This window comes from Bombus fervidus, chromosome 1 (genome assembly GCF_041682495.2).
Source record: "Bombus fervidus isolate BK054 chromosome 1, iyBomFerv1, whole genome shotgun sequence".
Classification (NCBI taxonomy): domain Eukaryota; kingdom Metazoa; phylum Arthropoda; class Insecta; order Hymenoptera; family Apidae; genus Bombus; species Bombus fervidus.
Window position 1 is genome coordinate 1301859 of NC_091517.1, and position 72089 is coordinate 1373947.

Below are 72089 nucleotides of genomic sequence, written 5' to 3' on the forward strand. Positions count from 1 at the left end.
TAGTATACCACGTTATACGTTATAACGTAATGCTACATAACGTTATACGTTATAACGTAATAGTATACAACGTTATACGTTATAACGTAATGCTACATAACGTTATACGTTATAACGTAATAGTATACAACGTTATACGTTATAACGTAATGCTACATATCGTTATACGTTATAACGTAATGCTACATAACGTTATACGTTATAACGTAATAGTATACAACTTTATACGTTATAACGTAATGCTACATAACGTTATACGTTATAACGTAATAGTATACAACGTTATACGTTATAACGTAATACTACATAACGTTATACGTTATAACGTAATAGTATACAACGTTATACGTTATAACGTAATGCTACATAACGTTATACGTTTTAACGTAATAGTATACAACGTTATACGCTATAACGTAATGCTACATAACGTTATACGTTATAAGGTAATAGTATACCACGTTATACGTTATAACGTAATGCTACATAACGTTATACGTTATAACGTAATAGTATACAACGTTATACGTTATAACGTAATAGTATACAACGTTATACGTTATAACGTAATGCTACATAACGTTATACGTTTTAACGTAATAGTATACAACGTTATACGTTATAACGTAATACTACATAACGTTATACGTTATAACGTAATAGTATACAACGTTATACGTTATAACGTAATGCTACATAACGTTATACGTTTTAACGTAATAGTATACCACGTTATACGTTATAACGTAATGCTACATAACGTTATACGTTATAACGTAATAGTATACAACGTTATACGTTATAACGTAATAGTATACAACGTTATACGTTATAACGTAATGCTACATAACGTTATACGTTATAAGGTAATAGTATACCACGTTATACGTTATAACGTAATGCTACATAACGTTATACGTTATAACGTAATAGTATACAACGTTATACGTTATAACGTAATGCTACATAACGTTATACGTTATAAGGTAATAGTATACCACGTTATACGTTATAACGTAATGCTACATAACGTTATACGTTATAACGTAATAGTATACAACGTTATACGTTATAACGTAATAGTATACAACGTTATACGTTATAACGTAATGCTACATAACGTTATACGTTATAAGGTAATAGTATACCACGTTATACGTTATAACGTAATGCTACATAACGTTATACGTTATAACGTAATAGTATACAACGTTATACGTTATAACGTAATGCTACATAACGTTATACGTTATAAGGTAATAGTATACCACGTTATACGTTATAACGTAATGCTACATAACGTTATACGTTATAAGGTACTAGTATACCACGTTATACGTTATAACGTAATGCTACATAACGTTATACGTTATAACGTAATAGTATACAACGTTATACGTTATAACGTAATGCTACATAACGTTATACGTTATAAGGTAATAGTATACCACGTTATACGTTATAACGTAATGCTACATAACGTTATACGTTATAACGTAATAGTATACAACGTTATACGTTATAACGTAATGCTACATAACGTTATACGTTATAACGTAATAGTATACAACGTTATACGTTATAACGTAATGCTACATATCGTTATACGTTATAACGTAATGCTACATAACGTTATACGTTATAACGTAATAGTATACAACTTTATACGTTATAACGTAATGCTACATAACGTTATACGTTATAACGTAATAGTATACAACGTTATACGTTATAACGTAATACTACATAACGTTATACGTTATAACGTAATAGTATACAACGTTATACGTTATAACGTAATGCTACATAACGTTATACGTTTTAACGTAATAGTATACAACGTTATACGCTATAACGTAATGCTACATAACGTTATACGTTATAAGGTAATAGTATACCACGTTATACGTTATAACGTAATGCTACATAACGTTATACGTTATAACGTAATAGTATACAACGTTATACGTTATAACGTAATAGTATACAACGTTATACGTTATAACGTAATGCTACATAACGTTATACGTTATAACGTAATAGTATACAACGTTATACGTTATAACGTAATACTACATAACGTTATACGTTATAACGTAATAGTATACAACGTTATACGTTATAACGTAATGCTACATAACGTTATACGTTTTAACGTAATAGTATACAACGTTATACGTTATAACGTAATGCTACATAACGTTATACGTTATAAGGTAATAGTATACCACGTTATACGTTATAACGTAATGCTACATAACGTTATACGTTATAACGTAATAGTATACAACGTTATACGTTATAACGTAATAGTATACAACGTTATACGTTATAACGTAATAGTATACAACGTTATGCGTTATAACGTAATAGTATACAACGTTATACGTTATAACGTAATGCTACATTACGTTATACGTTATAACGTAATAGTATACAACGTTATACGTTATAACGTAATGCTACATAACGTTATACGTTATAACGTAATAGTATACAACGTTATACGTTATAACGTAATGCTACATAACATTATACGTTATAACGTAATAGTATACAACGTTATACGTTATAACGTAATGCTACATAACGTTATACGTTATAACGTAATAGTATACAACGTTATACGTTATAACGTAATGCTACATAACATTATACGTTATAAGGTTATAGTATACAACGTTATATGTTATAGCATAATGCTACATAACGTTATACGTTATATCGTAATGCTACATAACGTTATACGTTATAAGGTTGTAGTATACAACGTTATACGTTATAACGTAATGCTACATAACGTTATACGTTATAACGCACTAGTATACAACGTTATACGTTATAACGTAATGCTATCTAACGTTATACGTTATAACGGAATAGTATACAACGTTATACGTTATAACGTAATACTACATAACGTTATACGTTATAACGTAATAGTATACAACGTTATACGTTATAACGTAATGCTACATAACGTTATACGTTTTAACGTAATAGTATACAACGTTATACGTTATAACGTAATGCTACATAACGTTATACGTTATAAGGTAATAGTATGCCACGTTATACGTTATAACGTAATGCTACATAACGTTATACGTTATAACGTAATAGTATACAACGTTATACGTTATAACGTCGTGCTACATAACGATATACGTTATAACGTAATAGTATACAACTTTATACGTTATAACGTAATGCTACATAACATTATACGTTATAAGGTTATAGTATACAACGTTATATGTTATAGCATAATGCTACATAACGTTATACGTTATAACGTAATGCTACATAACGTTATACGTTATAAGGTAGTAGTATACAACGTTATACGTTATAACGTAATGCTACATAACGTTATACGTTATAACGCACTAGTATACAACGTTATACGTTATAACGTAATGCTATCTAACGTTATACGTTATAACGTAATAGTATACAACGTTATACGTTATAACGTAATGCTACATATCGTTATACGTTATAACGTAATAGTATACAACGTTATACGTTATAACGTAATGCTACATAACGTTATACGTTATAAGGTACTAGTATAAAGCGTCATACGTTATAACGTAATGCTACATAACGTTATACGTTATAAGGTAATAGTATACAACGTTATACGTTATAACCTAATGCTACATAACGTTATACGTTATAAGGTAATAATATATAACGTATAACGTTATAAGGTAACAATATATAACGATATACGTTATAACGTAATGCTACATAACGTTATACGTTATAAGGTACTAGTATACAACGTTATACGTTATAACGTAATGCTACATAACGTTATACGTTATAAGGTAATAGTATATAACGTATATCGTTATAAGGTAATAGTATATAACTTAGAACGGTGGGAATGCTTTCGATAGTGTTGGAATGCTTTCTACAGCTTTGGAATACTTTCTACAGGGTTGGAATGCTTTCTAGAGGGTTGGAATGCTTTCGACAGGGTTGGAATGCTTTCGACAGGGTGGGAATGCTTTCGACAGAGTTGGAATACCTTTCTACAGAGTTGGAATGCTTTCTGCAGGGTTGGAATACCTTTGTACAGAGTTGGAATGCTTTCTACAGGGTTGGAATGCTTTCGACAGAGTTGGAATACCTTTGTACAGGGTTGGAACAGCTTTCTACAGGGTTGGAACAGCTTTGTACAGGGTGAGAATACTTTCTACAGGGTTGGAATGCTTTCTAGATGGTTGGAATGCTTTCGACATGGTTGGAATTTCTTTCTACAGGGTTGGTATGCTTTCTACAGGGTTGGAATGCTTTCTACAGGGTTGGAATGCTTCTACAGGGTTGGAATACCTTTGTACAGGGTCAGAATGTTATGTACAGGGTTGGAATTCTTTCTACAGAGTTGGAATACCTTTGTACAGAGTTGGAATGCTTTCTACAGGTTTGGAATACCTTTGTACAGAGTTGGGATGCTTTCTACAGGGTTGGAATGCTTTCTACAGGGTTGGAATGCTTTCTACAGGTTTGGAAAACCTTTGTACAGAGTTGGAATGCTTCTAAAGGGTTGGAATGCGTTCGACAGAGTTGTAATACCTTTGTACAGAGTGGGAATGCTTTCTACAGGGTTGGAATACCTTTGTACAGAGTTGGAATGCTTTCTACAGGGTTGGAATGCTTTCTACAGGGTTGGAATGCTTTCGACAGAGTTGGAATACCTTTGTACAGTGTTGGAACAGCTTTCGACAGAGTTGGAATACCTTTGTACAGAGTTGGAATGCTTTCTACAGTGTTGGAATGCTTTCTACAGGGTTGGAATGCTTTCTACAGGGTTGGAACAGCTTTGTACAGGGTTGGAACGCTTTCGACAGAGTTGGAATACCTTTGTACAGAGTTGGAATGCTTTCTACAGGGTTGGAATGCTTTCTACAGGGTAGAAAAGCTTTCGACAGAGTTGGAATACATTTGTACAGTGTTGGAACAGCTTTGTACAGGGTGGGAATACTTTCTACAGGGTTGAAATGCTTTCTACAGGGTTGAAATGATTTCTACAGTGTTGGAATGCTTTCTACAGGGTTGGAACGCTTTCGACAGAGTTGGAATACCTTTGTACAGAGTTGGAATGCTTTCTACAGAGTTGGAATGCTTTCTACAGGGTTGGAATGCTTTCTACAGTGTTGGAATGCTTTCGACAGAGTTGGAATACCTTTGTACAGGGTTGGAACAGCTTTGTACAGGGTGGGAATACTTTCTACAGGGTTGGAATGCTTTCTACAGGGTTGGAATGCTTTCTACAGTGTTGGAATGCTTTCTACAGGGTTGGAATGCTTTCTACAGGGTTGGAACAGCTTTGTACAGGGTTGGAACGCTTTCGACAGAGTTGGAATACCTTTGTACAGAGTTGGAATGCTTTCTACAGGGTTGGAATACCTTTGTACAGAGTTGGAATGCTTTCTACAGCTTTGGAATACTTTCTACAGGGTTGGAATGCGTTCTAGAGGGTTGGAATACTTTCGACAGGGTTGGAATGCTTTCAACAGGGTGGGAATGCTTTCGACAGAGTTGGAATACCTTTCTACAGAGTTGGAATGCTTTCTACAGAGTTGGAATACCTTTGTACAGAGTTGGAATGCTTTCTACAGGTATGGAATACATTTTTACAGAGTTGGAGTGCTTTCTACAGGTTTGGAATACATTTGTACAGGGTTGGAATTCTGTCTACAGAGTTGGAATACCTTTGTACAGAGTTGGAATGCTTTCTACAGGGTTGGAATACTTTCTACAGGGTTGGAGTGCTATCTACAGGGTTGGAATGCGTTCTACAGGGTTGGAATGCTTTCTACAGGGTTGGAATGCTTTCTACAGAGTTGGAATGCTTTCTACAGGGTTGGAACGCTTTCGACAGAGTTGGAATACCTTTGTACAGAGTTGGAATGCTTTCTACAGGGTTGGAATGCTTTCTACAGGGTTGGAATGCTTTCTACAGTGTTGGAATGCTTTCGACAGAGTTGGAATACCTTTGTACAGGGTTGGAACAGCTTTGTACAGGGTGGGAATACTTTCTACAGGGTTGGAATGCTTTCTACAGGGTTGGAATGCTTTCTACAGTGTTGGAATGCTTTCTACAGGGTTGGAATGCTTTCTACAGGGTTGGAACAGCTTTGTACAGGGTTGGAACGCTTTCGACAGAGTTGGAATACCTTTGTACAGAGTTGGAATGCTTGCTACAGGGTTGGAATGCTTTCTACAGGGTAGAAAAGCTTTCGACAGAGTTGGAATACCTTTGTACAGGGTTGGAAAGCTTTCGACAGGGTTGGAATGCTTTCGACAGAGTTGGAATACCTTTGTGCAGGGTTGGAATGCTTTCTACAGGGTTGGAATGCTTTCTACAGGGTTGGAATGCTTTCTACAGGGTTGGAATGCTTTCTACAGGGTTGGAATGCTTTCTACAGGGTTGGAATGCTTTCTACAGGGTTGGAATGCTTTCTACAGGGTTGGAATGCTTTCTACAGGGTTGGAATGCTTTCTACAGGGTTAGAATGGTTTCGACAGAGTTGGAATACCTTTGTACAGAGTTGGAATAACTTTGTACAGGGTTGGAATGCTTTCTACAGGGTTGGAATGCTTTCGACAGAGATGGAATACCTTTGTTCAGAGTTGCAAAGCTTTCTACAGGGTTGGAATACTTTCTACAGGATTGGAATGTTTTGTACGGGGTTGGAATGCTTTCTACAGGGTGGGAATGCTTCCTAGAGGGTTGGAATTCTTTCGACAGGGTTGGAATGCTTTCGACAGAGTTGGAACACCTTTGTACAGAGTTGGAACACCTTTGTACAGAGTTGGAATTACTTTGTACAGGGTAGGAATACTTTCTACAGGGTTGGAATACTTTCTACAGGGTTGGAATACTTTCTACAGGGTTGGAATACTTTCTACAGGGTTGAAATACTTTCGACAGGGTTGGAATGCTTTCTACAGGGTTGGAATACCTTTGTACAGTGTTGGAATACCTTTGTACAGGGTTTTAATACCTTTGTACAAGGTTGGAATACCTTTGTACAGGGTTGGAATGCTTTCTACAGAGCTGGAATGCTTTCTACAGGATTGGAATGCTTTCTACAGGGTTGGAATTTTTTCGGCAGGGTGGGAATACCTTTGTGCAGAGTTAGAATGTTATGTACAGAGTTGGAGTGCTTTCTACAGGGTTGGAACGCTTCCTACAGGGTTAGAATGGTTTCGACAGATTTGGAATACCTTTGTACAGGGTTGGAATGCTTTCTACAGAGTTGGAATACCCTTGTACAGGATTGGAATGCTTTCTACAGGGTTGGAATGCTTTCGACATGGTTGGAATGCTTTCGACAGAGTTGGAATGCTTTCGACAGGGTTGGAATGCTTTCGACAGAGTTGGAATACCTTTGTACAGAGTTGGAATAATTTTGTACAGGGTAGGAATACTTTCTACATGGTTGGAATACTTTCTACAGGGTTGGAATGCTTTCTACAGGGTTGGAATGCTTTCGACAGGGTTGGAATGCTTTCTACAGGGTTGGAATGCATTCTACAGGGTTGGAATGCTTTCAACAGGGTTGCAATGCTTTCTACAGGGTTGGAATGCTTTCTACAGGGTTAGAATGGTTTCGACAGAGTTGGAATACCTTTGTACAGAGTTGGAATAACTTTGTACAGGGTTGGAATGCTTTCTACAGGGTTGGAATTCTTTCGACAGAGTTGGAATACCTTTGTACAGAGTTGCAAAGCTTTCTACAGTGTTGGAATTCTTTCGATAGAGTTGGAACACCTTTGTACAGAGTTCGAATACCTTTGTACAGAGTTGGAATGCTTTCGACAGAGATGGAATACCTTTGTTCAGAGTTGCAAAGCTTTCTACAGGGTTGGAATGCTTATTACAGGGTTGAAATGCTCTCGACAGAGCTGGAATGCTTTCGACAGAGTTGGTATTCTTTCGACAGATTTGGAATACCTTTGTACAGAGTTGGAATGCTTTCTACAGGGTTGGAATGCTTTCTACAGGGTTGGAATGCTTCCGACAGAGTTGGAATACCTTTGTACAGAGTTGGAATACCTTTGTACAGAGTTGGAATGCTTTCTACAGGGTTGGAATTTTTTCGGCAGGGTTGGAATTCTTTCGACAGAGTTGGAATAACTTTGTACAGGGTTGGAATGCTTTCTACAGGGTTGGAATTCTTTCTACAGGGTTGGTATGCTTTCTACAGGGTTGGAATACCTTTGTACAGTGTTGGAATACCTTTGTACAGGGTTGGAATACCTTTGTACAAGGTTGGAATACCTTTGTACAGGGTTGGAATGCTTTCTACAGGATTGGAATGCTTTCTACAGGGTTGGAATTTTTTCGGCAGGGTTGGAATACCTTTGTGCAGAGTTAGAATGTTATGTACAGAGTTGGAGTGGTTTCTACAGGGTTGGAACGCTTCCTACAGGGTTAGAATGGTTTCGACAGGGTTGCAATGCTTTCTACAGGGTTGGAATGCTTTCTACAGGGTTGGAATGCTTTCTACAGGGTTAGAATGGTTTCGACAGAGTTGGAATACCTTTGTACAGAGTTGGAATAACTTTGTACAGGGTTGGAATGCTTTCTACAGGGTTGGAATACTTTCTACAGGATTGGAATGTTTAGTACGGGGTTGGAATGCTTTCTACAGGGTGGGAATGCTTTCTACAGGGTTAGAATGGTTTCGACAGAGTTGGAATACCTTTGTACAGAGTTGGAATAACTTTGTACAGGGTTGGAATGCTTTCTACAGGGTTGGAATACTTTCTACAGGATTGGAATGTTTAGTACGGGGTTGGAATGCTTTCTACAGGGTGGGAATGCTTCCTAGAGGGTTGGAATTCTTTCGACAGAGTTGGAATACCTATGTACAGAGTTGGAATGCTTTCTACAGTGTTGGAATTCTTTCGATAGAGTTGGAATACCTTTGTACAGAGTTGGAATACCTTTGTACAGAGTTGGAATGCTTTCTACAGAGTTGGAATGCTTTCTACAGGATTGGAATGCTTTCTGCAGGGTTGGAATGCTTTCTACAGGGTTGGAATGCTTATTACAGGGTTGGAATGCTTTCGACAGAGCTGGAATGCTTTCGACAGAGTTGGTATTCTTTCGACAGATTTGGAATACCTTTGTACAGAGTTGGAATGCTTTCTACAGGGTTGGAATGCTTTCGACAGAGTTGGAATACCATTGTACAGGGTTGGAATGCTTTCTACAGAGTTGGAATACCCTTGTACAGGGTTGGAATGCTTTCTACAGGGTTGGAATGCTTTCGACATGGTTGGAATGCTTTCGACAGAGTTGGAATACCTTTGTACAGAGTTGGAATACCTTTGTACAGAGTTGGAATGCTTTCGACAGAGTTGGAATACCTTTGTACAGAGTTGGAATACCTTTGTACAGAGTTGGAATGCTTTCTACAGGGTTGGAATTTTTTCGGCAGGGTTGGAATTCTTTCGACAGAGTTGGAATAACTTTGTACAGGGTTGGAATGCTTTCTACAGGGTTGGAATTCTTTCTACAGGGTTGGTATGCTTTCTACAGGGTTGGAATACCTTTGTACAGTGTTGGAATACCTTTGTACAGGGTTGGAATACCTTTGTACAAGGTTGGAATACCTTTGTACAGGGTTGGAATGCTTTCTACAGGATTGGAATGCTTTCTACAGGGTTGGAATTTTTTCGGCAGGGTTGGAATACCTTTGTGCAGAGTTAGAATGTTATGTACAGAGTTGGAGTGGTTTCTACAGGGTTGGAACGCTTCCTACAGGGTTAGAATGGTTTCGACAGATTTGGAATACCTTTGTACAGGGTTGGAATGCTTTCTACAGAGTTGGAATACCCTTGTACAGGGTTGGAATGCATTCTACAGGGTTGGAATACTTTCTACAGGGTTGGAATGCTTTCTACAGGGTTGGAATGCTTTCGACAGGGTTGGAATGCTTTCTACAGGGTTGGAATGCATTCTACAGGGTTGGAATGCTTTCAACAGGGTTGCAATGCTTTCTACAGGGTTGGAATGCTTTCTACAGGGTTGGAATGCTTTCTACAGGGTTAGAATGGTTTCGACAGAGTTGGAATACCTTTGTACAGAGTTGGAATAACTTTGTACAGGGTTGGAATGCTTTCTACAGGGTTGGAATACTTTCTACAGGATTGGAATGTTTAGTACGGGGTTGGAATGCTTTCTACAGGGTGGGAATGCTTCCTAGAGGGTTGGAATTCTTTCGACAGAGTTGGAATACCTATGTACAGAGTTGGAATGCTTTCTACAGTGTTGGAATTCTTTCGATAGAGTTGGAATACCTTTGTACAGAGTTGGAATACCTTTGTACAGAGTTGGAATGCTTTCTACAGAGTTGGAATGCTTTCTACAGGATTGGAATGCTTTCTGCAGGGTTGGAATGCTTTCTACAGGGTTGGAATGCTTATTACAGGGTTGGAATGCTTTCGACAGAGCTGGAATGCTTTCGACAGAGTTGGTATTCTTTCGACAGATTTGGAATACCTTTGTACAGAGTTGGAATAACTTTGTACAGGGTTGGAATGCTTTCTACAGGGTTGGAATTCTTTCGACAGGGTTGGAATACCTTTGTACAGAGTTGCAAAGCTTTCTACAGTGTTGGAATTCTTTCGATAGAGTTGGAACACCTTTGTACAGAGTTCGAATACCTTTGTACAGAGTTGGAATGCTTTCGACAGCGATGGAAAACCTTTGTTCAGAGTTGCAAAGCTTTCTACAGGGTTGGAATGCTTTCTACAGGGTTGGAATGCTTATTACAGGGTTGAAATGCTTTCGACAGAGCTGGAATGCTTTCGACAGAGTTGGTATTCTTTCGACAGATTTGGAATACCTTTGTACAGAGTTGGAATGCTTTCTACAGGGTTGGAATGCTTTCTACAAGGTTGGAATGCTTCCGACAGAGTTGGAATACCTTTGTACAGAGTTGGAATGCTTTCTACAGGGTTGGAATTTTTTCGGTAGGGTTGGAATTCTTTCGACAGAGTTGGAATAACTTTGTACAGGGTTGGAATGCTTTCTACAGGGTTGGAATGCTTTCTACAGGGTTGGTATGCTTTCTACAGGGTTGAAGTACCTTTGTACAGTGTTGGAATACCTTTGTACAGGGTTGGAATACCTTTGTACAAGGTTGGAATACCTTTGTACAGGGCTGGAATGCTTTCTACAGGATTGGAATGCTTTCTACAGGGTTGGAAGTTTTTCGGCAGGGTTGGAATACCTTTGTGCAGAGTTAGAATGTTATGTACACAGTTGGAGTGGTTTCTACAGGGTTGGAACGCTTCCTACAGGGTTAGAATGGTTTCGACAGATTTGGAATACCTTTGTACAGGGTTGGAATGCTTTCTACAGAGTTGGAATACCCTTGTACAGGGTTGGAATGCATTCTACAGGGTTGGAATGCTTTCGACATGGTTGGAATGCTTTCGACAGAGTTGGAATGCTTTCGACAGGGTTGGAATGCTTTCGACAGAGTTGGAATACCTTTGTACAGAGTTGGAATAATTTTGTACAGGGTAGGAATACTTTCTACAGGGTTGGAATACTCTCTACAGGGTTGGAATGCTTTCTACAGGGTTGGAATTCTTTCGACAGGGTTGGAATGCTTTCTACAGGGTTGGAATGCTTTCTACAGGGTTGGAATGCTTTCAACAGGGTTGCAATGCTTTCTACAGGGTTGGAATGCTTTCTACAGGGTTGGAAAGCTTTCTACAGGGTTAGAATGGTTTCGACAGAGTTGGAATACCTTTGTACAGAGTTGGAATAACTTTGTACAGGGTTGGAATGCTTTCTACAGGGTTGGAATACTTTCTACAGGATTGGAATGTTTTGTACGGGGTTGGAATGCTTTCTACAGGGTGAGAATGCTTCCTAGAGGGTTGGAATGCTTTCGACAGAGCTGGAATGCTTTCGACAGCGTTGGTATTCTTTCGACAGATTTGGAATACCTTTGTACAGAGTTGGAATGCTTTCTACAGGGTTGGAATGCTTTCGACAGAGTTGGAATACCATTGTACAGGGTTGGAATGCTTTCTACAGAGTTGGAATACCCTTGTACAGGGTTGGAATGCTTTCTACAGGGTTGGAATGCTTTCGACATGGTTGGAATGCTTTCGACAGAGTTGGAATGCTTTCGACAGGGTTGGAATGCTTTCGACAGAGTTGGAATACCTTTGTACAGAGTTGGAATACCTTTGTACAGAGTTGGAATGCTTTCTACAGGGTTGGAATTTTTTCGGCAGGGTTGGAATTCTTTCGACAGAGTTGGAATAACTTTGTACAGGGTTGGAATGCTTTCTACAGGGTTGGAAAGCTTTCGACAGGGTTGGAATGCTTTCGACAGTGTTGGAATACCTTTGTGCAGGGTTGGAATGCTTTCTACAGGGTTGGAATGCTTTCTACAGGGTTGGAACGCTTCCTACAGGGTTAGAATGGTTTCGACAGATTTGGAATACCTTTGTACAGGGTGGGAATGCTTTCTACAGAGTTGGAATACCCTTGTACAGTGTTGCAATGCTTTCTGCAGGGTTGGAAAGCTTTCGACAGGGTTGGAATGCTTTCGACAGAGTTGGAATACCTTTGTGCAGGGTTGGAATGCTTTCTACAGGGTTGGAAAGCTTTCGACAGGGTTGGAATGCTTTCGACAGTGTTGGAATACCTTTGTGCAGGGTTGGAATGCTTTCTACAGGGTTGGAATGCTTTCTACAGGGTTGGAACGCTTCCTACAGGGTTAGAATGGTTTCGACAGATTTGGAATACCTTTGTACAGGGTGGGAATGCTTTCTACAGAGTTGGAATACCCTTGTACAGGGTTGCAATGCTTTCTACAGGGTTGGAAAGCTTTCGACAGGGTTGGAATGCTTTCGACAGAGTTGGAATACCTTTGTGCAGGGTTGGAATGCTTTCTACAGGGTTGGAATGCTTTCTACAGGGTCGGAATGCTTTCTACAGGGTTGGAAAGCTTTCGACAGGGTTGGAATGCTTTCGACAGAGTTGGAATACCTTTGTGCAGGGTTGGAATGCTTTCTACAGGGTTGGAATGCTTTCTACAGGGTTGGAATGCTTTCTACAGGGTTGGAATGCTTTCTACAGTGTTGGAATGCTATCTACAGGGTGGGAATGCTTCCTAGAGGGTTGGAATTCTTTCGACAGGGTTGGAATGCTTTCGACAGAGTTGGAACACCTTTGTACAGAGTTGGAACACCTTTGTACAGAGTTGGAATAACTTTGTACAGGGTAGGAATACTTTCTACAGGGTTGGAATACTTTCTACAGGGTTGGAATACCTTCTACAGGGTTGGAATACTTTCTACAGGGTTGAAATACTTTCTACAGGGTTGGAATGCTTTCGACAGGGTTGGAATGCTTTCGACAGAGTTGGAATACCTTTGTGCAGGGTTGGAATGCTTTCTACAGGGTTGGAATGCTTTCTACAGGGTTGGAATGCTTTCTACAGGGTTGGAATGCTTTCTACAGTGTTGGAATGCTATCTACAGGGTGGGAATGCTTCCTAGAGGGTTGGAATTCTTTCGACAGGGTTGGAATGCTTTCGACAGAGTTGGAACACCTTTGTACAGAGTTGGAACACCTTTGTACAGAGTTGGAATAACTTTGTACAGGGTAGGAATACTTTCTACAGGGTTGGAATACTTTCTACAGGGTTGGAATACCTTCTACAGGGTTGGAATACTTTCTACAGGGTTGAAATACTTTCTACAGGGTTGGAATGCTTTCTACAGGGTTGGAATGCTTTCTACAGGTTTGGAATAACTTTGTACAGAGTTGGAATGCTTTCTACAGTGTTGGAATTCTTTCGATAGAGTTGGAATACCTTTGTACAGAGTTGGAATACCTTTGTACAGAGTTGGAATGCTTTCTACAGGGTTGGAATTTTTTCGGCAGGGTTGGAATTCTTTCGACAGAGTTGGAATAACTTTGTACAGGGTTGGAATGCTTTCTACAGGGTTGGAATGCTTTCTACAGGGTTGGTATGCTTTCTACAGGGTTGGAATACCTTTGTACAGTGTTGGAATACCTTTGTACAGGGTTGGAATACCTTTGTACAAGGTTGGAATACCTTTGTACAGGGTTGGATTGATTTCAACAGGATTGGAATGCTTTCTACAGGGTTGGAATTTTTTCGGCAGGGTTGGAATACCTTTGTGCAGAGTTAGAATGTTATGTACAGAGTTGGAGTGGTTTCTACAGGGTTGGAACGCTTCCTACAGGGTTGGAACGCTTCCTACAGGGTTAGAATGGTTTCGACAGATTTGGAATACCTTTGTACAGGGTTGGAATGCTTTCTACAGAGTTGGAATACCCTTGTACAGGGTTGGAATGCATTCTACAGGGTTGGAATGCTTTCGACATGGTTGGAATGCTTTCGACTGAGTTGGAATGCTTTCGACAGGGTTGGAATGCTTTCGACAGAGTTGGAATACCTTTGTACAGAGTTGGAGTAATTTTGTACAGGGTAGGAATACTTTCTACAGGGTTGGAATACTTTCTACAGGGTTGGAATGCTTTCTACAGGGTTGGAATGCTTTCGACAGGGTTGGAATGCTTTCTACAGGGTTGGAATGCTTTCTACAGGGTTGGAATGCTTTCAGCAGGGTTGGAATGTTTTGTACGGGGTTGGAATGCTTTCTACAGGGTGGGAATGCTTCCTAGAGGGTTGGAATTCTATCGACAGAGTTGGAATACCTATGTACAGAGTTGGAATGCTTTCTACAGTGTTGGAATTCTTTCGATAGAGTTGGAATACCTTTGTACAGAGTTGGAATACCTTTGTACAGAGTTGGAATGCTTTCTACAGAGTTGGAATGCTTTCTACAGGATTGGAATGCTTTCTACAGGGTTGGAATGCTTTCTACAGGGTTGGAATGCTTATTACAGGGTTGGAATGCTTTCGACAGAGCTGGAATGCTTTCGACAGAGTTGGTATTCTTTCGACAGATTTGGAATACCTTTGTACAGAGTTGGAATGCTTTCTACAGGGTTGGAATGCTTTCGACAGAGTTGGAATACCTTTGTACAGAGTTGGAATAATTTTGTACAGGGTAGGAATACTTTCTACAGGGTTGGAATACTTTCTACAGGGTTGGAATGCTTTCTACAGGGTTGGAATGCTTTCGACAGGGTTGGAATGCTTTCTACAGGGTTGGAATGCTTTCTAGAGGGTTGGAATGATTTCGACAGAGTTGGAATGCTTTAGACAGAGTTGGAGTACCTTTGTACAGGGTTGGAATACCTTTGTATAGGGTTGGAATGCTTCCTACAGGGTTGCAATGCTTTCTACAGGGTTGGAATGCTTTCTACAGAGTTGGAGTACCTTTGTACAGGGTTGGGATGCCTTCTACAGGGTTGGAATGCTTTCTACAGGGTTGGAATACCTTTGTACAGGGTTGGAATACCTTTGTACAGAGTTGGAATAACTTTGTATAGGGTTGGAATGCTTTCTACAGGGTTGGAATGCTTTCGACAGAGATGGAATACCTTTGTTCAGAGTTGCAAAGCTTTCTACAGGGTTGGAATACTTTCTACAGGATTGGAATGTTTTGTACGGGGTTGGAATGCTTTCCACAGGGTGGGAATGCTTCCTAGAGGGTTGGAATTCTTTCGACAGGGTTGGAATGCTTTCGACAGAGTTGGAACACCTTTGTACAGAGTTGGAACACCTTTGTACAGAGTTGGAATATCTTTGTACAGGGTAGGAATACTTTCTACAGGGTTGGAATACTTTCTACAGGGTTGGAATACTTTCTACAGGGTTGGAATACTTTCTACAGGGTTGAAATACTTTCTACAGGGGTGGAATACTTTCTACAGGGTTGGAATGCTTTCTAGAGGGTTGGAATGCTTTCTAGAGGGTTGGAATGCTTTCTACAGGGTTGGAATGCTTTCGACAGGGTTGGAATGCTTTCGACAGAGTTGGAATACCTTTGTACAGAGTTGGAATAACTTTGTACAGGGTAGGAATACTTTCTACAGGGTTGGAATGCTTTCTACAGGTTTGGAATGCTTTCGACAGAGTTGGAATGCTTTCTACAGGGTTGGAATGCTTTCTACAGGTTTGGAATGCTTTCTACAGGGTTGGAATGCTTTCTACAGGGCTGGAATGCTTTCTGCAGGGTTGGAATGATTTCTACAGGGTTGGAATGCTTTCGACAGGGTTGGAATACCATTGTACAGGGTTGGAATGCTTTCTACACGGCGGGAATGCTTTCTACAGGGTTGGAATGCTTTCTACAGGTTTGGAATAACTTTGTACAGAGTTGGAATGCTTTCTACAGTGTTGGAATTCTTTCGATAGAGTTGGAATACCTTTGTACAGAGTTGGAATACCTTTGTACAGAGTTGGAATGCTTTCTACAGGGTTGGAATTTTTTCGGCAGGGTTGGAATTCTTTCGACAGAGTTGGAATAACTTTGTACAGGGTTGGAATGCTTTCTACAGGGTTGGAATGCTTTCTACAGGGTTGGTATGCTTTCTACAGGGTTGGAATACCTTTGTACAGTGTTGGAATATCTTTGTACAGGGTTGGAATACCTTTGTACAAGGTTGGAATACCTTTGTACAGGATTGGAATGCTTTCTACAGGGTTGGAATTTTTTCGGCAGGGTTGGAATACCTTTGTGCAGAGTTAGAATGTTATGTACAGAGTTGGAGTGGTTTCTACAGGGTTGGAACGCTTCCTACAGGGTTGGAACGCTTCCTACAGGGTTAGAATGGTTTCGACAGATTTGGAATACCTTTGTACAGGGTTGGAATGCTTTCTACAGAGTTGGAATACCCTTGTGCAGGGTTGGAATTCATTCTACAGGGTTGGAATGCTTTCGACATGGTTGGAATGCTTTCGACTGAGTTGGAATGCTTTCGACAGGGTTGGAATGCTTTCGACAGAGTTGGAATACCTTTGTACAGAGTTGGAATAATTTTGTACAGGGTAGGAATACTTTCTACAGGGTTGGAATACTTTCTACAGGGTTGGAATGCTTTCTACAGGGTTGGAATGCTTTCGACAGGGTTGGAATGCTTTCTACAGGGTTGGAATGCTTTCTACAGGGTTGGAATGCTTTCAGCAGGGTTGGAATGTTTTGTACGGGGTTGGAATGCTTTCTACAGGGTGGGAATGCTTCCTAGAGGGTTGGAATTCTATCGACAGAGTTGGAATACCTATGTACAGAGTTGGAATGCTTTCTACAGTGTTGGAATTCTTTCGATAGAGTTGGAATACCTTTGTACAGAGTTGGAATACCTTTGTACAGAGTTGGAATGCTTTCTACAGAGTTGGAATGCTTTCTACGGGATTGGAATGCTTCCTACAGGGCTGGAATGCTTTCTACAGGGTTGGAATGCTTATTACAGGGTTGGAATGCTTTCGACAGAGCTGGAATGCTTTCGACAGAGTTGGTATTCTTTCGACAGATTTGGAATACCTTTGTACAGAGTTGGAATGCTTTCTACAGGGTTGGAATGCTTTCGACAGAGTTGGAATACCTTTGTACAGAGTTGGAATAATTTTGTACAGGGTAGGAATACTTTCTACAGGGTTGGAATACTTTCTACAGGGTTGGAATGCTTTCTACAGGGTTGGAATGCTTTCGACAGGGTTGGAATGCTTTCGACAGAGTTGGAATACCTTTGTACAGAGTTGGAATAATTTTGTACAGGGTAGGAATACTTTCTACAGGGTTGGAATACTTTCTACAGGGTTGGAATGCTTTCTACAGGGTTGGAATGCTTTCTAGAGGGTTGGAATGATTTCGACAGAGTTGGAATGCTTTAGACAGAGTTGGAGTACCTTTGTACAGGGTTGGAATACCTTTGTATAGGGTTGGAATGCTTCCTACAGGGTTGCAATGCTTTCTACAGGGTTGGAATGCTTTCTACAGAGTTGGAGTACCTTTGTACAGGGTTGGGATGCCTTCTACAGGGTTGGAATGCTTTCTACAGGGTTGGAATGCTTTCGACAGAGATGGAATACCTTTGTTCAGAGTTGGAAAGCTTTCTACAGGGTTGGAATACTTCCTACAGGATTGGAATGTTTTGTACGGTGTTGGAATGCTTTCTACAGGGTGGGAATGCTTCCTAGAGTGTTGGAATTCTTTCGACAGAGTTGGAATACCTTTGTACAGAGTTGGAATCCTTTCTACAGTGTTGGAATTCTTTCGATAGAGTTGGAATAACTTTGTACAGAGTTGGAATACCTTTGTACAGAGTTGGAATGCTTTCTACAGCGTTGGAATGCTTTCTACAGGATTGGGATGCTTTCTGCAGGGATGGAATGCTTATGACAGGGTTGGAACGCTTTCGACAGAGCTGAAATGCTTTCGACAGATTTGGTATTCTTTCCACAGAGTTGGAATACCTTTGTACAGAGTTGGAATGCTTTCTACAGGGTTGGAATGCTTTCGACAGAGTTGGAATACCGTAATGCTACATAACGTTATACGTTATTACGTAATAGTATACAACGTTATACGTTATAACGTAATGCTACATAACGTTATACGTTATAACGTAATAGTATACAACGTTATACGTTATAACGTAATGCTACATAACGTTATACGTTATAACGTAATAGTATATAACGTTATACGATGTAACGTAGTGCAACATAATGTTATACGTTATAACGTAATGCTCCATGACGTTATACGTTATAAGGTAATAGTATATAACGTTATACGTTATAACGTAGTGCTACATAACGTTATACGTTATAACGTAATAGTATACAACGTTATACATTATAACGTAATGCTACATAACGTTATACGTTATAACGTAATAGTATATAACGTTATACGATATAACGTAGTGCAACATAACGTTATACGTTATAACGTAATGCTACATAACGTTATACGTTATAACGTAATAGTATACAACGTTATACGTTATACCGTAATGCTACATAACGATATACGTTATAAGGTAATAGTATATAACGTTATACGTTATAACGTAGTGCTACATAACGTTATACGCTATAACGTAATAGTATAAAACGTTATACGTTATAACGTAATGATATATAACGTCATACGTTATAAGGTAATAGTATATAACGTATAACGTTATATGGTAACAATATATAACGATATACGTTATAACGTAATGCTACATAACTTTATAAGTTATCAGGTAACAGTATATAACGTTATACGTTATAACGTAATGCTACATAACGTTATACGTTATAACGTAATAGTATACAACGTTATACGTTATAACGTAATGCTACATAACGTTATACGTTATAACGTAATAGTATATAACGTTATACGATGTAACGTAGTGCAACATAACGTTATACGTTATAACGTAATGCTCCATAACGTTATACGTTATAAGGCAATAGTATATAACGTTATACGTTATAACGTAGTGCTACATAACGTTATACGTTATAACGTAATAGTATACAACGTTATACGTTATAATGTAGTGCTACATAACGCTATACGTTATAACGTAATAGTATACAACGTTATACGTTATAACGTAATAGTATACAACGTTATACGTTATAACGTAATGCTACATAACGTGATACGTTATAACGTAATAGCATACAACGTTATACGTTATACCGTAATGCTACATAACGATATACGTTATAAGGTAATAGTATATAACGTATAACGTTATAAGGTAACAATATATAACGAAATACGTTATAACGTAATGCTACATAACGTTATACGTTATAAGGTAAGCGTATATAACGTTATACGTTATGGCGTAATGCTACATAACATTATACGTTATAAGGTAATAGTATATAACGTTATACGTTATAACGTAATGCTACATAACGTCATACGTTGTAAGGTAAAGGTATATAACGTATAACGTTATATGGTAACAATATATAACGATATACGTTATAACGTAATGCTACATAACGTTATAAGTTATCAGGTAACAGTATATAACGTTATGCGTTATAACGTAATGCTACATAACGTTATACGATATAAGGTAATAGTATATAACGATATACGTTATAACGTAGTGCTACATAACGTTATACGTTATAAGGTAAGAGTATATAACGTTATACGTTATTACGTAATGCTACATAACGTTGTACGTTATAAGGTAATAGTATATAACGTTATACGTTATAACGTAGTGCTACATAACGATATACGTTATAAGGTAATAGTATATAACGTTATACGTTATAACGTAGTGCTACATAACGTTATACGCTATAACGTAATAGTATAAAACGTTATACGTTATAACGTAATGCTATATAACGTCATACGTTATAAGGTAATAGTATATAACGTATAACGTTATATGGTAACAATATATAACGATATACGTTATAACGTAATGCTACATAACTTTATAAGTTATCAGGTAACAGTATATAACGTTATACGTTATAAAGTAATGCTACATAACGTTATACGATATAAGGTAATAGTATATAACGATATACGTTATAACGTAAACCTACATAACGATATACGTTATGAGGTAATAGTATATAACGTTATACGTTATAACGTAATGCTACATAACGTAATACGTTATAAGGTAACAGTATATAACGTTATACGATATAACGTAGTGCAACATAACGTTATACGTTATAACGTAGTGCTACATAACGCTATACGTTATAACGTAATAGTATACAACGTTATACGTTATAACGTAATAGTATACAACGTTATACGTTATAACGTAATGCTACATAACGTTATACGTTATAAGGTAATAGTATATAACGTATAACGTTATAAGGTAACAATATATAACGAAATACGTTATAACGTCATGCTACATAACGTTATACGTTATAAGGTAAGCGTATATAACGTTAAACGTTATGGCGTAATGCTACATAACATTATACGTTATAAGGTAATAGTATATAACGTTATACGTTATAACGTAGTGCTACATAACGTTATACGTTATAACGTAATAGTATAAAACGTTATACGTTATAACGTAATGCTACATAACGTCATACGTTGTAAGGTAATAGTATATAACGTATAACGTTATATGGTAACAATATATAACGATATACGTTATAACGTAATGCTACATAACGTTATCAGTTATCAGGTAACAGTATATAACGCTATACGTTATAACGTAATGCTACATAACGTTACACGATATAAGGTAATAGTATATAACGATATACGTTATAACGTAGTGCTACATAACGTTATACGTTATAAGGTAAGAGTATATAACGTTATACGTTATTACGTAATGCTACATAACGTTGTACGTTATAAGGTAATAGTATATAACGTCATACGTTATAACGTAATGCTACATAACGTTATACGTTATAACGTAATAGTATACAACGTTATACGTTATAACGTAATACTACATAACGTTATACGTTATAACGTAATAGTATACAACGTTATACGTTATAACGTAATGCTACATAACGTTATACGTTATAACGTAATAGTATACAACGTTATACGTTATAACGTAATGCTACATAACGTTATACGTTATAACGTCGTGCTACGTAACGTTATACGTTATAACGTAATAGTATACAACGTTATACGTTATAACGTAATGCTACATAACGTTATACGTTATAACGTAATAGTATACAACGTTATACGTTATAACGTAATGCTATCTAACGATATACGTTATAACGTAATAGTATAAACGTTATACGATATAACGTAGTGCTACATAACGTTATACGTTATAACGTAGTGCTACATAACGTTATACGTTATAAGGTAATAGTATATAACGTTATACGTTATAACGTAGTGCTACATAACGTTATACGTTATAACGTAATAGTATACAACGTCATACGTTATAACGTAATGCTACATAACGTTATACGTTATATCGTAATAGTATACAACGTTATACGTTATAACGTAATGCTACATAACGTTATACGTTATAAGGTAATAGTATACAACGTTATATGTTATAGCATAATGCTACATAACGTTATACGTTATAACGTAATGCTACATAACGTTATACGTTATAAGGTAGTAGTATACAACGTTATACGTTATAACGTAATGCTACATAACGTTATACGTTATAACGTAATAGTATACAACGTTATACGTTATAACGTAATGCTACATAACGTTATACGTTATAACGTCGTGCTACGTAACGTTATACGTTATAACGTAATAGTATACAACGTTATACGTTATAACGTAATGCTACATAACGTTATACGTTATAACGTAATAGTATACAACGTTATACGTTATAACGTAATGCTATCTAACGATATACGTTATAACGTAATAGTATAAACGTTATACGATATAACGTAGTGCTACATAACGTTATACGTTATAACGTAGTGCTACATAACGTTATACGTTATAAGGTAATAGTATATAACGTTATACGTTATAACGTAGTGCTACATAACGTTATACGTTATAACGTAATAGTATACAACGTCATACGTTATAACGTAATGCTACATAACGTTATACGTTATATCGTAATAGTATACAACGTTATACGTTATAACGTAATGCTACATAACGTTATACGTTATAAGGTAATAGTATACAACGTTATATGTTATAGCATAATGCTACATAACGTTATACGTTATAACGTAATGCTACATAACGTTATACGTTATAACGTAGTGCTACATAACGTTATACGTTATAACGTAATAGAATAAAACGTTATACGTTATAACGTAATGCTACATAACGTCATACGTTATATGGTAATAGTATATAACGTATAACGTTATATGGTAACAATATATAACGATATACGTTATAACGTAATGCTACATAACGTTATACGTTATAACGTAATAGTATACAACGTTATACGTTAAAACGTATTGCTACATAACGTTATACGTTATAACGTCATAGTATACAACGTTATACGTTATAACGTAGTGCTACATAACGTTATACGTTATAACGTCGTGCTACATAACGTTATTGGTTATAACATAATGCTACATAACGTTATACGTTATAACGTAATGCTACATAACGTTATACGTTATAACGTAATAGTATATAACGTTATACGATATAACGTAGTGCAACATAACGTTATACGTTATAACGTAGTGCTACATAACGTTATACGTCATAACGTAATAGTATACAACGTTATACGTTATAACGTAATGCTACATAACGTTATACGATATAAGGTAATAGTAAATAACGATCTACGTTATAACGTAGTGCTACATAACGTTATACGTGATAAGGTAAGAGTATATAACGTTATACGTTATTACGTAATGCTACATAACGTTGTACGTTATAAGGTAATAGTATATAACGTTATACGTTATAACCTAATGCTACATAACGTTATACGTTATAAGGTAATAGTATACAACGTATAACGTTATAAGGTAACAATATATAAGGATATACGTTATAACGTAATGCTACATAACGTTATACGTTATAACGTAATAGTATACAACGAAATACGTTATAACGTAATGCTACATAACATTATACGTTATAAGGTAATAGTATATAACGTTATACGTTATAGCGTAATGCTACATAACGTTATACGTTATAAGGTAATAGTATATAACGTTATACGTTATAACGTAATGCTACATAACGTAATACGTTAGAAGGTAACAGTACATAGCGTTATACGATATAACGTAGTGCTACCTAACGTTATACGTTATAACGTAATAGTATACAACGTTATACGTTATAACCTAATGCTACATAACGTGATACGTTATAACGTAATAGTATACAACGTTATACGTTATAACGTAATGCTACATAACATTATACGTTATAAGGTTATAGTATACAACGTTATATGTTATAGCATAATGCTACATAACGTTATACGTTATAACGTAATGCTACATAACGTTATACGTTATAAGGTAGTAGTATACAACGTTATACGATATAACGTAATGCTACATAACGTTATACGTTATAACGTAATAGTATACAACGTTATACATTATAACGTAATGCTACATAACATTATACGTTATAAGGTTATAGTATACAACGTTATATGTTATAGCATAATGCTACATAACGTTATACGTTATAACGTAGTGCTGCATAACGTTATACGTTATAAGGTAGTAGTATACAACGTTATACGTTATAACGTAATGCTACATAACGTTATACGTTATAACGTCATAGTATACAACGTTATACGTTATAACGTAGTGCTACATAACGTTATACGTTATAACGTCGTGCTACATAACGTTATTGGTTATAACATAATGCTACATAACGTTATACGTTATAACGTAATGCTACATAACGTTATACGTTATAACGTAATAGTATATAACGTTATACGATATAACGTAGTGCAACATAACGTTATACGTTATAACGTAGTGCTACATAACGTTATACGTCATAACGTAATAGTATACAACGTTATACGTTATAACGTAATGCTACATAACGTTATACGATATAAGGTAATAGTAAATAACGATCTACGTTATAACGTAGTGCTACATAACGTTATACGTGATAAGGTAAGAGTATATAACGTTATACGTTATTACGTAATGCTACATAACGTTGTACGTTATAAGGTAATAGTATATAACGTTATACGTTATAACCTAATGCTACATAACGTTATACGTTATAAGGTAATAGTATACAACGTATAACGTTATAAGGTAACAATATATAAGGATATACGTTATAACGTAATGCTACATAACGTTATACGTTATAACGTAATAGTATACAACGAAATACGTTATAACGTAATGCTACATAACATTATACGTTATAAGGTAATAGTATATAACGTTATACGTTATAGCGTAATGCTACATAACGTTATACGTTATAAGGTAATAGTATATAACGTTATACGTTATAACGTAATGCTACATAACGTAATACGTTAGAAGGTAACAGTACATAGCGTTATACGATATAACGTAGTGCTACCTAACGTTATACGTTATAACGTAATAGTATACAACGTTATACGTTATAACCTAATGCTACATAACGTGATACGTTATAACGTAATAGTATACAACGTTATACGTTATAACGTAATGCTACATAACATTATACGTTATAAGGTTATAGTATACAACGTTATATGTTATAGCATAATGCTACATAACGTTATACGTTATAACGTAATGCTACATAACGTTATACGTTATAAGGTAGTAGTATACAACGTTATACGATATAACGTAATGCTACATAACGTTATACGTTATAACGTAATAGTATACAACGTTATACATTATAACGTAATGCTACATAACATTATACGTTATAAGGTTATAGTATACAACGTTATATGTTATAGCATAATGCTACATAACGTTATACGTTATAACGTAGTGCTGCATAACGTTATACGTTATAAGGTAGTAGTATACAACGTTATACGTTATAACGTAATGCTACATAACGTTATACGTTATAACGTCATAGTATACAACGTTATACGTTATAACGTAGTGCTACATAACGTTATACGTTATAACGTCGTGCTACATAACGTTATTGGTTATAACATAATGCTACATAACGTTATACGTTATAACGTAATGCTACATAACGTTATACGTTATAACGTAATAGTATATAACGTTATACGATATAACGTAGTGCAACATAACGTTATACGTTATAACGTAGTGCTACATAACGTTATACGTCATAACGTAATAGTATACAACGTTATACGTTATAACGTAATGCTACATAACGTTATACGATATAAGGTAATAGTAAATAACGATCTACGTTATAACGTAGTGCTACATAACGTTATACGTGATAAGGTAAGAGTATATAACGTTATACGTTATTACGTAATGCTACATAACGTTGTACGTTATAAGGTAATAGTATATAACGTTATACGTTATAACCTAATGCTACATAACGTTATACGTTATAAGGTAATAGTATACAACGTATAACGTTATAAGGTAACAATATATAAGGATATACGTTATAACGTAATGCTACATAACGTTATACGTTATAACGTAATAGTATACAACGAAATACGTTATAACGTAATGCTACATAACATTATACGTTATAAGGTAATAGTATATAACGTTATACGTTATAGCGTAATGCTACATAACGTTATACGTTATAAGGTAATAGTATATAACGTTATACGTTATAACGTAATGCTACATAACGTAATACGTTAGAAGGTAACAGTACATAGCGTTATACGATATAACGTAGTGCTACCTAACGTTATACGTTATAACGTAATAGTATACAACGTTATACGTTATAACCTAATGCTACATAACGTGATACGTTATAACGTAATAGTATACAACGTTATACGTTATAACGTAATGCTACATAACATTATACGTTATAAGGTTATAGTATACAACGTTATATGTTATAGCATAATGCTACATAACGTTATACGTTATAACGTAATGCTACATAACGTTATACGTTATAAGGTAGTACTATACAACGTTATACGATATAACGTAATGCTACATAACGTTATACGTTATAACGTAATAGTATACAACGTTATACATTATAACGTAATGCTACATAACATTATACGTTATAAGGTTATAGTATACAACGTTATATGTTATAGCATAATGCTACACATAGTTATATGTTATAACGTAATAGTATACAATGTTATACGTTATAACGTAATGCTACATAACGTTATACGTTATAACGTACTAGTATACAACGTTATACGTTATAACGTCGTGCTACATAACGTTATACGTTATAACGTAATAGTATACAACGTTATACGTTATAACGTAATGCTACATAATGTTATACGTTATAACGTAATAGTATATAACGTTATACGTTATTACGTAATGCTACATAACGTTGTACGTTATAAGGTAATAGTATATAACGTTATACGTTATAACGTAGTGCTACATAACGTTATACGTTATAACGTAATAGTATAGAACGTTATACGTTATAACGTAATGCTACATAACGTTATACGTTATAACGTAATAGTATACAACGTTATACGTTATAACGTAATACTACATAACGTTATACGTTATAACGTAATAGTATACAACGTTATACGTTATAACGTAATGCTACATAACGTTATACGTTATAACGTCGTGCTACGTAACGTTATACGTTATAACGTAATAGTATACAACGTTATACGTTATAACGTAATGCTACATAACGTTATACGTTATAACGTAATAGTATACAACGTTATACGTTATAACGTAATGCTATCTAACGATATACGTTATAACGTAATAGTATAAACGTTATACGATATAACGTAGTGCTACATAACGTTATACGTTATAACGTAGTGCTACATAACGTTATACGTTATAAGGTAATAGTATATAACGTTATACGTTATAACGTAGTGCTACATAACGTTATACGTTATAACGTAATAGTATACAACGTCATACGTTATAACGTAATGCTACATAACGTTATACGTTATATCGTAATAGTATACAACGTTATACGTTATAACGTAATGCTACATAACGTTATACGTTATAAGGTAATAGTATACAACGTTATATGTTATAGCGTAATACTACATAACGTTATACGCTATAGCGTAATGCTACATAACGTTATACGTTATAAGGTAATAGTATATAACGGTATACGTTATAACGTAATGCTACATAACGTTATACGTTATAAGGTAATAGTATATAACGTTATACGTTATAACGTAGTGCTACATAACGTTATACGTTATAACGTAATAGTATACAACGTTATACGTTATAACGTAATGCTACATAACGTTATACGTTATAAGGTAATAGTATATAACGTATAACGTTATAAGGTAACAATATATAACGAAATACGTTATAACGTAATGCTACATAACGTTATACGTTATAAGGTAAGCGTATATAACGTCATACGTTATGGCGTAATGCTACATAACATTATTCGTTATAAGGTAATAGTATATAACGTTACACGTTATAATGTAGTGCTACATAACGTTATACGTTATAACGTAATAGTATAAAACGTTATACGTTATAACGTAATGCTACATAACGTCATACGTTATAAGGTAATAGTATATAACGTATAACGTTATATGGTAACAATATATAACGATATACGTTATAACGTAATGCTACATAACGTTATACGTTATAACGTAATAGTATACAACGTTATACGTTATAACGTAATGCTACATAACGTTATACGTTATAACGTAATAGTATACAACGTTATACGTTATAACGTAGTGCTACATAACGTTATACGTTATAACGTCGTGCTTCATAACGTTATTGGTTATAACATAATGCTACATAACGTTATACGTTATAACGTAATGCTACATAACGTTATACGTTATAACGTAATAGTATATAACGTTATACGATATAACGTAGTGCAACATAACGTTATACGTTATAACGTAGTGCTACATAACGTTATACGTCATAACGTAATAGTATACAACGTTATACGTTATAACGTAATGCTACATAACGTTATACGATATAAGGCAATAGTAAATAACGATCTACGTTATAACGTAGTGCTACATAACGTTATACGTGATAAGGTAAGAGTATATAACGTTATACGTTATTACGTAATGCTACATAACGTTGTACGTTATAAGGTAATAGTATATAACGTTATACGTTATAACCTAATGCTACATAACGTTATACGTTATATGGTAATAGTATACAACGTATAACGTTATAAGGTAACAATATATAAGGATATACGTTATAACGTAATGCTACATAACGTTATACGTTATAACGTAATAGTATACAACGAAATACGTTATAACGTAATGCTACATAACATTATACGTTATAAGGTAATAGTATATAACGTTATACGTTATAGCGTAATGCTACATAACGTTATACGTTATAAGGTAATAGTATATAACGTTATACGTTATAACGTAATGCTACATAACGTAATACGTTATAAGGTAACAGTACATAGCGTTATACGATATAACGTAGTGCTACATAACGTTATACGTTATAACGTAATAGTATACAACGTTATACGTTATAACCTAATGCTACATAACGTGATACGTTATAACGTAATAGTATACAAAGTTATACGTTATAACGTAATGCTACATAACATTATACGTTATAAGGTTATAGTATACAACGTTATATGTTATAGCATAATGCTACATAACGTTATACGTTATAACGTAATGCTACATAACGTTATACGTTATAAGGTAGTAGTATACAACGTTATACGATATAACGTAATGCTACATAACGTTATACGTTATAACGTACTAGTATACAACGTTATACATTATAACGTAATGCTACATAACATTATACGTTATAAGGTTATAGTATACAACGTTATATGTTATAGCATAATGCTACATAACGTTATACGTTATAACGTAGTGCTACATAACGTTATACGTTATAAGGTAGTAGTATACAACGTTATACGTTATAACGTAATGCTACATAACGTTATACGTTTTAACGTACTAGTATACAACGTTATACGTTATAACGTCGTGCTACATAACGTTATACGTTATAACGTAATAGTATACAACGTTATACGTTATAACGTAATGCTACATAATGTTATACGTTATAACGTAATAGTATACAACGTTATACGTTATAACGTAATGCTACACATAGTTATATGTTATAACGTAATAGTATACAATGTTATACGTTATAACGTAATGCTACATAACGTTATACGTTATAACGTAATAGTATACAACGTTATACGTTATAACGTAATGCTATCTAACGTTATACGTTAGAACGTAATAGTATACAACGTTATACGTTATAACGTAATGCTACATATCGTTATACGTTATAACGTAATAGTATACAACGTTATACGTTATAACGTAATGCTACATAACGTTATACGTTATAAGGTACTAGTATAAAGCGTCATACGTTATAACGTAATGCTACATAACGTTATACGTTATAAGGTAATAGTATACAACGTTATACGTTATAACCTAATGCTACATAACGTTATACGTTATAAGGTAATAATATATAACGTATAACGTTATAAGGTAACAATATATAACGACATACGTTATAACGTAATGCTACATAACGTTATACGTTATAAGGTACTAGTATACAACGTTATACGTTATAACGTAATGCTACATAACGTTATACGTTATAACGCAATAGTATACATCGTTATACGTTATAACGTAATGCTACATAACGTTATACGTTAAAAGGTAATAGTATATAACGTTATACGTTATAACGCAGTGCTACATAACGTTATACGTTATAAGGTAATAGTATATAACGTTATACGTTATAGCGTAATGCTACATAACGTTATACGTTATAAGGTAATAGTATATAACGTTATACGTTATAACGTAATGCTACATAACGTAATACGTTATAAGGTAACAATACATAGCGTTATACGATATAACGTCGTGCTACATAACGTTATACGTTATAACGTGGTGCTACATAACGTTATACGTTATAACGTAGTGCTACATAACGTTATACGTTATAAGGTAAGAGTATATAACGTTATACGTTATTACGTAATGCTACATAACGTTGTACGTTATAAGGTAATAGTATATAACGTTATACGTTATAACGTAGTGCTACATAACGTTATACGTTATAACGTAATAGTATACAACGAAATACGTTATAACGTAATGCTACATAACGTTATACGTTATAAGGTAATAGTATATAACGTTATACGTTATAGCGTAATGCTACATAACGTTATACGATATAAGGTAATAGTATATAGCGTTATACGTTATAACGTAATGCTACATAACGTTATACGTTATAACGTAATAGTATACAACGTTATACGTTATAACGTAATGCTACATAACGTTATACGTTATAACGTATTAGTATACAACGTTATACGTTATAACGTAATAGTATACAACGTTATACGTTATAACGTAATGCTACATATCGTTATACGTTATAACGTAATAGTATACAACGTTATACGTTATAACGTAATGCTACATAACGTTATACGTTATAACGTAATAGTATGCAACGTTATACGTTACAACGTAATGCTACATAACGTTATACGTTATAACGTAATAGTATATAACGTTATACGTTATAACGTAATGCTACATAACGTTGTACGTCATAACGTAATAGTATACAACGTTATACGTTATAACGTAATGCTACATATCGTTATACGTTATAACGTAATAGTATACAACGTTATACGTTATAACGTCGTGCTACATAACGTTATACGTTATAACGTAATAGTATACAACGTTATACGTTACAACGTAATGCTACATAACGTTATACGTTATAACGTAATAGTATACAACGTTATACGTTATAACGTAATGCTACATAACGTTATACGTTATAACGTGGTGCTACATAACGTTATACGTTATAACGTAGTGCCACATAACGTTATACGTTATAAGGTAAGAGTATATAACGTTATACGTTATTACGTAATGCTACATAACGTTGTACGTTATAAGGTAATAGTATATAACGTTATACGTTATAACGTAGTGCTACATAACGTTATACGTTATAACGTAATAGTATACAACGAAATACGTTATAACGTAATGCTACATAACGTTATACGTTATAACGTATTAGTATACAACGTTATACGTTATAACGTAATAGTATACAACGTTATACGTTATAACGTAATGCTACATATCGTTATACGTTATAACGTAATAGTATACAACGTTATACGTTATAACGTAATAGTATACAACGTTATACGTTATAACGTAATGCTACATAACGTTATACGTTATAACGTAATGCTACATAACGTTATACGTTATAAGGTACTAGTATACAACGTTATACGTTATAACGTAATGCTACATATCGTTATACGTTATAACGTAATAGTATACAACGTTATACGTTATAACGTAATGCTACATAACGTTATACGTTATAACGTAATAGTATACAACGTTATACGTTATAACGTAATGCTACATATCGTTATACGTTATAACGTAATAGTATACAACGTTATACGTTATAACGTAATGCTACATAACGTTGTACGTTATAACGTAATAGTATACAACGTTATACGTTATAACGTAATGCTACATAACGTTATACGTTATAAGGTACTAGTATACAACGTTATACGTTATAACGTCCTGCTACATAACGTTATACGTTATAACGTAATAGTATACAACGTTATACGTTACAACGTAATGCTACATAACGTTATACGTTATAACGTAATAGTATACAACGTTATACGTTATAACGTAATGCTACATAACGTTATATGTTATAACGTAATAGTATATAACGTTATACGTTATAACCTAATGCTACATAACGTTATACGTTATAAGGTAATAGTATACAACGTTATATGTTATAGCATAATGCTACATAACGTTATACGTTATAACGTAATGCTACATAACGTTATACGGTATAAGGTAGTAGTATACAACGTTATACGTTATAACGTAATGCTACATAACGTTATACGTTATAAGGTACTAGTATACAACGTTATACGTTATAACGTCGTGCTACATAACGTTATACGTTATAACGTAATAGTATACAACGTTATACGTTATAACGTAATGCTACATAACGTTATACGTTATAACGTAATGCTCCATAACGTTATACGTTATAAGGTAATAGTATATAACGTTATACGATATAACGTAGTGCAACACAACGGTATACGTTATAACGTGGTGCTACATAACGTTATACGTTATAACGTAATAGTATACAACGTTATACGTTATAACGTAATGCTACATAACGTTATACGTTATAACGTAACAGTATATAACGTTATACGATACAACGTAGTGCAACATAACGTTATACGTTATAACGTAGTGCTACATAACGTTATACGTCATAACGTAATAGTATACAACGTTATACGTTATAACGTAATGCTACATATCGTTATACGTTATAACGTAATAGTATACAACGTTATACGTTATAACGTAATGCTACATAACGTTATACGTTATAAGGTACTAGTATAAAGCGTCATACGTTATAACGTAATGCTACATAACGTTATGCGTTATAAGGTAATAGTATACAACGTTATACGTTATAACCTAATGCTACATAACGTTATACGTTATAAGGTAATAATATATAACGTATAACGTTAGAAGGTAACAATATATAACGATATACGTTATAACGTAATGCTACATAACGTTATACGTTATAAGGTACTAGTATACAACGTTATACGTTATAACGTAATGCTACATAACGTTATACGTTATAACGCAATAGTATACATCGTTATACGTTATAACGTAATGCTACATAACGTTATACGTTATAACGTAATAGTATATAACGTTATACGATATAACGTAGTGCAACATAACGTTATACGTTATAACGTAGTGCTACATAACGTTATACGTCATAACGTAATAGTATACAACGTTATACGTTATAACGTAATGCTACATATCGTTATACGTTATAACGTAATAGTATACAACGTTATACGTTATAACGTAATGCTACATAACGTTATACGTTATAAGGTACTAGTATAAGGCGTCATACGTTATAACGTAATGCTAGATAACGTTATACGTTATAAGGTAATAGTATACATCGTTATACGTTATAACCTAATGCTACATAACGTTATACGTTATAAGGTAATAATATATAACGTATAACGTTAGAAGGTAACAATATATAACGATATACGTTATAACGTAATGCTACATAACGTTATACGTTATAAGGTACTAGTATACAACGTTATACGTTATAACGTAATGCTACATAACGTTATACGTTATAACGCAATAGTATACATCGTTATACGTTATAACGTAATGCTACATAACGTTATACGTTAAAAGGTAATAGTATATAACGTTATACGTTATAACGCAGTGCTACATAACGTTATACGTTATAACGTAATAGTATACAACGTTATACGTTATAACGTAATGCTATATATCGTTATACGTTATAAGGTAATAGTATATAACGTATAACGTTATAAGGTAACAATATATAACGAAATACGTTATAACGTAATGCTACATAACGTTATACGTTATAACGTAATAGTATATAACGTTATACGATATAACGTAGTGCGACATAACGTTATACGTTATAACGTAGTGCTACATAACGTTATACGTCATAACGTAATAGTATACAACGTTATACGTTATAACGTAATGCTACATATCGTTATACGTTATAACGTAATAGTATACAACGTTATACGTTATAACGTAATGCTACATAACGTTATACGTTATAAGGTACTAGTATAAAGCGTCATACGTTATAACGTAATGCTAGATAACGTTATACGTTATAAGGTAATAGTATACATCGTTATACGTTATAACCTAATGCTACATAACGTTATACGTTATAAGGTAATAATATATAACGTATAACGTTAGAAGGTAACAATATATAACGATATACGTTATAACGTAATGCTACATAACGTTATACGTTATAAGGTACTAGTATACAACGTTATACGTTATAACGTAATGCTACATAACGTTATACGTTATAACGCAATAGTATACATCGTTATACGTTATAACGTATTGCTACATAACGTTATACGTTAAAAGGTAATAGTATATAACGTTATACGTTATAACGCAGTGCTACATAACGTTATACGTTATAACGTAATAGTATACAACGTTATACGTTATAACGTAATGCTATATATCGTTATACGTTATAAGGTAATAGTATATAACGTATAACGTTATAAGGTAACAATATATAACGAAATACGTTATAACGTAATGCTACATAACGTTATACGTTATTAGGTAATAGTATACATCGTTATACGTTATAACCTAATGCTACATAACGTTATACGTTATAAGGTAATAATATATAACGTATAACGTTAGAAGGTAACAATATATAACGATATACGTTATAACGTAATGCTACATAACGTTATACGTTATAAGGTACTAGTATACAACGTTATACGTTATAACGTAATGCTACATAACGTTATACGTTATAACGCAATAGTATACATCGTTATACGTTATAACGTAATGCTACATAACGTTATACGTTAAAAGGTAATAGTATATAACGTTATACGTTATAACGCAGTGCTACATAACGTTATACGTTATAACGTAATAGTATACAACGTTATACGTTATAACGTAATGCTATATATCGTTATACGTTATAAGGTAATAATATATAACGTATAACGTTAGAAGGTAACAATATATAACGATATACGTTATAACGTAATGCTACATAACGTTATACGTTATAAGGTACTAGTATACAACGTTATACGTTATAACGTAATGCTACATAACGTTATACGTTATAAGGTACTAGTATACAACGTTATACGTTATAACGTCGTGCTACATAACGTTATACGTTATAACGTAATAGTATACAACGTTATACGTTATAACGTAATGCTACATAACGTTATACGTTATAACGTAATAGTATACAACGTTATACGTTATAACGTAATGCTATCTAACGTTATACGTTATAACGTAATAGTATAAACGTTATACGTTATAACGTAGTAGTACAAACGTTATACGTTATAACGTAATGCTGCATAACGTTATACGTTATAAGGTAATAGTATATAACGTTATACGTTATAACGTAGTGCTACATAACGTTATACGTTATAACGTAATAGTATAAAACGTTATACGTTATAACGTAATGCTACATAACGTGATACGTTATAAGGTAATAGTATATAACGTATAACGTTAGAAGGTAACAATATATAACGATATACGTTATAACGTAATGCTACATAACGTTATACGTTATAAGGTAGTAGTATACAACGTTACACGTTATAACGTAATGCTACATAAAGTGATACCTTATAAGCTAATACTATACAACGTTATACGTTATAACGTACTGCTACATAACGTTATACGTTATAACGTAATAGTATACAACGTTATACGTTATAAGGTAATGCTACATAACGTTATACGTTATAAGGTAATAGTATATAACGTTATACGTTATAGCGTAATGCTACATAACGTTATACATTATAAGGTAGTAGTATACAACGTTACACGTTATAACGTAATGCTACATAAAGTGATACCTTATAAGCTAATACTATACAACGTTATACGATATAACGTAGTGCAACATAACGTTATACGTTATAACGTAGTGCTACATAACGTTATACGTCATAACGTAATAGTATACAACGTTATACGTTATAACGTAATGCTACATATCGTTATACGTTATAACGTAATAGTATACAACGTTATACGTTATAACGTAATGCTACATAACGTTATACGTTATAAGGTACTAGTATAAAGCGTCATACGTTATAACGTAATGCTAGATAACGTTATACGTTATAAGGTAATAGTATACATCGTTATACGTTATAACCTAATGCTACATAACGTTATACGTTATAAGGTAATAATATATAACGTATAACGTTAGAAGGTAACAATATATAACGATATACGTTATAACGTAATGCTACATAACGTTATACGTTATAAGGTACTAGTATACAACGTTATACGTTATAACGTAATGCTATATATCGTTATACGTTATAAGGTAATAGTATATAACGTATAACGTTATAAGGTAACAATATATAACGAAATACGTTATAACGTAATGCTACATAACGTTATACGTTATTAGGTAATAGTATATAACGTTATACGTTATAGCGTAGTGCTACATAACGTTATACGTTATAACGTAATAGTATACAACGTTATACGTTATTGCGTAATGCTACATAACGTCATACGTTATAAGGTAATAGTATATAACGTATAACGTTATAAGGTAACAATATATAACGATATACGTTATACCGTAATGCTACATAACGTTATACGTTAAAAGGTAATAGTATATAACGTTATACGTTATAGCGTAATGCTACATAACGTTATACGTTATAAGGTAATAGTATATAACGTCATACGTTATAACGTAATGCTACATAACGTTATACGTTATAACGTAATAGTATACAACGTTATACGTTATAACGTAATGCTACATAACGTTATACGTTATAACGTAATAGTATACAACGTTATACGTTATAACGTAATGCTATCTACCGTTATACGTTATAAGGTAATAGTACACAACGTTATATGCTATAGCATAATGCTACATAACGTTATACGTTAGAACGTAATGCTACATAACGTTATACGTTATAACGTAATAGTATACAACGTTATACGTTATAACGTAATAGTATAAAACGTTATACGTTATAACGTAATGCTACATAACGTGATACGTTATAAGGTAATAGTATATAACGTATAACGTTATAAGGTAACAATATATAACGATATACGTTATAACGTAATGCTACATAACGTTATACGTTATAAGGTAGTAGTATACAACGTTACACGTTATAACGTAATGCTACATAAAGTGATACCTTATAAGCTAATACTATACAACGTTATACGTTATAACGTACTGCTACATAACGTTATACGTTATAACGTAATAGTATACAACGTTATACGTTATAAGGTAATGCTACATAACGTTATACGTTATAAGGTAATAGTATATAACGTTATACGTTATAGCGTAATGCTACATAACGTTATACATTATAAGGTAGTAGTATACAACGTTACACGTTATAACGTAATGCTACATAAAGTGATACCTTATAAGCTAATACTATACAACGTTATACGTTATAACGTAATGCTAAAACATAACGTTATACGTTATAACGTAATAGTATACAACGTTATACGTTATAAGGTAATGCTACATAACGTTATACGTTAGAACGTAATGCTACATAACGTTATACGTTATAAGGTAGTAGTATACAACGTTATACGTTATAACGTAATGCTACATAACGTTATACGTTATAACGTAATGCTATCTAACGTTATACGTTATAACGTAATAGTATAAACGTTATACGTTATAACGTAGTAGTACAAACGTCATACGTTATAACGTAATGCTACATAACGTTATACGTTATGACGTAATAGTATACAACGTTATACGTTATAACGTAATGCCACATAACGTTATACGTTATAACGTAATAGTATACAACGTTATACGTTATAACGTAATGCTATCTACCGTTATACGTTATAAGGTAATAGTACACAACGTTATATGTTATAGCATAATGCTACATAACGTTATACGTTAGAACGTAATGCTACATAACGTTATACGTTATAAGGTAGTAGTATACAACGTTATACGTTATAACGTAATGCTAAATAACTTTATACGTTATAAGGTACTAGTATACAACGTTATACGTTATAACGTCGTGCTACATAACGTTATACGTTATAACGTAATAGTATACAACGTTATACGTTATAACGTAATGCTACATAACGTTATACGTTATAACGTAATGCTACATAACGTTATACGTTATAACGTAATAGTATACAGCGTTATACGTTATAACGTAATGCTATCTAACGTTATACGTTATAACGTAATAGTATAAACGTTATACGTTATAACGTAGTAGTACAAACGTTATACGTTATAACGTAATGCTGCATAACGTTATACGTTATAAGGTAATAGTATATAACGTTATACGTTATAACGTAGTGCTACATAACGTTATACGTTATAACGTAATAGTATAAAACGTTATACGTTATAGCGTAATGCTACATAACGTTATACGTTATAAGGTAATAGTATATAACGTCATACGTTATAACGTAATGCTACATAACGTTATACGTTATAACGTAATAGTATACAACGTTATACGTTATAACGTAATGCTACATAACGTTATACGTTATAACGTAATAGTATACAACGTTATACGTTATAACGTAATGCTATCTACCGTTATACGTTATAAGGTAATAGTACACAACGTTATATGTTATAGCATAATGCTACATAACGTTATACGTTAGAACGTAATGCTACATAACGTTATACGTTATAAGGTAGTAGTATACAACGTTATACGTTATAACGTAATGCTACATAACGTTATACGTTATAAGGTACTAGTATACAACGTTATACGTTATAACGTCGTGCTACATAACGTTATACGTTATAACGTAATAGTATACAACGTTATACGTTATAACGTAATGCTACATAACGTTATACGTTATAACGTAATAGTATACAACGTTATACGTTATAACGTAATGCTATCTAACGTTATACGTTATAACGTAATAGTATAAACGTTATACGTTATAACGTAGTAGTACAAACGTTATACGTTATAACGTAATGCTGCATAACGTTATACGTTATAAGGTAATAGTATATAACGTTATACGTTATAACGTAGTGCTACATAACGTTATACGTTATAACGTAATAGTATAAAACGTTATACGTAATAACGTAATGCTACATAACGTGATACGTTATAAGGTAATAGTATATAACGTATAACGTTATAAGGTAACAATATATAACGATATACGTTATAACGTAATGCTACATAACGTTATACGTTATAAGGTAGTAGTATACAACGTTACACGTTATAACGTAATGCTACATAAAGTGATACCTTATAAGCTAATACTATACAACGTTATACGTTATAACGTACTGCTACATAACGTTATACGTTATAACGTAATAGTATACAACGTTATACGTTATAAGGTAATGCTACATAACGTTATACGTTATAAGGTAATAGTATATAACGTTATACGTTATAGCGTAATGCTACATAACGTTATACATTATAAGGTAGTAGTATACAACGTTACACGTTATAACGTAATGCTACATAAAGTGATACCTTATAAGCTAATACTATACAACGTTATACGTTATAACGTAATGCTAAAACATAACGTTATACGTTATAACGTAATAGTATACAACGTTATACGTTATAAGGTAATGCTACATAACGTTATACGTTAGAACGTAATGCTACATAACGTTATACGTTATAAGGTAGTAGTATACAACGTTATACGTTTTAACGTAATGCTACATAACGTTATACGTTATAAGGTACTAGTATACAACGTTATACGTTATAACGTCGTGCTACATAACGTTATACGTTATAACGTAGTAGTACAAACGTTATACGTTATAACGTAATGCTACATAACGTTACACGTTATAACGTAATAGTATACAACGTTATACGTTATAACGTAATGCTATCTAACGTTATACGTTATAACGTAATAGTATAAACGTTATACGTTATAACGTAGTAGTACAAACGTTATACGTTATAACGTAATGCTACATAACGTTATACGTTATAAGGTAATAGTATATAACGGTATACGTTATAACGTAGTGCTACATAACGTTATACGTTATAACGTAATAGTATAAAACGTTATACGTTATAACGTAATGCTACATAACGTGATACGTTATAAGGTAATAGTATATAACGTATAACGTTATAAGGTAACAATATATAACGATATACGTTATAACGTAATGCTACATAACGTTATACGTTATAAGGTAGTAGTATACAACGTTACACGTTATAACGTAATGCTACATAAAGTGATACCTTATAAGCTAATACTATACAACGGTATACGTTATAACGTAATGCTACATAACGTTATACGTTATAACGTAATAGTATACAACGTTATACGTTATAAGGTAATGCTACATAACGTTATACGTTATAAGGTAATAGTATATAACGTTATACGTTATAGCGTAATGCTACATAACGTTATACATTATAAGGTAATTGTATATAACGTTATACGTTATAACGTAATGCTACATAACGTTATACGTTATGAGGTAATAGTATATAACATTATACGTTATAACGTAGTGCTACGTAACGTTATACGTTATAAGGTAATAGTATATAACGCGATACGTTATAACGTAATGCTACATAACGTTATACGTTTTGAGGTAATAGTATAAAACGTTATACGTTTTAACGTAGTGCTACATAACGTTATACGTAATAACGTAATGCTACATAACGTTATACGTTATAACGTAATCGTATACAACATTGTACGTTATAACGTAATGCTACATAACGTTATACGCTATAAGGTAGTAGTATACAACGTTATACGTTATAACGTAATGCTACAAAACGTTATACGTTAGAACGTAATGCTACATAACGTTATACATTATAACGTAACCGTATACAACGTTGTACGTTATAACGTATCGCTACATAACGTTATACGTTATAAGGTAATAGTATATAACGTTATACGTTATAGCGTAATGCTACATAACGTTATACGTTATAAGGTAATTGTATATAACGTAATACGCTATAACGTAATGCTACATAACGTTATACGTTATAAGGTAGTAGTATACAACGTTATACGTTATAACGTAATGCTACATATCGTTATACCTTATAAGCTAATAGTATATAACGTTATACGTTATAACGTAATCGTATACAACGTTATACGTTATAACGTAATGCTACGTAACGTTTTACGTTATAAGGTAGTAGTATACAACGTTACACGTTATAACGTAATGCTACATAAAGTTATACCATATAAGCTAATAGTATACAACGTTATAAGTTATAACGTAGTTCTACATAACGTTATACGTTATATGGTAATAGTATATAACGTTATACGTTATAGCGTAGTGCTACATAACGTTATACGTTATAACGTAATAGTATACAACGTTATACGTTATTGCGTAATGCTACATAGCGTCATACGTTATAAGGTAATAGTATATAACGTATAACGTTATACGGTAACAATATATAACGATATACGTTATAACGTAATGCTACATAACGTTATACGTTAAAAGGTAATAGTATATAACGTTATACGTTATAGCGTAATGCTACATAACGTTATACGTTATAAGGTAATAGTATATAACGTCATACGTTATAACGTAATGCTACATAACGTTATACGTTATAACGTAATAGTATACAACGTTATACGTTATAACGTAATGCTACATAACGTTATACGTTATAACGTAATAGTATACAACGTTATACGTTATAACGTAATGCTATCTATCGTTATACGTTATAAGGTAATAGTACACAACGTTATATGTTATAGCATAATGCTACATAACGTTATACGTTAGAACGTAATGCTTCATAACGTTATACGTTATAAGGTAGTAGTATACAACGTTATACGTTATAACGTAATGCTACATAACGTTATACGTTATAAGGTACTAGTATACAACGTTATACGTTATAACGTCGTGCTACATAACGTTATACGTTATAACGTAATAGTATACAACGTTATACGTTATAACGTAATGCTACATAACGTTATACGTTATAACGTAATAGTATACAACGTTATACGTTATAACCTAATGCTATCTAACGTTATACGTTATAACGTAATAGTATAAACGTTATACGTTATAACGTAGTAGTACAAACGTTATACGTTATAACGTAATGCTACATAACGTTATACGTTATAAGGTAATAGTATATAACGTTATACGTTATAACGTAGTGCTACATAACGTTATACGTTATAACGTAATAGTATAAAACGTTATACGTTATAACGTAATGCTACATAACGTCATACGTTATAAGGTAATAGTATATAACGTATAACGTTATAAGGGAACAGTATATAACGATATACGTTATAACGTAATGCTACATAACGTTATACGTTATAAGGTAGTAGTATACAACGTTACACGATATAACGTAATGCTACATAAAGTGATACCTTATAAGCTAATACTATACAACGTTATACGTTATAACGTAATGCTACATAACGTTATACGTTATAACGTAATAGTATACAACGTTATACGTTATAAGGTAATGCTACATAACGTTATACGTTATAAGGTAATAGTATATAACGTATAACGTTATAAGGTAATAGTATATAACTTAGAACGGTGGGAATGCTTTCGACAGTGTTGGAATGCTTTCTACAGGCTTGGAATGCTTTCGACAGCATTGGAGTGCTTTCTACAGGCTTGGAATGCTTTCGAAAGGGTTGGAATGCTTTCTACAGTGTTGGAATGCTTTCTACAGGGATGGAATGCTTTCTACAGTGTAGTAATGCTTTCTACAGAGTTGGAATACATTCCACAGAGTTGGAAAACGTTTTGCATTGTTAGAATGCTATGTACAGAGTTGGAATGCTTTCGACAGTGTTGGAACACATTTGTACAGAGTTGGAATTCTTTCGACAGGGTTGGAATGCTTTGGACAGAGTTGGAATTCTTTCTACAGGGTTGGAATGCTTTCTACAGGGTTGGAATGCTTTCGACAGGGTTGGAATGCTTTCTACAGGGTTGGAATGCTTCCTACAGGGATGGAATGCTTTCTACAGTGTTGGAATGCTTTGGACAGAGTTGGAATGCTTTCAACAGAATTGGAAAACATTTGTACAGAGTTGGGATGCTTTCTACAGGTTTGGAATACATTTGTACAGAGTTGTGATGCCTTCTACAGGGTTGGAATGCTTTCGACAGAGTGGGAATACCTTTGTACAGAGTCAGAATGTTATGTACAGGGTTGGAGCAGCTTTGTACAGGGTTGGAATACGTTCTGCAGTTTTGGAATGCTTTCTATAGGGTTGGAATGATTTCGACAGGGTTGGAATGCTTTCGACAGAGTTGGAATACCTTTGTACAGAGTCAGAATGTTATGTACAGGGTTGGAATTCTTTCTACAGAGTTGGAATACCTTTGTACAGAGTTGGAATGCTTTCTACAGGGTTGGAATGCTTTCTACATGGTTGGAATGCTTTCGACAGAGTTGGAATACCCTTGTACGGAGTTGGAATGCTTTCTACAGGGTTGGAATACATTTGTACAGAGTTGGAATGCTTTCTACAGGGTTGGAATGCTTTCTACAGGGTTGGAATGCTTTCGACAGAGTTGGAATACCTTTGTACAGGGTTGGAACAGCTTTGTACATGGTGGGAATACATTCTACAGGGATGGAATGCTTTCGATAGAGTTGGAATACATTTGTACAGAGTTGGAATGCTTTCTAGAGGGTTGGAATGCTTTCTAGAGGGTTGGAATGCTTTCTACAGGGTTGGAATGCTTTCTACAGAGTTAGAATACCTTTGTACAGGGTTGGAACAGCTTTGTACAGTGTTGGAATACTTTCTACAGGGTTGGAATGCTTTCAAGAGGGTTGGAATACTTTCGACAGGGTTGGAATACATTTCTACAGTGTTGGAATGCTTTCTACAGGGTTGGAATACCTTTATGCAAAGTCAGAATGTTATGTACAGGGTTGGAATTCTTTCTACAGAGTTGGAATTCCTTTGTACAGAGTTGGAATGCTTTCTACAGGGTTGGAATGCTTTCGACAGAGTTGGAATACCTTTGTACAGGGTTGGAACAGCTTTGTACAGGGTGGGAATACTTTCTACAGGGTTGGAATGCTTTCTAGAGGGTTGGAATGCTTTCTAGAGGGTTGGAATGCTTTCTAGAGGGTTGGAATGCTTTCTACAGTGTTGGAATGCTTTCTACAGAGTTGGAATACCTTTGTACAGGGTTGGAACAGCTTTGTACAGGGTTGGAAAGAGTTGGAATGCTTTCTAGAGGGTTGGAATACTTTCGACAGGGTTGGAATGCTTTCGACAGAGTTGGAATACATTTCTACAGAGTTGGAATGCTTTCTACAGGGTTGGAATACCTTTATGCAGAGTCAGAATGTTATGTACAGTGTTGGAATTCTTTCTACAGAGTTGGAATACCTTTGTACAGAGTTGGAATGCTTTCTACAGGGTTGGAATACCTTTGTACAGAGTTGGACTGCTTTCTACAGGGTTGGAATGCTTTCTACAGTGTTTTAATGCTTTCTACAGGGTTGGAATGCTTTCTACAGGGTTGGAATGCTTTCTACAGTGTTGGAATACCTTTGTACAGGGTTGGAATGCTTTCTACAGGGTTGGAATACCTTTGTACAGAGTCAGAATGTTATGTACATTGTTGGAATTCTTTCTACAGAGTTGGAATACCTTTGTACAGAGTTGGAATGCTTTCTACAGGGTTGGAATGCTTTCTACAGGGTTGGAATGCTTTCTACAGGTTTGGAATACCTTTGTACAGAGTTGGATTGCTTTCTAAAGGGTTGGAATGCATTCGACAGAGTTGGAATACCTTTGTACAGAGTCAGAATGTTATGCACAGGGTTGGAATGCTTTCGACAGAGTTGGAATACCCTTGTACGGAGTTGGAATGCTTTCTACAGGGTTGGAATACATTTGTACATAGTTGGAATGCTTTCTACAGGGTTGGAATGCTTTCTACAGGGTTGGAATGCTTTCGACAGAGTTGGAATACCTTTGTACAGGGTTGGAACAGCTTTGTACAGGGTGGGAATACTTTCTACAGGGTTGGAATGCTTTCTAGAGGGTTGGAATACTTTCGACAGTGTTGGAATTCTTTCTACAGAGTTGGAATACCTTTGTACAGAGTTGGAATACATTTCTACAGAGTTGGAATGCTTTCTACAGGGTTGGAATACCTTTGTACAGAGTTGGAATGCTTTCTACAGGGTCGGAATGCTTTCAACAGTGTTTTAATGCTTTCTACAGGGTTGTAATGCTTTCTACAGGGTTGGAATGCTTTCTACAGGGTTGGAATGCTTTCTACAGGGTTGGAATACCATTGTACAGGGTTGGAATGCTTTCTACAGGGTTGGAATACCTTTGTACAGAGTCAGAATGTTATGTACAGGGTTGGAATTCTTTCTACAGAGTTGAAATACCTTTGTACAGAGTTGGAATGCTTTCTACAGGGTTGGAATGCTTTCTACAGGGTTGGAATGCTTTCTACAGGGTTGGAATGCTTTCTACAGGTTTGGAATACCCTTGTACAGAGTTGGAATGCTTTCTACAGGGTTGGAATGCATTCGACAGAGTTGGAATACCTTTGTACAGAGTCAGAATGTTATGTACAGGGTTGGAATTCTTTCTACAGAGTTCGAATACCTTTGTACAGAGTTGGAATGCTTTCTACAGGGTTGGAATGCTTTCTACATGGTTGGAATGCTTTCGACAGAGTTGGAATACCTTTGTACGGAGTTGGAATGCTTTCGACAGGGTTGGAATACATTTGTACAGAGTTGGAATGCTTTCTACAGGGTTGGAATGCTTGCTACAGGGTTGGAATGCTTTCAACAGAGTTGGAATACCTTTGTACAGGGTTGGAACAGCTTTGTACAGGGTTGGAATACTTTCTACAGGGTTGGAATGCTTTCTAGATGGTTGGAATACTTTCGACAGGGTTGGAATGCTTTCTACAGGGTTGGAATACCTTTGTACAGGGTTGGAATGCTTTCTACAGGGTTGGAATACCTTTGTACAGAGTCAGAATGTTATGTACATTGTTGGAATTCTTTCTACAGAGTTGGAATACCTTTGTACAGAGTTGGAATGCTTTCTACAGGGTTGGAATGCTTTCGACAGAGGTGGAATACCTTTGTACAGGGTTGGAACAGCTTTGTACAGGGTGGGAATACTTTCTACAGGGTTGGAATGCTTTCTAGAGGGTTGGAATGCTTTCTAGAGGGTTGGAATGCTTTCTACAGGGTTGGAGTGCTTTCTACAGAGTTGGAATACCTTTGTACAGGGTTGGAACAGCTTTGTACAGGGTTGGAATACTTTCTACAGGGTTGGAATGCTTTCTAGAGGGTTGGAATACTTTCTAGAGGGTTGGAATACTTTCGACAGGGTTGGAATACATTTCTACAGAGTTGGAATGCTTTCTACAGGGTTGGAATACCTTTATGCAGAGTCAGAATGTTATGTACAGGGTTGGAATTCTTTCTACAGAGTTGGAATTCCTTTGTACAGAGTTGGAATGCTTCCTACAGGGTTGGAATGCTTTCGACAGAGTTGGAATACCTTTGTACAGGGTTGGAACAGTTTTGTACAGGGTGGGAATACTTTCTACAGGGTTGGAATGCTTTCTAGAGGGTTGGAATGCTTTCTAGAGGGTTGGAATGCTTTCTAGAGGGTTGGAATGCTTTCTACAGGGTTGGAATGCTTTCTACAGAGTTGGAATACCTTTGTACAGGGTTGGAACAGCTTTGTACAGGGTTGGAAAGGGTTGGAATGCTTTCTAGAGGGTTGGAATACTTTCGACAGGGTTGGAATGCTTTCGACAGAGTTGGAATACATTTCTACAGAGTTGGAATTCTTTCTGCAGGGTTGGAATACCTTTATGCAGAGTCAGAATGTTATCTACAGTGTTGGAATTCTTTCTACAGAGTTGGAATACATTTGGACAGAGTTGGAATGCTTTCTACAGGGTTGGAATACCTTTGTACAGAGTTGGAATGCTTTCTACAGGGTCGGAATGCTTTCTACAGTGTTTTAATGCTTTCTACAGGGTTGGAATGCTTGCTACAGGGTTGGAATGCTTTCTACAGGTTTGGAATACCTTTGTACAGAGTTGGATTGCTTTCTACAGGGTTGGAATGCATTCGACAGAGTTGGAATACCTTTGTACAGAGTCAGAATGTTATGTACAGGGTTGGAATGCTTTCTAGAGGGTTGGAATGCTTTCTAGAGGGTTGGAATGCTTTCTACAGGGTTGGAGTGCTTTCTACAGAGTTGGAATACCTTTGTACAGGGTTGGAACAGCTTTGTACAGGGTTGGAATACTTTCTACAGGGTTGGAATGCTTTCTAGAGGGTTGGAATACTTTCTAGAGGGTTGGAATACTTTCGACAGGGTTGGAATACATTTCTACAGAGTTGGAATGCTTTCTACAGGGTTGGAATACCTTTATGCAGAGTCAGAATGTTATGTACAGGGTTGGAATTCTTTCTACAGAGTTGGAATTCCTTTGTACAGAGTTGGAATGCTTCCTACAGGGTTGGAATGCCTTCGACAGGGTTGGAACAGCTTTGTACAGGGTTGGAACAGCTTTGTACAGGGTGGGAATACTTTCTACAGGGATGGAATGCTTTCTAGATGGTTGGAATGCTTTCGACATGGTTGGAATGCTTTCGACAGGGTTGGAATGCTTTCGACAGGGTTGGAATGCTTTCGACAGGGTTGGAATGCTTTCGACAGAGTTGTAATACCTTTGTACAGGGTCAGAATGTTATGTACAGAGTTGGAATGCTTTCTACAGTGTTGGAATACCTTTGTACAGAGTTGGAATGCTTTCTACAGGTTTGGAATACCTTTGTACAGAGTTGGAATGCTTTCTACAGGTTTGGAATGCTTTCTACAGGGTTGGAATGCTTTCCACAGGGTTGGAATGCTTTCTACAGGGTTGGAATGCTTTCTACAGGGTTGGAATGCTTTCTACAGGGTTGGAATGCTTTCTACAGGGTTGGAATGCTTCTACAGGGTTGGAATACCTTTGTACAGAGTTGGAATGCTTTTTACAGGGTTGGAATACCTTTGTACAGGGTCAGAATGTTATGTACAGGGTTGGAATTCTTTCTACAGAGTTGGAATACCTTTGTACAGAGTTGGAATGCTTTCTACAGGTTTGGAATACCTTTGTACAGAGTTGGAATGCTTTCTACAGGGTTGGAATGCTTCCTACAGGGTTGGAATGCTTTCTACAGGTTTGGAAAACCTTTGTACAGAGTTGGAATGCTTCTAAAGGGTTGGAATGCTTTCGACAGAGTTGTAATACCTTTGTACAGAGTTGGAATGCTTTCTACAGGGTTGGAATACCTTTGTACAGCGTTGGAATGCTTTCTACAGGGTTGGAATGCTTTCTACAGGGTTGGAATGCTTTCTACAGGGTTGGAATGCTTTCTACAGGGATGGAATGCTTTCTACAGGGTTGGAATGCTTTATACAGGGTTGGAATGCTTTCTACAGGGTTGGAATGCTTTCTACAGAGTTGGAATACCTTTGTACAGAGTTGGAATGCTTTCGACAGAGTTGGAATACCTTTGTACAGGGTTGGAACAGCTTTGTACAGGGTTGGAACAGCTTTGTACAGGGTGGGAATACTTTCTACAGGGATGGAATGCTTTCTAGATGGTTGGAATGCTTTCGACATGGTTGGAATGCTTTCGACAGGGTTGGAATGCTTTCGACAGGGTTGGAATGCTTTCGACAGAGTTGGAATACCTTTGTACAGGGTTGGAATGCTTTCTACAGGGTTGGAATGCTTTCTACAGGGTTGGAATGCTTTCTACAGGGTTGGAATGCTTTCTACAGGTTTGGAATACCTTTGTACAGAGTTGGAATGCATTCTACAGGGTTGGAATGCTTTCCACAGGGTTGGAATGCTTTCTACAGGGTTGGAATGCTTTCCACATGGTTGGAGTGCTTTCTACAGTGTTGGAATGCTTTCTACAGTGTTGGTATGCTTTCTACAGGGTTGGAATGCTTTCGACAGAGTTGGAATACCTTTGTACAGAGTTGGAATGCTTTCGACAGAGTTGGAATACCTTTGTACAGGGTTGGAACAGCTTTGTACAGGGTTGGAACAGCTTTGTACAGAGTTGGAATGCTTTCTACAGGATTGGAATACCTTTGTACAGAGTTGGAATGCTTTCAACAGGGTTGGAATGCTTTCTACAGGGTTGGAATACCTTTGTACAGATTTGGAATGCTTTCTACAGGGTTGGAATGCTTTCGACAGAGTTGGAATACCTTTGTACAGGGTTGGATCAGCTTTGTACAGGGTGGGAATACTTTCTACAGGGTTGGAATGCTTTCTACATGGTTGGAGTGCTTTCTACAGTGTTGGAATGCTTTCTACAGGGTTGGAATGCTTTCTACAGGGTTGGAATGCTTTCTACAGGGTTGGAATGCTTTCTACAGGGTTGGAATGCTTTCTACAGGTTTGGAATACCTTTGTACAGAGTTGGAATGCATTCTACAGGGTTGGAATGCTTTCCACAGGGTTGGAATGCTTTCTACAGGGTTGGAATGCTTCTACAGGGTTGGAATGCCTTTGTAAAGGGTTGGAATGCTTTCGACAGAGTTGGAATACCTTTGTACAGGGTTGGATCAGCTTTGTACAGGGTGGGAATACTTTCTACAGGGTTGGAATGCTTTCTACATGGTTGGAGTGCTTTCTACAGTGTTGGAATGCTTTCTACAGGGTTGGAATGCTTTCTACAGTGTTGGTATGCTTTCTACAGGGTTGGAATGCTTTCGACAGAGTTGGAATACCTTTGTACAGAGTTGGAATGCTTTCGACAGAGTTGGAATACCTTTGTACAGGGTTGGAACAGCTTTGTACAGGGTTGGAACAGCTTTGTACAGAGTTGGAATGCTTTCTACAGGATTGGAATACCTTTGTACAGCGTTGGAATGCTTTCTACAGGGTTGGAATGCTTTCTACAGGGTTGGAATGCTTTCTACAGGGTTGGAATGCTTTCTACAGGGTTGGAATGCTTTCTACAGTGTTGGAATGCTTTATACAGGGTTGGAATGCTTTCTACAGGGTTGGAATGCTTTCTACAGAGTTGGAATACCTTTGTACAGAGTTGGAATGCTTTCGACAGAGTTGGAATACCTTTGTACAGTGTTGGAACAGCTTTGTACAGGGTTGGAACAGCTTTGTACAGGGTGGGAATACTTTCTACAGGGATGGAATGCTTTCTAGATGGTTGGAATGCTTTCGACATGGTTGGAATGCTTTCGACAGGGTTGGAATGCTTTCGACAGGGTTGGAATGCTTTCGACAGAGTTGGAATACCTTTGTACAGGGTTGGAATGCTTTCTACAGGGTTGGAATGCTTTCTACAGGGTTGGAATGCTTTCTACAGGGTTGGAATGCTTTCTACAGGTTTGGAATACCTTTGTACAGAGTTGGAATGCATTCTACAGGGTTGGAATGCTTTCCACAGGGTTGGAATGCTTTCTACAGGGTTGGAATGCTTCTACAGGGTTGGAATACCTTTGTAAAGGGTTGGAATGCTTTCGACAGAGTTGGAATACCTTTGTACAGAGTTGGATCAGCTTTGTACAGGGTGGGAATACTTTCTACAGGGTTGGAATGCTTTCTACATGGTTGGAGTGCTTTCTACAGTGTTGGAATGCTTTCTACAGGGTTGGAATGCTTTCTACAGTGTTGGTATTCTTTCTACAGGGTTGGAATGCTTTCGACAGAGTTGGAATACCTTTGTACAGAGTTGGAATACCTTTGTACAGAGTTGGAATGCATTCTACAGGGTTGGAATGCTTTCCACAGGGTTGGAATGCTTTCTACAGGGTTGGAATGCTTCTACAGGGTTGGAATACCTTTGTAAAGGTTTGGAATGCTTTCGACAGAGTTGGAATACCTTTGTACAGGGTTGGATCAGCTTTGTACAGGGTGGGAATAATTTCTACAGGGTTGGAATGCTTTCTACATGGTTGGAGTGCTTTCTACAGTGTTGGAATGCTTTCTACAGGGTTGGAATGCTTTCTACAGTGTTGGTATGCTTTCTACAGGGTTGGAATGCTTTCGACAGAGTTGGAATACCTTTGTACAGAGTTGGAATGCTTTCGACAGAGTTGGAATACCTTTGTACAGGGTTGGAACAGCTTTGTACAGGGTTGGAACAGCTTTGTACAGAGTTGGAATGCTTTCTACAGGATTGGAATACCTTTGTACAGAGTTGGAATGCTTTCAACAGGGTTGGAATGCTTTCTACAGGGTTGGAATGCTTTCTACAGGGTTGGAATACCTTTGTACAGAGTTGGAATGCTTTCTACAGGGTTGGAATGCTTTCGACAGAGTTGGAATACCTTTGTACAGGGTTGGAACAGCTTTGTACAGGGTGGGAATACTTTCTACAGGGTTGGAATGCTTTCTACATGGTTGGAGTGCTTTCTACAGTGTTGGAATGCTTTCTACAGGGTTGGAATGCTTTCTACAGTGTTGGTATGCTTTCTACAGGGTTGGAATGCTTTCGACAGAGTTGGAATACCTTTGTACAGAGTTGGAATGCTTTCGACAGAGTTGGAACACCTTTGTACAGTGTCAGAATGTTATGTACAGGGTTGCAATTCTTTCTACAGGGTTGGAATACCTTTGTACAGAGTTGGAATGCTTTCTACAGGGTTGGAATGCATTCTACAGGGTTGGAATGCTTTCCACAGGGTTGGAATGCTTTCTACAGGGTTGGAATGCTTCTACAGGGTTGGAATACCTTTGTAAAGGGTTGGAATGCTTTCGACAGAGTTGGAATACCTTTGTACAGGGTTGGATCAGCTTTGTACAGGGTGGCAATACTTTACAGGGTTGGAATGCTTTCTACATGGTTGGAGTGCTTTCTACAGTGTTGGAATGCTTTCTACGGGGTTGGAATGCTTTCTACAGTGTTGGTATGCTTTCTACAGGGTTGGAATGCTTTCGACAGAGTTGGAATACCTTTGTACAGAGTTGGAATGCTTTCTACAGGGTTGGAATGCTTTCGACAGAGTTGGAATACCTTTGTACAGGGTTGGAACAGCTTTGTACAGGGTGGGAATACTTTCTACAGGGTTGGAATGCTTTCTACATGGTTGGAGTGCTTTCTACAGTGTTGGAATGCTTTCTACAGGGTTGGAATGCTTTCTACAGTGTTGGTATGCTTTCTACAGGGTTGGAATGCTTTCGACAGAGTTGGAATACCTTTGTACAGAGTTGGAATGCTTTCGACAGAGTTGGAATACCTTTGTACAGGGTTGGAACAGCTTTGTACAGGGTTGGAACAGCTTTGTACAGGGTGGGAATACTTTCTACAGGGATGGAATGCTTTCTAGATGGTTGGAATGCTTTCGACAGGGTTGGAATGCTTTCGACAGAGTTGGAATACCTTTTTACAGGGTCAGAATGTTATGTACAGGGTTGGAATTCTTTCTACAGTGTTGGAATACCTTTGTACAGAGTTGGAATGCTTTCTACAGGTTTGGAATACCTTTGTACAGAGTTGGAATGCTTTCTACAGGTTTGGAATGCTTTCTACAGGGTTGGAATGCTTTCTACAGGGTTGGAATGCTTTCTACAGGGTTGGAATGCTTTCTACAGGGTTGGAACAGCTTTGTACAGGGTGGGAATACTTTCTACAGGGATGGAATGCTTTCTAGATGGTTGGAATGCTTGCGACATGGTTGGAATGCTTTCGACAGGGTTGGAATGCTTTCGACAGGGTTGGAATGCTTTCGACAGAGTTGGAATACCTTTGTACAGGGTCAGAATGTTATGTACAGGGCTGGAATTCTTTCTACAGTGTTGGAATACCTTTGTACAGAGTTGGAATGCTTTCTACAGGTTTGGAATACCTTTGTACAGAGTTGGAATGCTTTCTACAGGTTTGGAATGCTTTCTACAGGGTTGGAATGCTTTCTACAGGGTTGGAATGCTTTCTACAGGGTTGGAATGCTTTCTACAGGGTTGGAATGCTATCTACAGGGTTGGAATGCTTTCTACAGGGTTGGAATGCTTCTACAGGGTTGGAATACCTTTGTACAGAGTTGGAATGCTTTCTACAGGGTTGGAATACCTTTGTACAGGGTCAGAATGTTATGTACAGGGTTGGAATTCTTTCTACAGGGTTGGAATGCTTTCTACAGGGTTGGAATGCTTTCTACAGGGTTGGAATGCTTTCTACAGGGTTGGAATGCTTTCCACAGGGTTGGAATGCTTTCTACAGGGTTGGAATGCTTCTACAGGGTTGGAATACCTTTGTAAAGGGTTGGAATGCTTTCGACAGAGTTGGAATACCTTTGTGCAGGGTTGGAACAGCTTTGTACAGGGTGGGAATACTTTCTACAGGGTTGGAATGCTTTCTACAGGGTTGGAATGCTTTCTACAGGGTTGGAATGCATTCTACAGGGTTGGAATGCTTTCTACAGGGTTGGAATGCTTTCTACAGAGTTGGAATGCTTTCGACAGAGTTGGAATACCTTTGTACAGGGTTGGAACTGCTTTGTACAGGGTTGGAACAGCTTTGTACAGGGTGGGAATACTTCCTACAGGGATGGAATGCTTTCTAGATGGTTGGAATGCTTTCGACATGGTTGGAATGCTTTCGACAGGGTTGGAATGCTTTCGACAGGGTTGGAATGCTTTCGACAGAGTTGGAATACCTTTGTACAGGGTCAGAATGTTATGTACAGGGTTGGAATTCTTTCTACAGTGTTGGAATACCTTTGTACAAAGTTGGCATGCTTTCTACAGGTTTGGAATACCTTTGTACAGAGTTGGAATGCTTTCTACAGGTTTGGAATGCTTTCTACAGGGTTGGAATGCTTTCTACAGGTTTGGAAAACCTTTGTACAGAGTGGGAATGCTTCTAAAGGGTTGGCATGCTTTCGACAGAGTTGTAATACCTTTGTACAGAGTTGGAACACCTTTGTGCAGAGTTCGAATGCTTTCGATAGAGTTGGAATACCTTTGTACAGAGTTGGAACACCTTTGTGCAGAGTTCGAATGCTTTCTACAGGGTTGGAATGCTTTCTACAGGGTTGGAATGCTTTCTACAGGTTTGGAAAACCTTTGTACAGCGTTGGAATGCTTCTAAAGGGTTGGAATGCTTTCGACAGAATTGTAATACCTTTGTACAGAGTTGGAATGCTTTCTACAGTGTTGGAATGCTTTCGATAGAGTTGGAATACCTTTGTACAGAGTTGGAATAACTTTGTACAGGGTAGGAATACTTTCCACAGGGTTAGAATACTTTCTACAGGGTTGGAATGCTTTCGACAGAGTTGGAATGCTTTCTACAGGGTTGGAATACTTTCTACAGGGTTGGAATGCTTTCTACAGGGTTGGAATGCTTTCTATAGGGTTGGAATGCTCTCTACAGTGTTGGAATGATTTCTACAGGTTTGGAATGCTTTCGACAGGGTTGGAATACCATTGTACAGGGTTGGAATGCTTTCTACAGGGTGGGAATGCTTTCTACAGGGTTGGAATGCTTTCTACAGGGTTGGAATACCTCTGTACAGTGTTGGAATACCTTTGTACAGTGTTGGAATACCTTTGTACAAGGTTGGAATACCTTTGTACAGGGTTGGAATACCTTTGTACAGGGTTGGATTGCTTTCTACAGAGTGGGAATGCTTTCTACAGGATTGGAATGCTTTCTACAGGGTTGGAATTTTTTCGGCAGGGTTGGAGTACCTTTGTACAGAGTTAGAATGTTATGTACAGAGTAGGAGTGCTTTCTACAGGGTTGGAACGCTTCCTACAGGGTTAGAATGGTTTCGACAGTTTTGGAATACCTTTGTACAGGGTTGGAATGCTTTCTACAGAGTTGGAATACCCTTGTACAGGGTTGGAATGCTTTCTACAGGGTTGGAATGCTTTCTACAGGGTTGGAATGCTTTCTACAGGGTTGGAATGCTTTCTACAGGGTTAGAATGGTTTCGACAGAGTTGGAATACCTTTGTACAGAGTTGGAATAACTTTGTACAGGATTGGAATGCTTTCTACTGGGTTGAAATGCTTTCGACAGAGATGGAATACCTTTGTTCAGAGTTGCAAAGCTTTCGACAGGGTTGGAATGCTTTCGACAGAGTTGGAACACCTTTGTACAGAGTTGGAATAACTTTGTACAGGGTAGGAATACTTTCTACAGGGTTGGAATACCTTTGTACAGAGTTGGAATGCTTTCTACAGGGTTGGAATGCTTTCTACAGGGTTTTAATGCTTTCTAGAGGGTTGGAATGCTTTCTACAGGGTTGGAATGCTTTCGACAGTGTTGGAATACCTTTGTACAGAGTCAGAATGTTATGTACAGGGTTGGAATTCTTTCTACAGGGTTGGAATTCTTTCTACAGTGTTGGAATACCTTTGTACAGAGTTGGAATGCTTTCTACAGGGTTGGAATGCTTTCGACAGAGTTGGAATACCTTTGTACAGAGTCAGAATGTTATGTACAGGGTTGGAATTCTTTCTACAGAGATGGAATACCATTGTACAGAGTTGGAATGCTTTTTACAGGGTTGGAATACCTTTGTACAGAGTCAGAATGTAATGTACAGGGTTGGAATTCTTTCTACAGAGTTGGAATACTTTTCTACAGAGTTGGAATGCTTTCTACAGGGTTGGAATACCTTTGTACAGAGTTGGAATGCTTTCTACAGGGTTGGAATGCTTCCTACAGGGTTGGAATGCTTTCGACAGAGTTGGAATACCTTTGTACAGGGTTGGAACAGCTTTGTACAGGGTGGGAATACTTTCTACAGGGTTGGAATGCTTTCTAGAGGGTTGGAATGCTTCCTAGAGGGTTGGAATGCTTTCTACAGGGTTGGAATGCTTTCTACAGGGTTGGAATACCTTTGTACAGAGTTGGAATGCTTTCTACAGGGTTGGAATACCTTTGTACAGAGTCAGAATGTTATGTACAGTGTTGGAATTCTTTCTACATAGTTGGAATACCTTTGTACAGAGTTGGAATGCTTTCTACAGGGTTGGAATACCTTTGTACAGAGTTGGAATGCTTTCTACAGGGTTGAAATGCTTTCTACAGGGTTTTAATGCTTTCTACGTGGTTGGAATGCTTTCTACAGGGTTGGAATGCTTTCGACAGTGTTGGAATACCTTTGTACAGAGTCAGAATGTTATGTACAGGGTTGGAATTCTTCCTACATAGTTGGAATACCTTTGTACAGAGTTGGAATACCTTTGTACAGGGTTGGAACAGCTTTGTACAGCGTTGGCATACTTTCTACAGAGTTCGAATGCTTTCTACAGGGTTGGAATGCTTTCTAGAGGGTTGGAATGCTTCCTAGAGGGTTGGAATGCTTTCTACAGGGTTGGAATGCTTTCTACAGGGTTGGAATACCTTTGTACAGAGTTGGAATGCTTTCTACAGGGTTGGAATACCTTTGCACAGAGTCAGAATGTTATGTACAGTGTTGGAATTCTTTCTACAGAGTTGGAATACCATTGTACAGAGTTGGAATGCTTTTTACAGGGTTGGAATACCTTTGTACAGAGTCAGAATGTTATGTACAGGGTTGGAATTCTTTCTACAGAGTTGGAATACTTTGCTACAGAGTTGGAATGCTTTCTACAGGGTTGGAATACCTTTGTACAGTGTTGGAATGCTTTCTACAGGGTTGGAATGCTTTCGACAGAGTTGGAATACCTTTGTACAGAGTCAGAATGTTATGTACAGGGTTGGAATTCTTTCTACAGAGTTGGAATACCTTTGTACAGAGTTGGAATACCTTTGTACAGAGTCAGAATGTTATGTACAGGGTTGGAATTCTTTCTACAGAGTTGGAATACCATTGTACAGAGTTGGAATGCTTTTTACAGGGTTGGAATTCTTTCTACAGAGTTGGAATACCATTGTACAGAGTTGGAATACCTTTGTACAGAGTCAGAATGTTATGTACAGGGTTGGAATTCTTTCTACAGAGTTGGAATACTTTGCTACAGAGTTGGAATGCTTTCTACAGGGTTGGAATACCTTTGTACAGTGTTGGAATGCTTTCTACAGGGTTGGAATGCTTTCGACAGAGTTGGAATACCTTTGTACATAGTCAGAATGTTATGTACAGGGTTTTAATTCTTTCTACAGAGTTGGAATACCTTTGTACAGAGTTGGAATACCTTTGTACAGAGTCAGAATGTTATGTACAGGGTTGGAATTCTTTCTACAGAGTTGGAATACCATTGTACAGAGTTGGAATGCTTTTTACAGGGTTGGAATTCTTTCTACAGAGTTGGAATACCATTGTACAGAGTTGGAATGCTTTCTACAGGGATGGAATACCTTTGTACAGAGTTGGAATGCTTTCTACAGGGTTGGAATACCTTTGTACAGAGTTGGAATGCTTTCTACAGGGTTGGAATGCTTCCTACAGGGTTGGAATGCTTTCTACAGGTTTGGAAAACCTTTGTACAGAGTTGGAATGCTTCTAAAGGGTTGGAATGCTTTCGACAGAGTTGTAATACCTTTGTACAGAGTTGGAACAACTTTGTGCAGAGTTGGAATGCTTTCTACAGGGTTGGAATGCTTTCTACAGGGTTGGAATGCTTTCTACAGGTTTGGAAAACCTTTGTACAGCGTTGGAATGCTTCTAAAGGGTTGGAATGCTTTCGACAGAGTTGTAATACCTTTGTACAGAGTTGGAATGCTTTCTACAGAGTTGGAATGCTTTCGACAGAGTTGGAATACCTTTGTACAGGGTTGGAATGCTTTCTACAGGGTTGGAATGCTTCCTACAGGGTTGGAATGCTTTCTACAGAGATGGAATGCTTTCTACAGGGATGGAATACCTTTGTACAGAGTTGGAATGCTTTCTACAGGGTTGGAATACCTTTGTACAGAGTTGGAATGCTTTCTACAGGGTTGGAATGCTTCCTACAGGGTTGGAATGCTTTCTACAGGTTTGGAAAACCTTTGTACAGAGTTGGAATGCTTCTAAAGGGTTGGAATGCTTTCGACAGAGTTGTAATACCTTTGTACAGAGTTGGAATGCTTCCTACAGGGTTGGAATACCTTTGTACAGAGTTGGAATGCTTTCTACAGGGTTGGAACGCTTTCTACAGGGTTGGAATGCTTTCTACAGGGTTGGAATGCTTTCTACAGGGTTGGAATGCTTTCTACAGAGTTGGAATACCTTTGTACAGAGTTGGAATGCTTTCGACAGAGTTGGAATACCTTTGTACAGGGTTGGAACAGCTTTGTACAGGGTTGGAACAGCTTTGTACAGGGTGGGAATACTTTCTACAGGGATGGAATGCTTTCTAGATGGTTGGAATGCTTTCTACAGGGTTGGAATGCTTTCTGCAGGGTTGGAATGCTTTCTACAGGGTTGGAATACCTTTGTACAGAGTCAGAATGTAATGTACAGGGTTGGAATTCGTTCTACAGAGTTGGAATACTTTTCTACAGAGATGGAATGCTTTCTACAGGGATGGAATACCTTTGTACAGAGTTGGAATGCTTCTAAAGGGTTGGAATGCTTTCGACAGAGTTGTAATACCTTTGTACAGAGTTGGAATGCTTTCTACAGTGTTGGAATGCTTTCGATAGATTTGGAATACCTTTGTACAGAGTTGGAACAACTTTGTGCAGAGTTGGAATGCTTTCTACAGGGTTGGAATGCTTTCTACAGGGTTGGAATGCTTTCTACAGGTTTGGAAAACCTTTGTACAGCGTTGGAATGCTTCTAAAGGGTTGGAATGCTTTCGACAGAGTTGTAATACCTTTGTACAGAGTTGGAATGCTTTCTACAGAGTTGGAATGCTTTCGACAGAGTTGGAATACCTTTGTACAGGGTTGGAACAGCTTTGTACAGGGTTGGAACAGCTTTGTACAGGGTGGGAATACTTTCTACAGGGATGGAATGCTTTCTAGATGGTTGGAATGCTTTCGACATGGTTGGAATGCTTTCGACAGGGTTGGAATGCTTTCGACAGGGTTGGAATGCTTTCGACAGAGTTGGAATACCTTTGTACAGGGTCAGAATGTTATGTACAGGGCTGGAATTCTTTCTACAGTGTTGGAATACCTTTCTACAGGGTTGGAATGCTTTCTACAGGGTTGGAATGCTTTCTACAGGTTTGGAAAACCTTTGTACAGCGTTGGAATGATTCTAAAGGGTTGGAATGCTTTCGACAGAGTTGTAATACCTTTGTACAGAGTTGGAATGCTTTCTACAGTGTTGGAATGCTTTCGATAGAGTTGGAATACCTTTGTACAGAGTTGGAATAACTTTGTACAGGGTAGGAATACTTTCCACAGGGTTGGAATACTTTCTACAGGGTTGGAATGCTTTCGACAGAGTTGGAATGCTTTCTACAGGGTTGGAATACTTTCTACAGGGTTGGAATGCTTTCTACAGGGTTGGAATGCTTTCTATAGGGTTGGAATGCTCTCTACAGTGTTGGAATGATTTCTACAGGTTTGGAATGCTTTAGACAGGGTTGGAATACCATTGTACAGGGTTGGAATGCTTTCTACAGGGTGGGAATGCTTTCTACAGGGTTGGAATGCTTTCTACAGGGTTGGAATACCTCTGTACAGTGTTTGAATACCTTTGTACAGTGTTGGAATACCTTTGTGCAAGGTTGGAATACCTTTGTACAGGTTTGGAATACCTTTGTACAGGGTTGGATTGCTTTCTACAGAGTGGGAATGCTTTCTACAGGATTGGAATGCTTTCTACAGGGTTGGAATTTTTTCGGCAGGGTTGGAGTACCTTTGTACAGAGTTAGAATGTTATGTACAGAGTAGGAGTGCTTTCTACAGGGTTGGAACGCTTCCTACAGGGTTAGAATGGTTTCGACAGTTTTGGAATACCTTTGTACAGGGTTGGAATGCTTTCTACAGAGTTGGAATACCCTTGTACAGGGTTGGAATGCTTTCTACAGGGTTGGAATACCTCTGTACAGTGTTGGAATACCTTTGTACAGTGTTGGAATACCTTTGTACAAGGTTGGAATACCTTTGTACAGGTTTGGAATACCTTTGTACAGGGTTGGATTGCTTTCTACAGAGTGGGAATGCTTTCTACAGGATTGGAATGCTTTCTACAGGGTTGGAATGCTTTCTACAGGGTTGGAATGCTTTCTACAGGGTTAGAATGGTTTCGACAGAGTTGGAATACCTTTGTACAGAGTTGGAATAACTTTGTACAGGATTGGAATGCTTTCTACTGGGTTGAAATGCTTTCGACAGAGATGGAATACCTTTGTTCAGAGTTGCAAAGCTTTCGACAGGGTTGGAATGCTTTCGACAGAGTTGGAACACCTTTGTACAGAGTTGGAATAACTTTGTACAGGGTAGGAATACTTTCTACAGGGTTGGAATACCTTTGTACAGAGTTGGAATGCTTTCTACAGGGTTGGAATACCTTTGTACAGAGTCAGAATGTTATGTACAATGTTGGAATTCTTTCTACAGAGTTTGAATACCTTTGTACAGAGTTGGAATGCTTTCTACAGGGTTGGAATACCTTTGTACAGAGTTGGAATGCTTTCTACAGGGTTGGAATACCTTTGTACAGAGTCAGAATGTTATGTACAGTGTTGGAATTCTTTCTACAGAGTTGGAATACTTTTCTACAGAGTTGGAATGCTTTCTACAGGGTTGGAATACCTTTGTACAGAGTTGGAATGCTTTCTACAGGGTTGGAATGCTTTCGACAGAGTTGGAATACCTTTGTACAGAGTCAGAATGTTATGTACAGGGTTGGAATTCTTTCTACAGAGATGGAATACCATTGTACAGAGTTGGAATGCTTTTTACAGGGTTGGAATACCTTTGTACAGAGTCAGAATGTAATGTACAGGGTTGGAATTCTTTCTACAGAGTTGGAATACTTTTCTACAGAGTTGGAATGCTTTCTACAGGGTTGGAATACCTTTGTACAGAGTTGGAATGCTTTCTACAGGGTTGGAATGCTTCCTACAGGGTTGGAATGCTTTCGACAGAGTTGGAATACCTTTGTACAGGGTTGGAACAGCTTTGTACAGGGTGGGAATACTTTCTACAGGGTTGGAATGCTTTCTAGAGGGTTGGAATGCTTCCTAGAGGGTTGGAATGCTTTCTACAGGGTTGGAATGCTTTCTTCAGGGTTGGAATACCTTTGTACAGAGTTGGAATGCTTTCTACAGGGTTGGAATACCTTTGTACAGAGTCAGAATGTTATGTACAGTGTTGGAATTCTTTCTACAGAGTTTGAATACCTTTGTACAGAGTTGGAATGCTTTCTACAGGGTTGGAATACCTTTGTACAGAGTTGGAATGCTTTCTACAGGGTTGAAATGCTTTCTACAGGGTTTTAATGCTTTCTACATGGTTGGAATGCTTTCTACAGGGTTGGAATGCTTTCGACAGTGTTGGAATACCTTTGTACAGAGTCAGAATGTTATGTACAGGGTTGGAATTCTTCCTACATAGTTGGAATACCTTTGTACAGAGTTGGAATACCTTTGTACAGGGTTGGAACAGCTTTGTACAGCGTTGGCATACTTTCTACAGAGTTCGAATGCTTTCTAGAGGGTTGGAATGCTTTCGACAGGGTTGGAATGCTTTCGACAGGGTGGGAATGCTTTCGACAGAGTTGGAATACCATTGTACAGAGTTGGAATGCTTTTTACAGGGTTGGAATACCTTTGTACAGAGTCAGAATGTTATGTACAGGGTTGGAATTCTTTCTACAGAGTTGGAATACCTTTGTACAGAGTTGGAATACCTTTGTACAGAGTCAGAATGTTATGTACAGTGTTGGAATTCTTTCTACAGAGTTGGAATACTTTTCTACAGAGTTGGAATGCTTTCTACAGGGTTGGAATACCTTTGTACAGAGTTGGAATGCTTTCTACAGGGTTGGAATGCTTTCGACAGAGTTGGAATACCTTTGTACAGAGTCAGAATGTTATGTACAGGGTTGGAATTCTTTCTACAGAGATGGAATACCATTGTACAGAGTTGGAATGCTTTTTACAGGGTTGGAATACCTTTGTACAGAGTCAGAATGTAATGTACAGGGTTGGAATTCTTTCTACAGAGTTGGAATACTTTTCTACAGAGTTGGAATGCTTTCTACAGGGTTGGAATACCTTTGTACAGAGTTGGAATGCTTTCTACAGGGTTGGAATGCTTCCTACAGGGTTGGAATGCTTTCGACAGAGTCGGAATACCTTTGTACAGGGTTGGAACAGCTTTGTACAGGGTGGGAATACTTTCTACAGGGTTGGAATGCTTTCTAGAGGGTTGGAATGCTTCCTAGAGGGTTGGAATGCTTTCTACAGGGTTGGAATGCTTTCTTCAGGGTTGGAATACCTTTGTACAGAGTTGGAATGCTTTCTACAGGGTTGGAATACCTTTGTACAGAGTCAGAATGTTATCTACAGTGTTGGAATTCTTTCTACAGAGTTTGAATACCTTTGTACAGAGTTGGAATGCTTTCTACAGGGTTGGAATACCTTTGTACAGAGTTGGAATGCTTTCTACAGGGTTGAAATGCTTTCTACAGGGTTTTAATGCTTTCTACATGGTTGGAATGCTTTCTACAGGGTTGGAATGCTTTCGACAGTGTTGGAATACCTTTGTACAGAGTCAGAATGTTATGTACAGGGTTGGAATTCTTCCTACATAGTTGGAATACCTTTGTACAGAGTTGGAATACCTTTGTACAGGGTTGGAACAGCTTTGTACAGCGTTGGCATACTTTCTACAGAGTTCGAATGCTTTCTAGAGGGTTGGAATGCTTTCGACAGGGTTGGAATGCTTTCGACAGGGTGGGAATGCTTTCGACAGAGTTGGAATACCATTGTACAGAGTTGGAATGCTTTTTACAGGGTTGGAATACCTTTGTACAGAGTCAGAATGTTATGTACAGGGTTGGAATTCTTTCTACAGAGTTGGAATACTTTGCTACAGAGTTGGAATGCTTTCTACAGGGTTGGAATACCTTTGTACAGTGTTGGAATGCTTTCTACAGGGTTGGAATGCTTTCGACAGAGTTGGAATACCTTTGTACAGAGTCAGAATGTTATGTACAGGGTTGGAATTCTTTCTACAGAGTTGGAATACCTTTGTACAGAGTTGGAATACCTTTGTACAGAGTTGGAATGCTTTTTACAGGGTTGGAATACCTTTGTACAGAGTCAGAATGTAATGTACAGGGTTGGAATTCTTTCTACAGAGTTGGAATACCATTGTACAGAGTTGGAATGCTTTTTACAGGGTTGGAATTCTTTCTACAGAGTTGGAATACCATTGTACAGAGTTGGAATGCTTTTTACAGGGTTGGAATACCTTTGTACAGAGTCAGAATGTAATGTACAGGGTTGGAATTCTTTCTACAGAGTTGGAATACTTTTCTACAGAGATGGAATGCTTTCTACAGGGATGGAATACCTTTGTACAGAGTTGGAATGCTTTCTACAGGGTTGGAATACCTTTGTACAGAGTTGGAATGCTTTCTACAGGGTTGGAATGCTTCCTACAGGGTTGGAATGCTTTCTACAGGTTTGGAAAACCATTGTACAGAGTTGGAATGCTTCTAAAGGGTTGGAATGCTTTCGACAGAGTTGTAATACCTTTGTACAGAGTTGGAATGCTTTCTACAGGGTTGGAATACCTTTGTACAGAGTTGGAATGCTTTCTACAGGGTTGGAATGCTTTCTACAGGGTTGGAATGCTTTCTACAGGGTTGGAATGCTTTCTACAGGGTGGGAATGCTTTCTACAGGGTTGGAATGCTTTCTACAGGGTTGGAATGCTTTCTACAGAGTTGGAATACCTTTGTACAGAGTTGGAATGCTTTCGACAGAGTTGGAATACCTTTGTACAGGGTTGGAACAGCTTTGTACAGGGTTGGAACAGCTTTGTACAGGGTGGGAATACTTTCTACAGGGATGGAATGCTTTCTAGATGGTTGGAATGCTTTCGACATGGTTGGAATGCTTTCGACAGGGTTGGAATGCTTTCGACAGGGTTGGAAGGCTTTCGACAGAGTTGGAATACCTTTGTACAGGGTCAGAATGTTATGTACAGGGTTGGAATTGTTTCTACAGTGTTGGAATACCTTTGTACAGAGTTGGAATGCTTTCTGCAGGTTTGGAATACCTTTGTACAGTGTTGGAATGCTTTCTACAGTGTTGGAATACCTTTGTACAGAGTTGGAATGCTTTCTACAGGTTTGGAATACCTTTGTACAGAGTTGGAATGCTTTCTACAGGTCTTGGAATGCTTTCTACAGGGTTGGAATGCTTTCTACAGGTTTCGAAAACCTTTGGACAGAGTTGGCATGCTTCTAAAGGGTTGGCATGCTTTCGACAGAGTTGTAATACCTTTGTACAGAGTTGGAATGCTTTCTACAGGGTTGGAATACCTTTGTACAGAGTTGGAATGCTTCTAAAGGGTTGGAATGCTTTCGACAGAGTTGGAATACCTTTGTACAGGGTTGGAACAGCTTTGTACAGGGTGGGAATACTTTCTACAGGGTTGGAATGCTTTCTAGAGGGTTGGAATGCTTCCTAGAGGGTTGGAATGCTTTCTACAGGGTTGGAATGCTTTCTACAGGGTTGGAATACCTTTGTACAGAGTTGGAATGCTTTCTACAGGGTTGGAATACCTTTGTACAGGGTCAGAATGTTATGTACAGTGTTGGAATTCTTTCTACAGAGTTGGAATACCTTTGTACAGAGTTGGAATGCTTTCTACAGTGTTGGAATACCTTTGTACAGAGTTGGAATGCTTTCTACAGGGTTGAAATGCTTTCTACAGGGTTTTAATGCTTTCTACATGGTTGGAATGCTTTCTACAGGGTTGGAATGCTTTCGACAGTGTTGGAATACCTTTGTACAGAGTCAGAATGTTATGTACAGGGTTGGAATTCTTTCTACATAGTTGCAATACCTTTGTACAGAGTTGGAATACCTTTGTACAGGGTTGGAACAGCTTTGTACAGCGTTGGCATACTTTCTACAGAGTTCGAATGCTTTCTAGAGGGTTGGAATGCTTTCGACAGGGTTGGAATGCTTTCGACAGGGGTGGGAATGCTTTCGACAGAGTTGGAATACCATTGTACAGAGTTGGAATGCTTTTTACAGGGTTGGAATACCTTTGTACAGAGTCAGAATGTTATGTACAGGGTTGGAATTCTTTCTACAGAGTTGGAATACTTTGCTACAGAGTTGGAATGCTTTCTACAGGGTTGGAATACCTTTGTACAGTGTTGGAATGCTTTCTACAGGGTTGGAATGCTTTCGACAGAGTTGGAATACCTTTGTACATAGTCAGAATGTTATGTACAGGGTTTTAATTCTTTCTACAGAGTTGGAATACCTTTGTACAGAGTTGGAATACCTTTGTACAGAGTCAGAATGTTATGTACAGGGTTGGAATTCTTTCTACAGAGTTGGAATACCATTGTACAGAGTTGGAATGCTTTTTACAGGGTTGGAATTCTTTCTACAGAGTTGGAATACCATTGTACAGAGTTGGAATGCTTTTTACAGGGTTGGAATACCTTTGTACAGAGTCAGAATGTAATGTACAGGGTTGGAATTCGTTCTACAGAGTTGGAATACTTTTCTACAGAGATGGAATGCTTTCTACAGGGATGGAATACCTTTGTACAGAGTTGGAATGCTTTCTACAGGGTTGGAATACCTTTGTACAGAGTTGGAATGCTTTCTACAGGGTTGGAATGCTTCCTACAGGGTTGGAATGCTTTCTACAGGTTTGGAAAACCTTTGTACAGAGTTGGAATGCTTCTAAAGGGTTGGAATGCTTTCGACAGAGTTGTAATACCTTTGTACAGAGTTGGAATGCTTTCTACAGGGTTGGAATACCTTTGTACAGAGTTGGAATGGTTTCTACAGGGTTGGAATGCTTTCTACAGAGTTGGAATACCTTTGTACAGAGTTGGAATGCTTTCGACAGAGTTGGAATACCTTTGTACAGGGTTGGAACAGCTTTGTACAGGGTTGGAACAGCTTTGTACAGGGTGGGAATACTTTCTACAGGGATGGAATGCTTTCTAGATGGTTGGAATGCTTTCTACAGGGTTGGAATGCTTTCTGCAGGGTTGGAATGCTTTCTACAGGGTTGGAATACCTTTGTACAGAGTCAGAATGTAATGTACAGGGTTGGAATTCGTTCTACAGAGTTGGAATACTTTTCTACAGAGATGGAATGCTTTCTACAGGGATGGAATACCTTTGTACAGAGTTGGAATGCTTCTAAAGGGTTGGAATGCTTTCGACAGAGTTGTAATACCTTTGTACAGAGTTGGAATGCTTTCTACAGTGTTGGAATGCTTTCGATAGAGTTGGAATACCTTTGTACAGAGTTGGAACAACTTTGTGCAGAGTTGGAATGCTTTCTACAGGGTTGGAATGCTTTCTACAGGGTTGGAATGCTTTCTACAGGTTTGGAAAACCTTTGTACAGCGTTGGAATGCTTCTAAAGGGTTGGAATGCTTTTGACAGAGTTGTAATACCTTTGTACAGAGTTGGAATGCTTTCTACAGTGTTGGAATGCTTTCGATAGAGTTGGAATACCTTTGTACAGAGTTGGAACACATTTGTGCAGAGTTGGAATGCTTTCTACAGGGTTGGAATGCTTTCTACAGGGTTGGAATGCTTTCTACAGTGTTGGTATGCTTTCTACAGGGTTGGAATGCTTTCGACAGAGTTGGAATACCTTTGTACAGAGTTGGAATGCTTTCGACAGAGTTGGAATACCTTTGTACAGGGTTGGAACAGCTTTGTACAGGGTTGGAACAGCTTTGTACAGGGTGGGAATACTTTCTACAGGGATGGAATGCTTTCTAGATGGTTGGAATGCTTTCGACATGGTTGGAATGCTTTCGACAGGGTTGGAATGCTTTCGACAGGGTTGGAATGCTTTCGACAGAGTTGGAATACCTTTGTACAGGGTCAGAATGTTATGTACAGGGCTGGAATTCTTTCTACAGTGTTGGAATACCTTTGTACAGAGTTGGAATGCTTTCTACAGGTTTGGAATACCTTTGTACAGAGTTGGAATGCTTTCTACAGGTTTGGAATGCTTTCTACAGGGTTGGAATGCTTTCTACAGGGTTGGAATGCTTTCTACAGGGTTGGAATGCTTTCTACAGGGTTGGAATGCTTTCTGCAGGGTTGGAATACTTTCTACAGGGTTGGAATGCTTTCGACAGGGTTGGAATGCTTTCGACAGAGTTGGAATACCTTTGTACAGAGTTGGAATAACTTTGTACAGGGTAGGAATACTTTCTACAGGGTTGGAATACTTTCTACAGGGTTGGAATGCTTTCGACAGAGTTGGAATGCTTTCTACAGTGTTGGAATGCTTTCTACAGGGTTGGAATGCTTTCTACAGGGTTGGAATGCTTTCTACATGGTTGGAATGCTTTCTACAGGGTTGGAATGATTTCTACAGGGTTCGAATTCTTTCGACAGGGTTGGAATACCTTTGTACAGTGTTGGAATACCTTTGTACAGTGTTGGAATACCTTTGTACAGTGTTGGAATACCTTTGTACAAGGTTGGAATACCTTTGTACAGGGTTGGAATACCTTTGTACAGGGTTGGATTGCTTTCTACAGAGTGGGAATGCTTTCTACAGGATTGGAATGCTTTCTACAGGGTTGGAATTTTTTCGGCAGGGTTGGAGTACCTTTGTGCAGAGTTAGAATGTTATGTACAGAGTAGGAGTGCTTTCTACAGGGTTGGAACGCTTCCTACAGGGTTAGAATGGTTTCGACAGTTTTGGAATACCTTTGTACAGGGTTGGAATGCTTTCTACAGAGTTGGAATACCCTTGTACAGGGTTGGAATGCTTTCTACAGGGTTGGAATGCTTTCTACAGGTTTGGAAAACCTTTGTACAGAGTTGGAATGCTTCTAAAGGGTTGGAATGCTTTCGACAGAGTTGTAATACCTTTGTACAGAGTTGGAATGCTTTCTACAGGGTTGGAATACCTTTGTACAGAGTTGGAATGGTTTCTACAGGGTTGGAATGCTTTCTACAGAGTTGGAATACCTTTGTACAGAGTTGGAATGCTTTCGACAGAGTTGGAATACCTTTGTACAGGGTTGGAACAGCTTTGTACAGGGTTGGAACAGCTTTGTACAGGGTGGGAATACTTTCTACAGGGATGGAATGCTTTCTAGATGGTTGGAATGCTTTCTACAGGGTTGGAATGCTTTCTGCAGGGTTGGAATGCTTTCTACAGGGTTGGAATACCTTTGTACAGAGTCAGAATGTAATGTACAGGGTTGGAATTCGTTCTACAGAGTTGGAATACTTTTCTACAGAGATGGAATGCTTTCTACAGGGATGGAATACCTTTGTACAGAGTTGGAATGCTTCTAAAGGGTTGGAATGCTTTCGACAGAGTTGTAATACCTTTGTACAGAGTTGGAATGCTTTCTACAGTGTTGGAATGCTTTCGATAGAGTTGGAATACCTTTGTACAGAGTTGGAACAACTTTGTGCAGAGTTGGAATGCTTTCTACAGGGTTGGAATGCTTTCTACAGGGTTGGAATGCTTTCTACAGGTTTGGAAAACCTTTGTACAGCGTTGGAATGCTTCTAAAGGGTTGGAATGCTTTCGACAGAGTTGTAATACCTTTGTACAGAGTTGGAATGCTTTCTACAGGGTTGGAATACCTTTGTACAGAGTTGGAATGCTTTCTACAGGGTTGGAATGCTTTCTACAGAGTTGGAATACCTTTGTACAGAGTTGGAATGCTTTCGACAGGGTTGGAATACCTTTGTACAGAGTTGGAATGCTTTCTACAGGGTTGGAATGCTTTCTACAGGGTTGGAATGCTTTCTACAGGGTTGGAATGCTTTCTGCAGGGTTGGAATACTTTCTACAGGGTTGGAATGCTTTCGACAGGGTTGGAATGCTTTCGACAGAGTTGGAATACCTTTGTACAGAGTTGGAATAACTTTGTACAGGGTAGGAATACTTTCTACAGGGTTGGAATACTTTCTACAGGGTTGGAATGCTTTCGACAGAGTTGGAATGCTTTCTACAGTGTTGGAATGCTTTCTACAGGGTTGGAATGCTTTCTACAGGGTTGGAATGCTTTCTACATGGTTGGAATGCTTTCTACAGGGTTGGAATGATTTCTACAGGGTTCGAATTCTTTCGACAGGGTTGGAATACCTTTGTACAGTGTTGGAATACCTTTGTACAGTGTTGGAATACCTTTGTACAGTGTTGGAATACCTTTGTACAAGGTTGGAATACCTTTGTACAGGGTTGGAATACCTTTGTACAGGGTTGGATTGCTTTCTACAGAGTGGGAATGCTTTCTACAGGATTGGAATGCTTTCTACAGGGTTGGAATTTTTTCGGCAGGGTTGGAGTACCTTTGTGCAGAGTTAGAATGTTATGTACAGAGTAGGAGTGCTTTCTACAGGGTTGGAACGCTTCCTACAGGGTTAGAATGGTTTCGACAGTTTTGGAATACCTTTGTACAGGGTTGGAATGCTTTCTACAGAGTTGGAATACCCTTGTACAGGGTTGGAATGCTTTCTACAGGGTTGGAATGCTTTCTACAGGTTTGGAAAACCTTTGTACAGAGTTGGAATGCTTCTAAAGGGTTGGAATGCTTTCGACAGAGTTGTAATACCTTTGTACAGAGTTGGAATGCTTTCTACAGGGTTGGAATACCTTTGTACAGAGTTGGAATGGTTTCTACAGGGTTGGAATGCTTTCTACAGAGTTGGAATACCTTTGTACAGAGTTGGAATGCTTTCGACAGAGTTGGAATACCTTTGTACAGGGTTGGAACAGCTTTGTACAGGGTTGGAACAGCTTTGTACAGGGTGGGAATACTTTCTACAGGGATGGAATGCTTTCTAGATGGTTGGAATGCTTTCTACAGGGTTGGAATGCTTTCTGCAGGGTTGGAATGCTTTCTACAGGGTTGGAATACCTTTGTACAGAGTCAGAATGTAATGTACAGGGTTGGAATTCGTTCTACAGAGTTGGAATACTTTTCTACAGAGATGGAATGCTTTCTACAGGGATGGAATACCTTTGTACAGAGTTGGAATGCTTCTAAAGGGTTGGAATGCTTTCGACAGAGTTGTAATACCTTTGTACAGAGTTGGAATGCTTTCTACAGTGTTGGAATGCTTTCGATAGAGTTGGAATACCTTTGTACAGAGTTGGAACAACTTTGTGCAGAGTTGGAATGCTTTCTACAGGGTTGGAATGCTTTCTACAGGGTTGGAATGCTTTCTACAGGTTTGGAAAACCTTTGTACAGCGTTGGAATGCTTCTAAAGGGTTGGAATGCTTTCGACAGAGTTGTAATACCTTTGTACAGAGTTGGAATGCTTTCTACAGGGTTGGAATACCTTTGTACAGAGTTGGAATGCTTTCTACAGGGTTGGAATGCTTTCTACAGAGTTGGAATACCTTTGTACAGAGTTGGAATGCTTTCGACAGAGTTGGAATACCTTTGTACAGGGTTGGAACAGCTTTGTACAGGGTTGGAACAGCTTTGTACAGGGTGGGAATACTTTCTACAGGGATGGAATGCTTTCTAGATGGTTGGAATGCTTTCTACAGGGTTGGAATGCTTTCTGCAGGGTTGGAATGCTTTCTACAGGGTTGGAATACCTTTGTACAGAGTCAGAATGTAATGTACAGGGTTGGAATTCGTTCTACAGAGTTGGAATACTTTTCTACAGAGATGGAATGCTTTCTACAGGGATGGAATACCTTTGTACAGAGTTGGAATGCTTCTAAAGGGTTGGAATGCTTTCGACAGAGTTGTAATACCTTTGTACAGAGTTGGAATGCTTTCTACAGTGTTGGAATGCTTTCGATAGAGTTGGAATACCTTTGTACAGAGTTGGAACAACTTTGTGCAGAGTTGGAATGCTTTCTACAGGGTTGGAATGCTTTCTACAGGGTTGGAATGCTTTCTACAGGTTTGGAAAACCTTTGTACAGCGTTGGAATGCTTCTAAAGGGTTGGAATGCTTTTGACAGAGTTGTAATACCTTTGTACAGAGTTGGAATGCTTTCTACAGTGTTGGAATGCTTTCGATAGAGTTGGAATACCTTTGTACAGAGTTGGAACACATTTGTGCAGAGTTGGAATGCTTTCTACAGGGTTGGAATGCTTTCTACAGGGTTGGAATGCTTTCTACAGGGTTGGAATGCTTTCTACAGTGTTGGTATGCTTTCTACAGGGTTGGAATGCTTTCGACAGAGTTGGAATACCTTTGTACAGAGTTGGAATGCTTTCGACAGAGTTGGAATACCTTTGTACAGGGTTGGAACAGCTTTGTACAGGGTTGGAACAGCTTTGTACATGGTGGGAATACTTTCTACAGGGATGGAATGCTTTCTAGATGGTTGGAATGCTTTCGACATGGTTGGAATGCTTTCGACAGGGTTGGAATGCTTTCGACAGGGTTGGAATGCTTTCGACAGAGTTGGAATACCTTTGTACAGGGTCA